General features: G+C 40.6%; 3 protein-coding genes across 3 annotated transcripts in view; all 3 read right to left on the reverse strand.

Annotated features, from left to right (window-relative positions):
* Nucleotides 1-907: 907 nt before the first annotated feature.
* TCF15 (transcription factor 15) lies at nucleotides 908-12,397 on the reverse strand. Its single transcript, XM_031954151.1, has 2 exons — nucleotides 11,629-12,397; nucleotides 908-4,250 (listed from the first exon to the last, which is right to left on the reverse strand). The coding sequence occupies exons 1-2, from the start codon at nucleotides 12,187-12,189 to the stop codon at nucleotides 4,176-4,178; spliced, it is 636 nt and encodes a 211-aa protein (XP_031810011.1). The 5' UTR covers nucleotides 12,190-12,397; the 3' UTR covers nucleotides 908-4,175.
* A 38,555-nt stretch (nucleotides 12,398-50,952) lies between these two features.
* SRXN1 (sulfiredoxin 1) lies at nucleotides 50,953-53,306 on the reverse strand. Its single transcript, XM_003757042.4, has 2 exons — nucleotides 52,725-53,306; nucleotides 50,953-52,404 (listed from the first exon to the last, which is right to left on the reverse strand). The coding sequence occupies exons 1-2, from the start codon at nucleotides 53,001-53,003 to the stop codon at nucleotides 52,201-52,203; spliced, it is 483 nt and encodes a 160-aa protein (XP_003757090.2). The 5' UTR covers nucleotides 53,004-53,306; the 3' UTR covers nucleotides 50,953-52,200.
* Nucleotides 53,307-64,044: 10,738 nt separating this feature from the next.
* SCRT2 (scratch family transcriptional repressor 2) overlaps nucleotides 64,045-72,089 on the reverse strand; it is a 13,050-nt gene continuing 5,005 nt past the window's right edge. Inside the window, exon 2 of the mRNA XM_031954152.1 lies at nucleotides 64,045-64,844. Within this exon, the coding sequence (XP_031810012.1) occupies nucleotides 64,078-64,844 (767 nt within the window). The 3' untranslated portion in view covers nucleotides 64,045-64,077. The remainder of the gene's footprint in view (nucleotides 64,845-72,089) is intronic.

Genomic DNA, 72,089 nt, shown 5'->3' on the forward strand with positions numbered 1-72,089 from the left:
AAAATGAAATTGACCCTTTATTTGGAGAATGGCTGAACAAATTGTGATATGTGAATGCAAGAGAATATTATTACACTGTAAAAAAATAAAAAACAGGAAGAATTCAAAGAAGCATTAAAAAACATAAGAATGTGACAGAATGAAGTAGGTACAAGGAAAATATGATATACCCAATGACCGCAAAAATGTAAATGGAAAAAAATAAAATAGAATTTCATGTAATTGTGCTTTCTCAGAGAAATGATGAGAAAACTAATCTTCCTCCTTTCACTGGAGGAAGGGTGGGGAGGATGGGAGACTATGGACATGGAATTATTGCATATGCTGTCAAAATCAGTCAGTATACCATTAGTTTTGCTCAGCATTTTAAAATCTTCAGCACAAGGGACCTTTATTAGGTAGAGGAGGTAGAAGGAATATTCAGAAATGAATTTAATGTAAAAAAACAAAATCAATAACATATTTAAAATAACATTGAAGGATTTAAAAAACAGAAAAAGTAATTAATATGGGGAGGCTGACCTAGATAATCTCCAAGATATTGTGGGGAGCCGACACTAATCTACAGCCACACAAGGCCAACCTTGAATCTCCTAATCACATTATACCAAAGACTCCCTGAATAGGAATCCCCTAATCACATTATACCAAAGACTCCCTGAATAGGAATCTTCAAATCACAAAGACTTCCTGAATAGGAATCTCCTAATCACATTCTAACTTTGAATAGGCAGGTATCTAGGCACCCCCTAATCACATCATAAAGCTTTCTGCCACCAAAAACATCTGAGCAGCTCATCCTTGGGCGGGATACCAACCCTTTGTCATGGACCCCCACCCTGTACTGTGTTTGTACAACCCTGCCTTCTTTTCTACTGCTATATATATCTGTACTATTGCACCCATTAAAATGAGGCTTGATCAGAATAATTTGTCTTGCCTCCATTCTTCGCCTTCCTCTGTCCCAAGCTCCTTATCTCTTTTCTTCTAGGGTCCACACACTCTGCCTCGCGGGCCGAGGCAAGATATCATCCAGTTGTTATTCTATATTTTAATCTAAGAGCCCTTCCAACATTTATTGACACATAAAAGAAAGGATAATAAAATGCTTATGTTGACCCAGTATATATAATTTCTGCCCCTAGATTCAGGGATCAGCTGCAAATGCTCTGTTTTTATTCACTTTATCTGCTCTAACCCCTCATATTTCAGATGAAGAAATGGAGGTTCAGAGATGGATGCAATGAAAAGAAGGCTGAATCCGGGGTGAGAGGATCAGATTCAGATCCCAGGACTGCTATTTAATACCTGTGTGACCTTGGACAAAATTCCCTGGGCTTGTTTCATCTATAAAATGAGGGAGTTAAACCAGAAAATTTCTGAGGTTTCTTCCGGTTCTAAACAGATGAATCTATGATGCTGTTAAGTAATTTGCCCAAAGTCACATAACACATTATGGAGTCATAATTCAAATCCAAATTGTCTGACTCCAAATCTCATTTCTCTATTGCCTCCCAGTTTTCTAGGATAAGAATATGTATCCCAGCCAATACCAGGTCCCAAGGGGTGCCATTGGCCTTTATCCCTAGCCCCCCTTTCCATTCTCTCAAACTGTCCAGCAGCCCAACACATAGTCAGTTCCCACCCTCTCCCCACTACCCCCCTCTTCCCCCAGTCTTGGCCTGTAGTTATGTTTCCAGGCCCTACCACCCTGCCCTACAACCCTCATCTCCTGGGAGCCCAGGTCCCTGGGCCCCTCAGTGTCCACAGAAGTTGCTGGGGATTAATCAGGTCTGGTACGGATTAGATACGCTGAGAACCAAAGGCTACTTCCCCACCACCTTGGCCAGCCAGGCCCAGTGGAACACCAGCTGTGCTAAGGTCAAGGTAACATAAATCACAGCTGGAGGATGGAATAGAGTTGGGGAGATCAGACCTCCATCTCAAACAAGTTTTCAGGACTGGACCTTAGTGGGGAGTTGAAGTTTAGTTTGGATAGAGATCAGTCTGGAATTCTTGTCCTTTCCTCAGTGATGGGGGTTGGGGCAGAAGTAAAAGAGGCTGAGCTGATCATTTTATTTCATCATGCCATGAGGTTCTGATGGGGGATCATGGGGTCCCTTTTTCTCACCTGGGTCCCCCACCCTCCCAATTCCTGTTTCACTTCCTGCTTAGGCAGGACATCTTAATTTGGGCTTCTGACCCAAGCAGGACAATGCTGGCCACTCCTAGAGGCTGGAGAGGGGCCCCTGCTGTACAAGGAAGAACAGTGGGGTTGGGAAAGGAGCTCCCAGAGGTGCCTGGTCCACAGCTGTGCCTGTTCCAGTCATGTGAACTGGGGCCTGACCCCGCTAATTCCCAGCCGCAAGCAAAGCCTCTTCCAATGTTAGGGGAGTGGAGGTGGGGGTAGGGGTGATTATGGATTTTTAAAGAAACTCTTAACACTTTAAAAATTGGAAGGACTTGTTTAAATTAACCAAAACAGCCCACTTTCACTTTAGATATGGGAAAATAAAGGCCCAGAGAAGACATGCAATTTTCTTAGGGTCACACAGCATGCTAATTTATAACTCTAGAGCCTGAAAGTTTTCTCTTCATCATTGAATCAATTCAGGGAACAAGAATCAGATGATAGATCCCATTCCTCCATAGTTTCTGCTATTAAGTTGCATACTTTTTTCTTTTAATATGCTAGAGAGGGGAATAAAGAAATTAGAGGGCATCACACTTTCTTAATTAGCTACAAGCTTTGAGGACCTGGCCAGAGGCTGGGACACATGAAAGGAAGTTTCCCCTAGAACAAGTGAAAAATGAGGCCTGCAGATTTTGCATTATAGCTCCCAAATTTCAGAGCAAATCTGAGCCAAAGTATTAGGATACATTAGCTCCATTCTGAAAGGGTTTAATGCTCCTCAGTTTAACTTCTCCTGTGCTAGGATATTGGGGATCTCAGCCAGTATGGCAAATGCCTGGTATAAAGAGAACCATGAAATTGACCCAGGATGGCTTCTCTGTAGCATTAAGGGATTGGACTTAGATGGTCTCTCTAGTTTTGATAGTCTCTACTTCTATAATTTTTCCCTTCTTGGGTTTGTATTCTTTACTGCTTTCTATTTTAGGTACCTGAGAATAAGGCTGAGGAATATCAATTTGGGGAGCATCTTTCATCTAGTTCATTAGATCCCAGGGGTCTGGGATGGGGTCAGAGGAAGAGCCAGTATGTACCTCACTCGAGAGTTGTTCTTACTCCCTTCTTATAGGATGACCCCTAGTCCCAAGGACAACTTAGAGAAAAGGACTTTTTTTTTTTCAGGCAGAAACATGACAAGTTCATAGAGGTCTTTTTCCATCAGTATCAACAGTCAAAGCTACCCCCAATTCTAGGCAGGAATAATGGTGTGCATGGAAAAGAGCAGAGCAATGAGGATCAGCAGACCTGGTTTCTAGTCTGGGCTCTGTCATTTACTTGCTGTGTAACTGTGAGCAAGTTTCATTTGCCATCTGAACCTCAGCTTCTTTCTTTCTTTGGTTAAATGATTCTAGGTTTTCTTTACTTTGTTAATTCTAGTTTATTCTCATTTAATCAGTTTATAGTAGAGGCATAAAATAGAACCCTCTTAGAGACTCTCTATCCTTAGCCAGCAGGTGGTGAGTCTGTAAAAACCTTCTTTTCTGACCTGGGAACAGGACACAGGCCAGCAGATCAAAAATAACTTTTATTTCAAACCTGGACACACACATGCCTAGATATTCCATAAACATTTCCCAGCATGCACGCATGCGCGTGCATACACACACACACACACACACACACACACCCATACATATACACACACTGACGCACACATGCACACACACCAATAGACTTAATTCTTTGAATTCTGCAATGTCTCTGACCAGTGAGGACTGGTGGAGTTAGGACTCTCTGAGAGTTGGACCACAGCCTTGAGACCCTAGGAGGAGGAGATCCAGCCTATCCCCCAGCCCAAGCACTAACATCCCCACCCAGTCTCTTAGCCTACACAGGTGGGGTAGCTCTGGGACCCTTAGTCTCCTCCTGGTCTGCCCAGCACAGGCCAGCTAGGCCCCTTTCCTCCCCTGCCCTGTCCTTCGACCCTCTTCAGGATTCTGGGACCACCATGTAGAATGAACACGTCAGGGAGGGGACTCCAGGATCATCTCCTTGGCACCCGAAGTGGGGCTGCCCCTCTCGCCTTCAGACAGCTGCCGCCAAGGTCCCGTCGACTGCCCTGTGATAGAACAACATGGATAAGGGGAGAGGAAGCAGAAAGGAAACTTTAGTTTATGAGTCAGCTTGAAACTACCTCAGGGGCATGAGGGGCCATAGTTCTCTCTGTCCCAAGGTTCCCAGTGAATCTGACCCAAATAAAATCATCGTGGGATAGTGACTGGAGAGCTGGATTTGTGATCGGATCTGGGTTTAAATTAAGGATATCTTCTTAACTTACTATGTGACATTGGAGAATTATTTCTTGTTTCTCTCTGGGCCTTAGTTTTATCATATGTGAAATGAAGGAGGCTAGACTAAGGATCCAGAGCTGTACAATGGAAAGAATACCCAATTGGGAGTTAGAGGAATTGGCTGAATCTTGACTCTGAAGCTTTCCACCCAGTAGACCTTGGATTGTCACTGAAGTTCTTTCAGCTTTATTTTTCTATGATCTCTTTAAATTTTTGATCACAGGTATTCAGAGTGCAGGGGTCTGGTCTCACCAAAGCCAAATGCCCCAGACAGACCTCTGCACTCTTGATCTTTGACTAACCATTTAAGCATCAAAATCAGAAAACCTGGGTTCGAATCTTGCCTTTGCTTTTCAGTACTTGAACAAAGTACTAGCCTTGGACAAAGCCGTAGGTATTTTTCTTCTCTGTAAAATTCTATTCTTTTGAGTTTTTTTAACCAAAGCTTAAATTTTCAATGTATCTAAATGCTGTTGTATTAGCCTCCCCTTAACAATAGTGACATCAGTAAAGGGAATGCAGGACTGGTGTTATTTTCATTTCACAGATGAGGAAATTGAGATCTGGATAAATTACATAACTTGCCCAAGGACATATACCACAATGCCATTTGCTAGCCCATCCTCCTTATCAGTGTTTCATGCATAAAATGTCCAAGCTAAAAAACCACTGAAGAGATCATTGAGGGCAGGAATTCTTAACTTGGGTCCATAAATGTGTTTAAAATTTTTTTGATAGTGGTATTTCACTATAATTATAAATACATAATATATTATATGTTAATATGTAGTTATAAATTCACTACAAATTTATTTTATATATTTAAATTTTTTGAGTTTATAGGTCCCACCAGATTGTTCAAGGGGTCTATGATACCAAAAAAGGTTAATAACTCTGATCTAGGATAATGGCTTTGTTTTTCAGATAAAAGAACAGACCCAGAGAGGGAAATAAAGTGATTTGTCCAAGGATAGCCAGTGGCTGATGGCAAGTTCTAGAGTCCCAGGCCTTGATGTGCCTTGAGCTGGTCTTGCGGTGCCTTGAGCTGGCTTGATAGGAAGGTTTGATAGGGAATCTGGAAATGATCCTCATTTTACTGAAGAAACTGGGCCCCCGAAGAGAGAAATCACTGGAGGTGGATTTGGAACTTTATAGAAAGTGGTCCCACTTGAATATGGATCACAACATAGTATTTTAACTTTTTTTTGTTGTTTGATTGCTTTTTTTTCTTTCTCATTTTTCCCCTTTTTGATCTGATTTTTCTTGCGCAGCATGATAAATGTGGAAATATATATAGAAGAATTGCACACATTTAACATATATTGGATTACTTGCTCTCTAGGGGAAGAAATGGGGAGAAAGGAAGGAGAAAAATTTGGAACACAAAGTTTTGCAAAGGTGAATGTTGGAAACTATCTTTGTATGCATTTTTAAAATAAAAAGCTGTTATTAAAAAAAAAAAAAAAAAAGAAAGAGCATGGTCCCACTATACTACACTGCCTCTTCTCCTCCAACTCAGGGCAAGACAAAGACATTGAGCGTAGCCTGGGATTTTTTGGTGCCTCCTCATAGCCTTGGAACAACGTGTCTCTTCACAGGCAAGTCTATTTTGGAGGCAGAGGCAGCAGCCAGTCCCAGATGTGAGCTCTAGAGCTTCCCAGGCAGACTCTGTAGAGGGAGGGGGATGTGAGACAGAGGAAGGACAAGACAGAGAACCTCACAGGTGGGCAGTGAACTGTCAGGGGCAAGATTTCAGGCATGACCCAAAAGAGGCCAACCCGGACAATCTCACTTTCCTCCCTTCCCTTGAGGCCCTCTCTCTCATCCCAGATGGGCAGGTCTGAGTTGTTACTTTGTAATTAGGCTCTGAGGTGTCTAGAGAGAGCAGAGGTGGTATGGAATTGTTTAGAAGGATGCACACTTAGAAATGAATGGTCAAGACAATGGCCCACATACTCCCTTTTCTTCAAAGCTCTGTTCAAAATTTACCATCTTCAGGAAATCGTCCTAGATTCCAAATAATGAATCTATTCTCTTCTCTCTTCTTATTAACTTTGGACTTTATTTTGATGACATTACAGGGAGCGTGGTCTCTGTGTGCATTGGAATCAAAGGCTTGAGTTCTCTGTCATTTCCTAGCTGTGTGAAATGGGATGCCTCTTGAGGGTCTCTAAAGGATTAGAGATACAATGTAGATAGAGAAACTTTATAAACTATAAAGTGCTACATAAATGCCATTTGTATATATATAAAAATATACATATCCACACATATTTTTTGTCTTTAGTTGTGTGTGCATTGTATTCCTAGCTAGGGATTTACTGGGGGAAAATGGACTCCAACTCAGAAAACTTGGGGTTAGTCCTAGCTTTGATATTTATTACCTGTGAGGTTTATTCAAGTAATTTTCTTTTTTAGGGCCTCAGTTTCCTGCCACTTGAAAAGAAGTTAATTCTATAGTGCCATAGAAATAAAAACAGGCTATTTGTTATCTTTCTGGCAGTACTTGGGTTTAAACACTCAGCAGGTTCTCAGTCAGGACTGAGCCTTCATTCCCCACTATAATCTCTGGGTGAAATTCTGTTCAGACTCCCTCCAATCCTTTCTCCAACTGGCATCCATCTGGTAGCTTAGTAGAGGGGCTTGAGGAAAGGACTGCTGTACCCTCCTGCTCCCAGATCCCCTTGATCCCTGTTTCTTCCCATCTGAGTCCTGAAGTCACCACACAGCAGAATCCCTCCACCCCCTTTCCCAGCTACTCCCGGGAGGAATCAGCAGGGATGGGAAAGTGGCTTCTAAAGCCAAATTTGGATGGGCTTCTGCCCTTAAGATGCTCTGGTCTTTTAGACAAATCCCAAGGAATAAAAGGGAGGGGAAGTTTCTGTAGCTGAGGGTTTGAGTCAAAGGCTCATCCTGGTTCCATGTATGTTTGTAGGGCTAACTCCTCCTGGTATCTGACCCTTAAATTAATCTTGGCACTGATGATCTGCAACGGAAGTATAAGTTCTATGAGGACAGGGACTATAACTTAGTTTGAGCTTGCATCTCCTTTCTCGTTGATTAGCAGAGTACCCAGCTTGTTGAATAGATAAACAATGCCTTACTTTACCTGTTAGACTGAGTGTCATAAGAGCTGGGATTATGTCTTTCCAAACCTATCTCCTTGGTGCAAAGCACATGACCAAACAGGACCATTGTTACTTCATGGAGAAAGTATAGGGCGGCTGTAAAAATCACTGAGCAACCAGCTAGTGGCTCAGATGACTGGGGGCTAAAGGTACCATTGACCTGGGTTTTCTCTTTCTTACTTTAGACTTCAGTTAGTCTCTCTTAAAGAATGGCTGAACAGGGTTCAAGGAGAATGTAGAACACCGAGCAGAGTAGATGGTACATGCCTCCCACCCCAAGATTCTAACACTCAGCAGGAATCTCCTATAGGCTTCTTCCAGGTTCTAGACTCATTGGCAGCCATGGCAGGGTTAGGACTAGGAGGGAACACCATCCAGGGAACATCATCCAGGTTAACAGAACCCTGAAGACATGAGTTCCGATTCTGGCTTGATGCATACTATCTGTGTGATCATGGGCAAGTCATTTAAGTTCTCTGAGCTTTGATTTTTTCATCTGTAAACTGACTAAATGGCTTGTGAGGTCCCTTCCAGCTTTTGATCCTAAAATTGTAACGATGAACTTGGAGTCAGAAGAAAGCTGGGTTTGAATCCTGGCTCTGAAATACAATGAATATTCATTCAGACATTTTTCAGTTGTCTAACTCTGTATATACCCAAAATCATGTAAAAATTTTTCAGCCAAAAAGGGGTCATGAGTGGAAAAAATTTAAGAAGTTCTGATCTAGAGAAGATCCCATTTGGGGTTTTGTTGGCAAAGATATTGGAGTGGTTTGCCATTTCCTTCTCCTGCTCATTTGACAAATGAAGAAGCTGAGTTAAACAAGGTGAAGTGACTTGACCAGGATAACACAGCTAGGAAATATTGGTGGCCAGATTTGAGGCTTCATTCTCTGTACACTGTGATGCCTTCTAGCTGCCAAATGGTTGTATGACCTTGAGCAAATCTGTTCATTTCTGGGCCTCAGTTTCTTCATCTTGTAAAATGGAAATAACTCCCAAACAGGATTATTGTGAGGAAAGCATTTTTAAAACATTAATAGCTTATACTTTATTAGCATATATTGCTCTGAGCAAGTCACTCTTTCCCTACTCTCTTCTTTGTTAAATCACAAGAGGTTGGAGGAGCTGATATTTTATATCTCTCAGATCTCAGTCAAATTATTACAATTATCCAACTACACTCCATGTGCTGACTGAAACAGGGCTACTACTGGAAAGAAGTAAATAAAGTGGATCTAGAAAGAAACTACTTAAGTGAAATTCTCCCTTCCTTCTCTTCCAAGAAAAGGAATGAATTATCCAAATATGACCAGTGTTACTTCATGGAGAAAGTATAGGGCGGCTGTAAAAATCACTGAGCAACCAGCTAGTGGCTCAGATGACTGGGGGCTAAAGGTACCATTGACCTGGGTTTTCTCTTTCTTACTTTCGACTTCAGTTAACCTCTCTTAAAGAATGGCTGAACAGGTTTCAAGGGGAATATAGAACACTAAGCAGAGAATTGAAACAAAACAAAACAAAACTCAGTGTTGTCGAACACACTTATGGGACTTTAGAGTTAGAAGGAAGTTAGAATTTAATCACATGTCCCAACCTGCTACATTTTATAGATGAAGAAGTTAAAAACTCAGACTTCAGCAAAGTCAATTCAGAAAAAGAGCAGAGCCAAGATTTGAATCCAAGTTCTCTGACTCCATATCTTTTCCATGACATCAAATTACTTCCTATTAGAACTCTTTTCAGTGGTAAACCTCACCTTGACAAGTCAGGGTAGTAGAACCATTGCCTAGAGCTTAGCATTTTAAACTGTGGTTTGTGACCCCAGATGGAGTCTCATAACTGAATTTAGAGACCACAAAATTATGATTTATTATTAGTAAATGTTTGATTTGAATATGTATTTTATACCCAGGGTCACATAAAATTTTCTCAGACAAAAATGGATTAGGAATGGAATAAGTTTAAGAAGCCCTGGCCTAGAAAAACAGCCATACTGACAAAGGCAAAGGTCCTCTTAAGGGTTCTACCTCCTTCCTTCCCTGGAAAAATATTCTAGACATTAGAACCTTACTGAGTCTGTGAATGTATGTGGGAAAAGTTCGGGGAGGGGAGAGGGGGCAAAGAACACATCTGGGGGAGGGGAAAGCAAGTGGACACTAGGGAGTCCCTGCCCTCTCTCCTTACTGTAGTAAATGAGAACTGGGGAGAGAAGACGGGAATTAGGTGGAGGAGGTAGAAAGCCTAACAGATATTAGTAAAGGAGTTCAAAGATGAAAGAGCTGGAAAAGTTTATCTCTTGCTGCAGAACAGATAGACGGCTCAATTTGGAATGAGATCTGGGTTCAAATACAAGCTCTATCATAGACTTATGGCCATGGAAAAGTCACTTCCCTTGCCTATCTGAGCTTTCATTTCTTTTTAAAAATAGTATTTTATTTTTCTAAACATATGCAAAGATAGCTTTCAACATTCACTTTTGCAAAACCTTGTGTTCCAAATTTTTCTCTCTCTCCTCTTCCTTCTCTCCTCAAGACAGCAAACAATCCCATATAGGTTAAACACGTGCAATTCTTCTAAACACATTTCCATATTCATCACTGAGCTTCTGTTTCTTGTATAAAAGAGGAATAAAATCCACAAACTGAACTTTTGTAAGGAAAGTGATTTGGAAAATTTTAAGTGCCATAGAAACAAGAATTATAGTTGTTTTTATCCTTAAATTAAAGGGGAGAGGAATCTCTGAGTCTAGGCTCCTGCACACATACATACCACAAGCATCAAATTCTAACTTCCCAGCACTTCCATTTTTCCTAGAGGAGAAGTACATGCCTTCTTCAGGTACTAAGTAGCTATTTGATAGAGAAATCACTTTCCTTCTCCTGGGCTAGGGGTCTTTCTTATATTTTAATAGAAGTTATTCCACAGAGATGACAAGTTTCTGTACTTTTTTTTAATGCCAGGAATTGGAGGTGGATTTTGTAGGTTCATCTTTTTGCACATTCTATATCCTCATACAATGGTAACTCACCCAAGCAAGCCCTGTAGGATGAGAAAGAAAGAATCCAGGAAATCAGAAGATGCAACTTTACTTCTCCCTTCCTCATTTCAGGGTCTTCATATGTAAAATGGGTGATTACATGATATTCAAGAGCTTTCTCAACTTTTGGCAGTTGGATCTCTGTGCTGACTATGTCTCTCTCTTGAGATACATCCCCCCACACCATTCTGCAATTAGAAAAGATGGAGTGAAAGCCTCCTGTCCAGCTAGTATCTTGACCCATTATGGTCAGACTGTTCTCTGTGTGGGGACTCAAAGCTGGTGAGGTGAAGATATAGAAGGACTTATTGGTCCCTTCTCTCTGCTCTTTTATTGCTCTGCTACTGACTTCATATTGTATTTTTGACAAGAGGCAAGGAGTAGTGTGTTGTGGGAGGTCAGGGCTGGGTCCAGCTGCCCTTCCGGTCAACTTTACATTATAAAGTTAGGATCCAACCTTCTGAAGCTCCCTTTAATAACTCCTTGGAGATATGTCATCCAGGAATTTAGCAAGCCCTTATGGAACCTGTTTGTATTTCCCGCTTATGCCACTTTTCAGGGAACAAATCCTATGTGGTACCAGCTCCCTCTCATTAGAAGTGGAAGACAACATGACAGTTAAAAAAAAAAAGACAAAAGGAAAAAAGAAATATTGGACTGGGATTCAAGAGACCTACGTTCTAATTTCAACTCTTACATTGACTGAGATCTTGGACAAGTCACTTCTCTTCAGAGAAAGACTAAGGTTTGGTTAAACTAAATGATCTCTGAGGTCCCTTCCAACTTTGACATCCTATATTTCCAGCCCTTGGCTGCAGATGGAGAGCGGCGGAATTTCTGGCTTTTAGAACCGTTGGGAGGGAGACCTGCCCGTAACATCCGGCAGTGGGTAAAGCTGTGAGCCCGAGAAAATCTCTGAACAAACTCAGCCTGAGCCTCCCCTTCCCAGTCCCCCGCTCACCAGCCTCCAGGACTCACCGCCTTGCGCTGATTACTGAGGCAGAAAGTACAGATAGTCCGGGGCTGCTGTCTAGTATCTCCACCACCGCTCCCAGATGCGCTGCGCTCGCCCTTGGGTCCGCAGACGGCGCGGAAACACGGCTGCCCGTCGTCGCAGCCCTCGCCCAGCAGCAATACGTTGGCCAGGTGGGAGATATAGCTGGAGGCTAATCGCAAGGTCTCGATCTTGGACAGCTTGCGATCCACGGGCTCGGTGGGGATGAGTGTGCGCAGCGCCGTGAAGGCCGTGTTGACACTCTGGGTACGGTCCCTTTCCCGCGCGTTAGCCGCTTGTCTCTGCTTCACTACAACCACTGGTCCCCCGCCACCTCCAACACCGCCCCCGGCCCCAGCTCGGCGGCCGCCACCGCCCCCGGCCCCACTCCCGGCCCGCCGCCGAGTCGGTTCCAGTCCTTCGTAGCCACCGTATGACTGGTCCGAAGCATCGCTCTCGCTCCGGTTCTCCTCGTCCTCACTTAGCAGGCTGAGGTCGGGGTACAGCACGTGGGCGGCCACTGGGCGCAGCATGGCGAATGCCATGGGGACTGGGAAACCTGGTCCCGCTTCGGACCCTACTCAATCTTAATGCCGTGCCGTACCGGCTGTCGGGTGCAGGGCCCCGGGAGGGAGGGGCCTCGACGTGGGAGAGTGGAGTTCAGCAGTTCGGCACCGAGAGGGACTGCGGAAAGGGGTCGCCAGCTCAAACCTCCAGCTTTTAACTGTGCGTAAGAACTTCGGTACTGCGCAGCGTGCGCTCTGAGGAAAAAAGCGGCCGGCACAACTATTTAAGGTTTGGGAGCTGCCGGGAGTTTGAGGGCGACTCCCCCACTAACCAATGAGGCTGCTAAGAGTTCCGCTGACCGCCCAATCGGAAGACTCAGGTTTCCTCCACCCCTCCCTCCCCTAACTCGGAAAGCGGTTCTCCGGGACCCAAAAGACAGCAAGCACACTTCGTGGAGTCCTAAGGCAGGAGACCTAGGGACTGTGGCTCCCGAAGACCGCCCACAAGCTGCCACTGTCTCAGGCTGCACTTCTGACCAGCTTCTGTGTCCGTGGGCCGACAGTCTAGGAAGAGAGCTGATATGCACCGCTTTAGCCTTCTTCCGACATTACTAGCACACTGATTTACTTTATTAGTCCCTATACCTCGAAGGTGAATCTGGGGCCTACTAAAATTCAATTCTTTTTTTTAAGGAGCTTTGGTGATCCATTAACCTCGTGTTATGTTATGTCTTGTTGTGTCAGAGATGAAAACAACGCGAATCTGTCTTATGGCTTTGCTAGCTTCCTTCCTACAAGATATAGCTCAAATTCCTTTTTCTGCAAAAGGTGGATCCCCCACTGTTAAGCTCTTTCCCTTTGAGATTATGTGCCAGTTACACAATCTATATCTTGTATGGACATAGTTATTTGCATGCTGTCTCTTCCGTTAGACTGTGAACTCTTTGAGGTCAAAGGCTGTGTTTTTGCCTTCTTGAGCTTAGCACAGTGCCTGGCACATGGTATGTACTCAATAATTGTTGGTGATGATGATAGTCCACTCCACCGAGATTTACAGAGGAGGAAACGGAAGCTCAAAGAGAAGAAATAACATGCCTAAACTATTTGGGACTAGAACCTAGGCTCCCAATCCGGGGCTCTTTTCATGGTAAAGTATTACTCTTCACCTTTTGGAGTAATGGGGATTTTCCATACTTAGACCCAGATATGTATTTCCTTCCCCACTGAAGGTAACAACCCTTATTTCATTTTTTCCCTTGTCTTTTTGTAACAGATTTACCAATAAGAATCTGCCCAATATGCTGAAGGTTTACCTCTAAATTTTATTTTAAAATATTTTATAAGAATAATATGTATATATATGAGAATAAACTTTGGCTGGCTCTCTATTATCTCTCAGAATCCCTGCCTAAGTTCTTTTCTGTTACATATGTCATGCACAAAGTCTTTTATTCCATTGGGCAGATTATATTTAGTAACATGCTGCCATCTCTGTGGTTCCTCCTTTGTTCTTTGGTACACCTGCAACTTTGCTGATTGGAAAACCACAGAATTCCATGAATTGTAGCCATCCAGGGCTAAACAAACAAACAAAAAAAAGATGGGCTTTGGGAATTGCTTGAGGCTGTTGAAGATGCTGGGCAATTTTTAAAATGTGAACCAAACTGCTCTCCTCTTATTCAATTCCAGGATCAGCTAATTTGCCCATCTGCGATGCCTATCATATATGTGTGTGTGTATACATATATAACATGCATGTATTTACACATATATAATATATCTTGGAACATATGTAGAGATGTATGTATGTGTGTAACTATATATATTTGAGTGGAAACCATTGAATTGCATGTCATATCTAGGCAAATTTTTTCAGTTCTTTAGTTTTTCCTATGTGGAAGGTTAGCCTGTGATTTTTTTTTAGGTTATACATGAACAATGACTTAAAACATTTCCATATAAGTAATTTTGCACAAGAAGATTCAAATTAAAGGAAAAAAATAAACTGAAAAAAATAGCATTCTTCAGTCTATATTCAAATTATATCAGTTCTTTCTCTAAAGATAGTGTGCTTCATCATTAGTCCTTTGGTATTATCTTTTGATATTGTTTTGAATCATTATATTACTGAAAATAGCTAAGTCATTCATAGTTCTTCCTTGAACAATACTGCTGTTACTATGTATAGTGTTCTTGTTTTGTTCACTTTACTATGCATCCATCAGTTCATGAAGTCTTTCCAAGTTTTTCTGAAATCATCCTGTTTGTCATTTCTTAGAGCACAATAATATTCCATTACATTCCCAACTGATGGATATCTAGTCAGTTTCAGTTCCTTGTCATTACTCTCACCCTTTTTTTTGTCTTTGGGATGTAGACCTAGCAGTGATATTGCTAGATCAAAGGGTATGCACAGTTTTATAGCCCTTTGGACATAGACTAAAATCTTTGAAGGAAGAAATTTTTTGCAGAGAAAAAAGCCCCCATATATAGGGGGTATCCTGGGTAATTGACTAGGACAGCCCTTCATCCTGGAATGAATCATAGCTTTAGATTTAGAAGGGAAAGGCAATCTATTCCAACCCTCTTATTCCTCACATCAGGAGACCAAAACCCAGAGAGATTAAGAAGCTTGTCCAAATTCATAGAGGCAATAAATAGTAGAACTGGAATTGGAGCTTGCTTCCTCCAATTCACAGATGAATACTCTTTCCTTTGTGCCATTCTGTCTCAAGAACTTATGTATCCTGTCTCCTGCCTATTTCCACTAAATTGAACCCAGCAGATTCTTGCTTCAGATTCTTAGCCTACCAAGCTGAGCTGGTGTCAAAATCATAAAGGAAACCCTAACCCTTTGAGATCCTCTTCCAGGTTTCCTTCTGTTCTGACTTCTCTCCTTCACACCTTCCTTTCACTAATGGGAGTCCATGCCAGACTTCTGGCTGTCCAGAGATTCCAAGTGGACTTCCCCTGCCCTTTCCTTCTTCTCCTCTCCACCCTGACTTATCCCCAAATCAATCCAGCTTGAGAGCTGATAGATTGGGAAGTAGATAGAAAAACAAGACATTTGCATTTTAATAAAATTTTAAATACAAACATTTATTAAGCTTTTTTATTTCTTTTTAGCATAAGTAGGCTGTAACTTTATTAAGTGGAAATGGCCCCCAAAACATAATCTAGGGAAGGCATAATCAGAAAAAAAGATGACTTGGTCATGTGAAAGTGATGAATAAGATATAGACAGTCAGAAGGCTTCATTGGTATCCCTTGAATGTAAAAAGGCCAACTCCTTTAGTGTGCAGATGAGGAAACTGAGGTCCAGAGGTCTAAGTGATTTACTCAATGCAACCCAACCCAAGTGTAGTTACATAAGAAGAGGGATGGGGAAGACTTTACATAGGAGTAGGGACTTCAGTCCAAGCAGGGATTACCTCTGGGAATGCAACGAAAAGGGACATGATCTTTCAAATTAAGGGAAGCAAGAGCTAAAAGTCCAGTTTGGCCAAAACATGGAATGTCTGAAGGAGTGTAATATAAAATATAATTGGGGAGATAGGGATTTGACAGCAATTCCAGCCAGAATATACCACAAATATTTAACCCCCATTTTTCTCTCTGGGGATAGCAGATATACACATTTTTAGCCATTTCTGAATCTCTTGGGGTGCTAAGCATGAAGGTAGGAGAAGATATTACTAAGCTTTTTGCACTGGATCTCCATTATCCTAGGGATAGGGTAAAATAGATTTGAATGTGGCTCATGACAGATACTTATTGCATTGTCATTTCATAGTTTCTTTTCATTGAGCCCACTACTAACAGGCCATTTTCTTACCTTGACCTTTGCCCCCAACTTTGTAGGCTTTCAACCTTTAACCTTTTACCTAGCAAATGTAATCAAATCAATTCTGCCTCTGGTTTGGAAAGAGATTGTCAATCAATTATCCTATTTCTCTATTCACCATACCTTTGATTTCCCACACCAAAATAACTTTATCTGATTTTCCTCATACATATTGTGTTTGCCTTACATTCTGTTTGAATATAAGCTCCATGAGGGCAGAGGGAAAAATATTGATTTTACAGCTATTTTCCCAGCACTTATTCCCCAAAGCACCTAGCTGGGCACGTAGTAGATACTTAATAAATGCTTTTCATTCATTCATTCATTCATTCATTCATTCATTCACACTCCCACCTCTAAATCTATGATACTATAAACTAGAATCATAGAATATTAGACTAAAAAAATTTTAGAGGTCCCCAATGTCAACATTGTTTGATATATAAGTAATGCTGATGTCCAGAAAGAAATGGCTTTCCCAAGATCACACAGTCTAGAAACGAGGCCAAGATCCAGAAGACTGATTTTGTCAGATCAGTGCTGTTTTCAATATACAACCTCCCAATAAAATGCTACTTCATTGATTGACTGGGGTAAATGCTGATGATGACAGAGTGGATGAGGTTGAGAGCCTCAGGGTTTCTTTCTGACTCCTCTCCACAGCTTAGGCTGACCCTTACCCTTCCTGGAAAAGAGAAATGAACTCTATCTCCTTTGGCCTTGGTTGGAAGGGGTCAAGTCTTCACTGGTACTCGGGGATGGGCAATTGATTAAAATTGGTTCTAGATGCTGCTAGAGAGGCACAGAACACTTGGTCCAGGCTTCTTTTTTCCAGGACTAATCACCTCCTCAGGACAGCCAGTGAATGGCCCTTGGTCCCCCATTCTTCTCCCCTCCCTGAAGCCCAGCAAGGTCAGTATCACACAACTGGCCTCCCTCTGCTTCCTGAGCTGATGAATTATTACTTAGAAATTTCCTTTCTGTCTGGTCCTTGTCAAGGTGGCTCTCTGCTCCTGTGGCTGCTACACTCTCACTTTCATCCCTTCCCCCCAATCCTGAGACTAAGACAAGACCGGAAATCCAGCAAGGAAAACAGACGGAGTTCCTCTTTACCCCCTTCTTCCTCAGGGGTCAAGGGCTTCCCAAGGCCCCCTGAAAGAAGAAATATTAGTGAAATATCACTAATCCTTACAAATCACACATTTCTGGCAAACCACTTAATTTCTTTGAACCTCAGTTTCTTGATCTGTAAAATGGGGATAAAACTGTTATTTTGACCCCTTCATAGCATCTTATTCCTGTGTGGTAATTTTAGTTTCCTGACTCCTATCCAAATACCTTCTTTAGGATGCTGCCATTGTGTTCCTTGACTCCAATTTTAAATTACTGAGGGAACTTGGGCAGTTATTTGGCCTCTGATGATCTCATTCTGTAAAATGAAGTAGACTGGTTAATCTCCAAAAGCTCTTCTAACCTTTTCCAGCTCTAACATTCTTTGATTCTGGGAGGATGAAGAAATAAAAAGGTAGAATAAGGGAAGAAAAAAAAAGCTGGGTCCTGGAGACTTTGGACAAGTAATGATTGTCCTAGCCCGAAGAAAAGCCAAAGAGAGCTGGGCCCCTTAGGCTGAGCGGAAATCGGATTTTTGATTTGAGTGGGACTCAAGAGAGATGTTTTCCTTCTCTGTTTGTCTGCCTGTGGAGGGCCCATAAATTCCACCGGAACTCCAGGCGGCATGGAGGAATTCCTGTCAACCAGGGTCTGGAGACAGAAGGAGGAGGGGGTTCAAAAACAGCTGCCTTGCAGTGCAGTTCAGCTCTTTCTATCAGTCCAGGTGGATACTTTACCCTCCCACTCCGCTGACTGCTGCTCTTCAGACTTAGGGATTCCCTCTGAAGCTTCCCTGGGGTTCAACTGTGGGGTTCAAGGGCAAGGTCACTCATCTTGCTTTTGATATAAGGGGCTATGTAAACTTGGGGTAGTGGGGAGAGGCAGGACCAAGGAAAATCCTAGGGACAGGGAAAAAATTTGGAGGAAAAGACACTTGCATGAATAGAAAGAGTGTCTGTATGATTTAAGTCAAGTAACTCCATTCAACATTTTCATAAACATTAAGTAAGCATTTATTAGATTGGGAGCCCACCTGTTCTGCTCTGTCCTGAGGGTACAAAGATAAATATGTTAACAACTAATTCACAAGTAATCTTGATACAAGAAAGTATAAGATATTTGAAGTGGACATACAAGCAAAGTTCTCTAAGGAATTTAGGCAAGGAGAGGCTACTTTCAGGGGGGAAGTGGAAGGAATTATTGCCATCTGAGTTGGGCCTTGAAGGAAAAGCCTAGACTCAACAGATGTGGCTAAGGTAACGGGTTCCATCAAAGTGGAGCAGGGGCAGGGCTTCCTTCAGAGCTATATCTTCCCCAGTCTTTCATGGAATACAACAACAAGTGATGGCTACCACTGCATGAACTTTCTTTGAAGGAGAGGAAATATTTGCAATCTGATTGGTAGGAGGAAGGCTACAGGGCATGGGAAAATTCAAGTAGGGTGCCAGGAAACATCTCCATCTTTATCTATCTTCTTCTTCTACTATTATTATTATTACTACTATTACTATTATTACTCCTCCTCCTCCTCCTCCTTCTACTACTCCTACGAGACTTTTCTTGTTCCCAGGCCAGGAAGCAATGGCCATAGAGAAAGATACTAATATCCTTTACCCTCTCCTAGATTTCTGTAGTCTACTGATGCATTAGCTTAAAGAGAAGGGAGAGAGTGAATTATTACATGACAAGGAGATATCATAACTTGCAAGTGAATTGGATTTAAGTGAGGGCTGTGCAAAGTCACCAGTCTCATTCTCTTCTTCATCCTGGTCCAGGGCAAATGGGTTTTTCTTGTTCCCTTAGTTGACAGTGCTGGACTATAAACTGGTTATAGCAGTAGAGTCAAAAGGACTTATGACCTATATTCCTTGGAATATTAGGAGATCATAGTTTGAAAAATGGTGGGAGACAGTATTTAATATTAGCTAACATTTATTTGGTGCCTTTTGTGTGCAGGTACTGTGTTAAGTGCTTTAAAATTATTATCTCTTTTGGGGGGTGGAACTATTGTTATCCCCATTGTATTGATGAGAAAACTGAGACAGAGGCTAAGTGATTTGCTCAGTCACTCAAGTTAGAAAGTTTGTGAGGTCAGGTTTTCCTGACTTTAGGCCAGGGTTCTATCCATTGTGCTAACTGTCCCAGTATTTACTGTTTGATTCACATTCCTGTTTTATATTTTGCATCTTATTTTGAATGAATGCCCTTTTGTAATGCTACGATGTGGTAAAATCCTGGCTCATAGGTGTTTGGAGAAAAAAATGTCAGGGCTGGAGAGGAATGTTTCAATAGCTATGGATTGGAAATAAGTTTCAGGAACCAGAATGTGGCTGTAGAGCACTTTATGGGAAGGTGGGGACATAGAAACAGAAAGGATACAATGACACCACAGAACAGGGGGTTGAGGAAGAGCAAATTTGGAGTGGAAAATGCTAAATTTTATTTTGCACTTGTTGAGTTTGAAGAGGTCCAATATGCAATTGGAAGTGCTACAATGGTCAAGAGTAAACATATTAATCTTCCATCAATCATCAAACATTTATTAGACACTTACTATATGCTAAGATATACCAAAAAAGTAAAAACATTTAGCACATTCAAGGGCTTTTTAATTTTAACAAGGGAGATAATATGTATATTTGTATGTTAAAAATGAATACAAAGTGGTTATTAGAGGAAGTTCATTAGCATCTAGAAATGATTGGAAAAGACTTCATGCAAAAAAGTAGCTGAGTCTTGAAGGAAACTAGGGATTCCAAGAATTGAAAGTGAGGAAAGAATACTTTCTAGGCAGACCAGTGCAAAAGTTTTTTTTTTTTTTTTTTTGGTCTTTCTTCTTCAAGAGGACTATATAATATCGCAAGGAGATATCATAACATGTCACATGTTATGTGCAAAGTCAACAGCCTCATTCTCTCTTTCAGAACCATCTGGATGAAAGGCAAGCTATAGATAAGGATGGCTGGAGATGGCAAAAGTATAAAGGTGGGAGATAGAGAAAGAACAATGTATAAGAATAATAGGAAGGAAAAAAAGAACAGATCACAGAATTTGAGGAGGAGAGTAATATGGACTGACAGGAAAGACAGGAAGGAGCCAGGTTGTAAAAGAGCTTTAACTGTCAAATAGAAGAATTTGTATTTGATTTTAGAGACAATTGGGAGCACATAGTTTGGTGAGTGAGGGGGATATGTGTGTGTGTGTGTGTGTGTGTGTGTGTGTGTGTGTGAGAGAGAGAGAGAGACAGAGAGAGACAGAGAGAGAGAGAGACAGAGAGAGAGAGAGACAGAGAGACAGGGAGACAGAGACACAGAGACAGATAAAGACAGATACACACAATGAGACACACACACACACATACAGAGAGAGACAGACAGAGACAGAGACAGAGACAGAGAGAGACAGAGTCAGAGACAGAGAGACAGAGACAGAGAGACAGAGAGAACCAGACCTGCTGTTAGGAAAATTATTTTGATGGCTATGGGAAGCGATGGATTGGAGGAGAAAGAGTTTTGTTGAAGGGAAATGAATTAAAAGGCTATTGAAATAATCTCCAAGGGAAAGATGATAAAGGTCTTAACTAAAGGAGGACTGGTGTGAATGGAGAGGAGGAGACATATAGACATATTGGACAGATGTTGTAGAGGTGGAAAAGACAAGATTTAATAACTTACTGGATATGTGGAGTGAGTAAAAATGAAGAGTGGAGGATAACATTAAAGTTTTGAATCTGAATGACTGGAAAGGTTGAACATACTGTTGAAAGTAATAGGGAAGTTTTGGAGATGGGTGGATTTGAGGGGGGGAGTAATGAACTCTATTTTCAGTGTGTTCAGTTTAAGATGACTTCAGGACATCTACTTTGAAACGTTGGTGAAAGCGATAGAGTGGTACTGAAACAGAGCAGAGACTAAGACTGGATATAGAGAACTGGAAGTCATCAACATAGATATGGTAATTAGCCATTGAAGAGAGCTGATAAGATCACCAAGTGAGGGGCAGCTGGGAGGCAAAATGGATATCGCACCAGCCCTGGAGTCAGGAGGACCCTAATTCAAATCAGATACTTAGTAGCTATGTGTTCCTGGGCAAGTCTTTTAACCCTGATCGTCTCAAAAAAAATCACCAAATGAAAGTACAGGAGAAAAAAAATGCCTCAAAACAAAGCCACACACACACACACACACACACACACACACACTTACATATATACGTGATAACATGAAATATGATTTTTACAAAGCAGATAGAGGAGTGATCAGACAGGTAGGAGGAGAATCAGGAGAGAACAGTGTCATGAAAACCCAGAAAGGAGAGAGCATGCAGGAAGACAAAGTGAGTAATAATATAGGGATTTCTCTCCCCACCCCTCAACTTTTTTTTTCATTTATTTCAGTTTCATTTCTGACACAAGTAAGCTTAGGGATGTGAGAATAGGTGAAACCAATATTGAAAAGGAAAATCTACTCTGTTCCATAGAATCATCTAAAAGGGGCAACTAGATAGTACAATAGATGGAGAACCAGGCTTGGAGTCATGAGGACTCATCTTCCTAAGTTCAAATCTGGCCTCAGACACTTAATAGCTGTATGACCCCAGGCAAATCACTGAACCTGTTTGCCTCAGTTTCCTCATCTATAAAATGATCTGGAGAAGGAAATGGCAAACCACTCCAGTATTTCTGTTGAGAAAACTCTAAATAGGATCATGAAGAGATGGACACCATTGAAAATGACTGAATAATAATAACAACATCTGGGAGGACCCAGATCTCAGACTCAGAAGAGGGAAGTTTGAGAGAAAGAGATATAATAAGACATGGAGCTTATTAATAGATTGGAAGTCTCAATGATCACACTGGGAGCGGTAGACAGATAAAGAGTATAATTGAGGGTATAGTGTTGAAAGAGATGAGAACAAAAGGTTACAGCAAGGGTTGGCAAGTGGGGTTTACTCTTTGGTAGCCAAGTATTTAGTGTCAAAGGGATGGGGAAAGAAAGAAGGTGTGAGATTGCTGATTACTGGGGAATCAATGTGAGTAGAAAACCTTCTGCAGTGGTGGTGGTGGACTGGGAGAATCATGTACATTCTTACAAGTAAGAACAGCAAGAAGAGAATGGAAAGAGGAGAGGATGCTGAGTTCAGGGTCTAAGCTTCATTTTCTTTCTTTCTTTTCTTTTTTTCTTTCTTTCTTTTTTTTTTTTTTTTTTTTTGCTGAGGCAATTGGGGTTAAGTGACTTGCCCAGGGTCACACAGCTAGGAAGTGTTAAGTGTCTGAGGTCACATTTGAACTTAGGTCCTCCTGACTTCAGGGCTGGTGATCTATCCACTGCCCCACCTAAACTTTATCTTTTATAAAATGAGTATAGTAATGTTTGCTTTATCTTTTGTGATTACTAAAGGTGACAATGAAGATTGTTGTTGTTCATCCTTTGTTCTGGAAGAAGATCAGTGATATCAGGAGGGTGCTGTCTTGACTAGCAAGCAAATTGGATTTAATTGAGGTGGGAGCTGCCCAAAGTTGTCAGCCTTATTCTTTCCTCCAGAGTAATCTAAGTCCAGTGGCAAGACACAGGTCAGGATGAATGAAGAAAGCCCAGGATGCAGTGTGACAGTGGAGGTGACAATATTCCAAAGAGGTTACTTTGCTATTGGAATGGAAAGTATGCTAGCCTGGCTTTGACTCCTACCCCTCATCCTTTGCAGCAGGTCACTTCTTCTCTCTGGCCCTCTGTTTTCCATCTGTAAAATGAAGAGCTTGAAGTAGATGCTATTTAAAGATTTTTGCACCACTAAGTTGATATTAGAGGATGCAAGGGGCAGCTGAGTGGTAGATGGAGCACCAACCCTGAAGTCAGAGGACCTGGGTTCAAATCTGAACTCAGACACTTAGCACTTCCTAGCTGTGTGACCCTGGGCAAGTCACTTAACTCCAATTGCCTCAGGGTGGGAGGAAGTGGGGAAAGATGGGATTTCCTTAGACTCCCAGCCCAGTACTCTGGCCTCTGCACCATCTAGGTGTACTACCTCCCCACCCCATATTTTGGCCTTTATTAATTAACCAGGAGATACAAGTAGTTTAAAGGAACATCAGTTAATGAACTAGCATACTAAGAAAAGTAGCAACAAAACATTTCTCCAGAAATTTTAAACACTTTCCTGTAAATTCACATAACATTAATGGGAATAGAGGACATACATATGGGACATACATGTGTGTTCAATGACACATGGCAACTTATATTTCTGAGGCCATAAGTCAGCTAATGCCTTCTAGTGATGTCAGCTGATGACAGCATCATTTTGCTCTTGCTGGACCTGCTTCCTACTTCTCTCTTTTGGACAAGTAGTCTCAACCAGAGGCTGCTCTGCTGGATGTATGATCATTGTAGGCTGCTGCCAACCAAGTAGAACTCTTCTGGGTTATAGAGTTTTGGCTTCTAACTTCAGCCTCTTCCGTGAGTGACTTGCTTTAGGCTTTAAGTTCAAAGGCCAGTGGCTTTTTATACCTCTTTCCAAAAATCAGTCCTTAGGCTTTAGAGGGGGAAAACCCCAAATCTTGCTGCCTATTTTTCTTTCAATCAATTAATGAACAGAATTTTCTTCTCCTCCTGCTCTTGCTCTTCCTCCCTCTCCTTTCCTTCTCCTCTTCCTCCTCCTCCTTTCCTTCTCTTCCTCTTTCTACTTCTTGTTCTTGTTCTCCTTTTCCTCCTCCTTCCTTCTCCTCTTCCTCTCCTTTTTCCTCCTCCTCCTCCTTCTTTTTACTTTATAGTTTTTTTTTAATTTTTCCCAATTACATGTGAAGATAGTTTTCAAAATTCATTTTTATAAGATTTTAGGTTCCAATTTTTTTCTCTTTTCCTCCATCCCTCTCTTCTTCCCCAAGACAGCAAGCAACTTGATATAGGTTATACAAGTACAATCATGTTCAATATATTTCCATATTAGTCATGTTGCGAAAGAAGAATCAGAACAAAAGGGGAAAACTATGAGAAAAAACCCCCCAAAAATAAAAAATAGTATATTTTGAGCTACATTTAGATTCCTTATTTATTTCTCTACATTTTATACTAGAAGTCTTTTGGAATTGTCTTCGAATGAATAGGAATTTATTAAGTACCAACTATGTTCCAGACCCGTGCTGGAACTTTCTGTCTGCTCTTGGCTAGAACAGATTTTTTAAAAATCTCTATTAGAAAGTCTCAAGTGCTACCTACTCTTTAGAAGATAAATAGGATCTGTTGTTGTGGTTGTTCAATTGTTTCACAACCTTCAAGCCTGGCACTCTATCCTTTGTGCTACCTAGTTGCCCATGTACAGCTAGGTTTTATAACAATAATAGCTAACATTTCTATAGTGCTTACAATGTATCATATATTTTGCTGAGAATTTTACAGTTATCATCTCATTTGATCCTCGCAATAACCATTCCAGGTAGGTGCTATTATCTCATTTTACAGGTGAGGAAACTAAGGCAACATTGTTTAAGTGCCTTGTCCAGGGTCACACAACTAGCAAGTATATAAACCACACACGTCCAGTGGAATCTATTTATCAATGGTTTTGTCTTTTGAGATTCAGTTTGGGGTTGGGCAAAATTGGGGTCCATGAGTTGCTGTGTAAACACTGAGTCTGTATGACACTGTGAGTAGACTATGGGACTTGGAGTAAAGAAGACTTGGATTCAGATTCTGCCTCAGACATTTACTAGCTATATAACTGGGCAGAACATTTAACCTATCACAGAAAACTGCCAGTTTCTCATCTGTAGAACTAGGAAATTAGACTTGACAGCCTCTAATGTCTCTTCCAGAAGATTTACATGAACTGATGCTGAGTAAAACAAGCAGAACCAGGAATACATCATACACAGTAACAGCAAGATTGTGCAATGATCAACTATGAAAGACTTGGTTCTTTTCAGTGGTTCAGTGGTCCAAGGCACTCTCAATAAACTGGATAGAAAACTCCATCTGCATCCAGAAAAATAACTATGGATATTGAATGTAAATCAACATATACTATGTTCACTTTTTTTTCTTTCCCATGATTTTCCCCTTTTGCGATGATTTTTCTCTCCCAACATAATTCATAAAGAAGTGTGTATTTAAAAGTTAATATTCATGTATAATCAGAAAAAAAAGTGGAAAAAATAAAATCTCTTGCAGCTCTTAGCCTATGATCTTAAAATCACCCTTTCTTACTAATTTATTCTAGGACAAGTTGATGGAGATTTCTTACTCCCAATCTTCATTCAGAAAACTAACATTCCTCTTTCAATCCCTATCTTAGAATAATTCTCAGCCAAAGCCTGACTTCTGATGATCCCCTTCTAGATCCTTATATTAAAAACAAAACAAAACCAAACCCCAAACCAACCTGAACTTTGGAATTGTAGAATATGAGACAAGAGAAGGACCTAAAATAAACAATGTCAGAAGTGTAAGGAGTCTTCAAAGTTATCTAGAGCAAGAGTCCCTAACCTGAGATCTATAAACCCTGATAGATTTCAAGGAGTCTGAGACTTGTATTGCAAAAAAATTACATCTTCATTTTCATCATTTCTGTTATCATTTAGCATGTCTTTCAATGATTCCAGAACATTATTTTGAGAAGAGATCCATGCTGATAGAGGAGCCCATGACAAAAAGAATAAGAACTCCAGATTTAGTGCAATCTTCTCATTTTACAGATGGAAAAACTGAGGACCAAAGAAGTAACTTGCTCAAAGTCACAAATTTAGTTTATGTGTGATAACAGACTAAAATTCAGGAAGGAAAGAGGAAAACAGACGTTAAGTACTTACTGTGTACCAGGTACTATGCTAAATAAAAGCATAAGCAAATAGAAGTATAGTCCCTGCCCTCAAAAAACTTACATTCTAATGGGTAAAGGCAATACCACTAGTCCCCCTCTCCCAAAGAAAAGCTTAAAAAAAAAAAAAAAAAAGAGCAAGAAAGGAACAGAAAATAAGGTTCTCAAAGCAGGAGTATAATTTTGAAGTTCAAAATGTCAGGAACAGGGCCAGGAAGAAAATGAAGGCAGGCAGACTTGGGACTTTCCATAAAACGGAGGCTCCAGAAGGAACTCAGGTGCCCAGACTTCCTGTCCAGTACTTTTTCTGTACGTGACACTTTTAGAAATATAAGAAGATTATAGTCTAGAACATCGAGTTCTTTTGTTTCTTTTTCCTTTAAAAGATTTATTTTTATTAAGAGCTTTTAAAAAATATGACCATAACACACATGTGTCCCTCATCTCTCCCTTCCTATACAGTTAAGTAAATCAACCAATCCCTCAGTTTTGTCTGGTAGAATATGCAATATTCCATATCCTAAGAGACACTGTCAGGAATCCTTAACCAATTGTGTGTCATGGGCTCCTTTGGCAGTCTGGTGAAGTCTGAGGATTTTGTCTCAAGACTAATGCTTTTGAATCAAGAAATGCTAAATTTCAGTAAGAGGTTAATGAAAGTAAATACTTAATTTTTTTCCAATCCAAGTTTACAGAACCCTACACCATGTTTTAATCTTGGTTTTGCTACTGATTTGCTGTGTGATCCTGAACAATACTATTTTCCTTTTACCTCTTGATATATCTCCTCTCTCCTTTCTTCTCTTTAAAATAAGGCAATTATGTTAAATGATTTTTCAGGTCTCAGCTCTTAAGTTTCCCAACTCCGACTTTGTCCTTTAAAGTTCACACAAATATAATGGATAAGCAAATTGTAATATGTGAATGTAATGGAATATTATACTTTAGAATTCAAGAGAAAAAAACTGTATCAAAGAGACATAGGAAGACTTTCATGAACTGATGCAATGAAGTGAGTAGAATCATAACAATTTATACTAACATTGATATTATAAAAGAAGAGGCAGTTAGGTGGTACAGTAGATAGAGCACAGACCCTGGAGTTAGGAGAACCTGAGTTCAAATCTAGTCTCAGACACATGCTAGTTGGGTAAACTTGAGCTAGTCACTTAACCCTGTTTGCCTCAGTTCTTTATCTGTAAAATAAGCAGAAGTAAATGGCAACCCACTCCAATATCTTTACCAAGAAAATGCCAAATGGGTTCATGGAGAATGGACACAACTAAAAATGATTCAGCAACAGATATTATAAAAATGAACAATTTTTAAACAATTTTGATCAGCAAAATTATCAACCATGATTTTAGAGGACTGATAGAGATAATGAATTAATATATAGAATAATAAATTCATTTTTCAACATAACCACTATGAGAATGTTTTATTGACTATACATATATAATATATGGGCTCTTCCTTCTTTCCTTTGCTTCTTCCTTTCTTTTTTCTTTCTTTTCTTCTTCCTTTCTTATGGAGAGAGATAAGAGGAAAAATAAATGTTTGATAATTGAAAAATAATAAAATTGTTTAAAAATTTATCTAACAAAAGTAGAATTACAAAATCCCAGAACTGTTTGTGACTTCAGAAAACATCTAAAATATCCCTAACACATAGTCATTCAGACTTTGACTGAAAAGCTCATGAAAAAACATCTACTATCAGAAATTCCATTCTGGACAATAATTCTCATTGGTAAGTTTTCCTTCCATCTGGAACTAAATCTGCCTCTGTGTATCTGCTACCCAATGTTCCTGGTTCAATAATATCTGCTAAAGTCAATTGTAAAAGAATGACACATTCCACAAGCTCTTATTTAGCACCTAGTGTATATTCTGGCTGAATTTGCTTTCACATACATATTTCTGGTTCTTTTTTGTTTGCTTGCTTTGTTTTCTTTTTTCTTGACATTTTTCTTTTTATTATTCTAAAGTTGACAAACATTAAATATGAGTATTTCCATATATTAAAAAACAGAAATAGAAAATTACATATGAATCTGTGTTATGGATAGACAAATGAAATTAAATATGGAATTTATTGCTGGATGACGTTGGGGAAATGAGCAGTTGGTCAGGAAAGAAATCAGTATGGGTTGGAATAATGAGGAAAGGATTCAAGGAAGAGACAATCCTTGAGCCGGCCCTAGAAGGACAGGGAAAGTTTAGCTGGGTGAATGGAGAGTGTGGGCATTCCAGGGATTCTGCCATTTCCAAACTCCTGCCTCTGGGGAGCTTTGAGGATGACGGAATTAAGATCTCTGGGCTTTGAAGATTGAGATGTGCTGGGCATTTTCCCGGTGCTCTCCTTCCTGGTTTTGTGTTCTTTCGAGCCCTGGGCATGTAAACAGGATCTGATTTCTTCTAGGAGAAGTACAATGGGGCCACCAAGCCTGCCCCTCCTGCACAGGGGTGTGGGAATGAATGACCCCTGGGGAAATCCCTACAGGTTGTTAATGTGTTGGCATTCCATTTTAGGATCATAGTGTTTGGAGGGCAAAGGGACCTTGGAGGTTATCTGGTCAACCCCCCCTCATTTTACTGAGGAGGAAACAGACTAAAAGACAGGAAATGACTTGTATAAGGTCACAACACAGACACTATGTACCCAAGCTGGGGTTCCAAACCTGTTCTGACTCCAAATCCAGTACTCTTACCTGATATGTAATCAAGAGAAATGAGAGTCAAATTTTGTTCTAAGGCCTTTCCAGCTCTGACCTTTTCTGTTCTGTGTTCTAATGTTCTTTCTAGTTCTGATATTCTGTGTTTTGGGTTTTAAGCTCTGACATTCCGTGGCTCAAAAGTTTTTAGTGTTCTAATTACATGACAAGGAATAGAACATAGTAAAAATCAGGCTGGATTTAATAAAAGCTCAATGAAGACATACAACAGTCATGGAAATGGAACTCTTGAGGAGGAGAAAGAGGAAGAGGAGGAAAAAATAACTAGGGGATTAGATAGTCAGGGAAGGCTTCCTGGATGGAGTGAGATATGAACTGGTATCGGACAGACAAGTGGGAGTTGTAAAAGGTGTAGAAAATGAGGAAAAAAGAGAAAGGCAGCTCAGCCATGACCCTGTGATCCTCCATTCCAGATCCTCTTTTCCCTTTACCCCCTCCTCTCCTCAAGCTTGACAGCTTTACAGCCCTTCCCTCCTCCCCCATTTGGCTTCTCATCCCCTGAGAGAGGCCCTGCTGTGTTCAGTAGTGGCAGCCTCAGCCCGGGACCCTCCCCCCCCAAAAGCTCAGCTCAGACTGCAGCTGCAGGTGGGGCCTCCACCACTTGTTGTGTCCAAATGACCCAGAAATCTAAGGCTCTGTGGGAGAGCTGGGAGAGCAGAAGGCCACTGGCCACCAGCCCAGGCACCGATGGTTGGGTGGGAGAGGACAGAAAGAGAGGTGAAAGGGAAATCTGGTCCAGAACCAGAGACAGCATCTCCCAGAAATGATGTCATAGAAATGCAATAGAAACGCAGAGCTGGAAGGGACCTCAGAGGTCACCTAAGCCAAACCTTGTCTGGACTTGAAAAGCCTTTAGGTCTCCTACAAATTATAGTGTGGTAGATAGCACTTGGGGTCATAGAGTCAGAAAGATAGGAGTTCAAATTCAGCCACAGACATACTAGGCATGTAACCCTGGGCAAATCATTTAACCACTCTCATCTTCAGTTTCTTCATCTGTAAAATGGGGACAATAGCACCAGCTATCTTACGGAATTGTTTCAAGAATGAGATATATGCACTTTGCAAACTTTGAAGTCCTGTATAAATATTGGCAATTGCTATTATCTGAGTAACTACTAAAGTAGAGCATTCCATTTGTAGATAGCTCCAATTCTTCCTTAGGTTATGTTGAAATCTTTAACTTTTCCTTGTATTTTTCCAAATAAATCTGTTCTACTCTTTGATCCAGCAGAGTTTCTTCTGGGTCTGTATCCCAAAGAGATCATAAAGGAGGGAAAAGGACCCACATGTGCAGAAATGTTTGTTACAGTCCTTTTTGTAAGAAACTGGAAACTGAGTGGATGTCTATCAATTGGAGAATGACTGAATAAGTTATGGTATATGGATATTATGGAATATTATTGTTCTATATTGTTTTATAACTATCAGCAGGGTGATTTCAGAGAGATCTGGAGAGACTTACATGAACTGATGGCTAAGTAAAATGAGCAGAACCAAGAGACCATTGTACACAGCAACAACAAAATTATATGATGCTCAATTCTCATAGATGTGGCTCTTTTCAACAATGAGGTGACTTAAGCCAGTTCCAGTGGTCTTGTGATAGAAAGAGTCATCTGCATCCAGAGATAGGGTTGTGGGGACTGAGTATGGATCACAACATAGCATTTTCACTCTTTTTGTTGTTGTTTGCTTGCATTTTATTTTCTTTCTCTTTTTTCCTTTTTGATCTGATTTTTCTTGTGCAGCAAGATAATTGTATAAATATATATGCATATATTGGATTTAACATATATATTTTACCATGTTTAACACATATTGGATTAGTTGTCATCTAGGGGAGAGGGATGGGGGGAAAGGGAAGAAAATTGGAACATAAAGTTTGCAAGGGTCAATGATGAAAAATTATCCATGCATATGTTTTGAAAATAAAAAGCTTCAATTTAAAAAAAAGAAATGCTCAGCAGGATGATTTCAGAGAGACTTACATGAACTGATGCTAAGTAAAATGAGCAGAACCAGGAGATCATTATATATGGTAACATAAAGTTATACAATGATCGATTCTGATGAATATGACTCTTTTCAACAATGAGATGATTCAGGCCAATTCCAATGGTCTTGTGATGAAGAGAGACATCTGTACCCAGAGAGAACACTGTGGGAATTGAGTATGGACCATAACATAGTATTCTCACTCTTTTGTGTTGTTGTTTGCTTGCATTTTGTTTTCTTTCTCATTTTCCCTTTCTGATCTATTTTTTCTTGTGTAATATGATATTTGTGGAAATATGTATAGAAGAATTGCACATGTTTAACATATATTGGATTACTTGCTGTCTAGGAGAGGGGATGGGGGAAGGGAGGGGAAAAATTTAGAGCACAAGATTTTATAAGGGTGAATGTTGAAAATTATCCATATATATATTTTGAAAATAAAAAATCTTTAATAAAAAAACAAATAAATCTGCTTCCTCTCTCTCAGTGGCCCTTCAGATATTTTATTATATCCCTTTCTGAATATGCTATTATATATCTTCCCAAGATAGAATTGACACATGACTGAAGATTGGAATGTACTCAAAGAGAATTCTTTGCCTATTCAAACAAATCTGTTCCCTCTCCCTTATAGTGGCCCTTTGGATATTTTATTATATTCCTTTCTGGATATGTATTTTGTAACTTCCTAAGATAGGATTCATACATGATTGGAGGATTGAATGTATTCAAAGAAAATTCTCTGCCTATTCATTTACAGTGGAGGAGTGAGCCCAGAGAAGAATAAGATGGAAAAGACTTTAGCTTGAGAGTCAGAAGACATGGATTCTATTTCCCACTCTGCCAATAGGCTACATCCTTACAACAAAACTCTAAGGCAGGTGCTATTATTCTTTTCCCTTTTTGTAGATGGAGAAAGGGACTTAGAAAGGTTACCTGATTTGTTGAGGATCACCAAGCTGTTAAAGTGTCTGAGATAATACTGTCATCTGGACACTGCTCTATCCATTAAGCCACTCTGTTTTTCATAATAAAAATGGACAATTATGTGGAACTTTTAAGTTTGTTTTGTGTCCTTACTCTCATTTGATCAATATGGGACTTTGGTCAAGTTATTTCCTAATGAGAAAAAGGTCTAGGAAATTCTTCATCAGACATAATCCAGCCAAAAATATTTCTCTGTAACTTCTACTCAGTGTCTTAGTTTCAGACTTGAGAATCTCTAAGATTCCTAGGTCTAGAAATTCAGTGACACTAAGGCTCATCTATATCCCCAGGATCCTTAGCAACAGATGGTCCTCAGTAGGGGGCTTGGTGTATATAGTGAAAATGTCTATTTGGTTTCCCAGGTTTCAGGGACAGAGGGCTTGGGCACAGATGGAGCAAGAGCTAGAGAGAGGTGGTTAAGAGGTACCATTTGCTCCTCTCCATAGATGGAGGGTTAGGGATGCTTGATAAGTCTTCTCTGTGGATCCTCTTTCACTTGCCCTTTCTCTGGCCTTTCCCCTCTTCTTCCCCTTTCTTTCTAGGGGAATATGGGACATTGGAACTTATACAAGGCAGAAATGAAGCAATACAATACCTTGTCTCAGTGTAGAATTTTTAGCTTTGCTTTTAAGAACAAAGTAAGAATGAGGTCAAGGTCACAGGTTACATTCTATCATTTATAATCCTAGGATCTTGGAGATGTAATATACCTTTACAGGGGTCCTCAAACTTTTTAAATAGGGGGCCAGTTCACTGTCCCTCAGACTGTTGGAGGGCCGGACTATAGTAAAAACAAAAACTTTGTTTTTTGGGCCTTTAAATAAAGAAACTTCATAGCCCTGGGTGAGGGGGATAATCATCCTCAGCTGCCGCATCTGGCCCGTGGGCCGTAGTTTGAGGACCCCTGCAAGACATTAGATAACTTAGAATACCTGAGATAGAAAAGACTCAAAACACAGAACCCAGAATGTTGAAGTTGAGAAAGGCCTGAGAAAAAAGGTTAGCATACAGAATGTCAGAGCTAAGAGACTTTACTCATATTCTATACCATCCCTACTCTGCCTCTCTCAGTCTCTAGTCTACATCCGATTGATTCTCACAAATCCATTCTATGTAGGCACTGGGCTAGATTGAGAAAGGATGGAGTATCCCTCTCATTTTTAAAGCTTTGGATCTTCCATCTCATTGAGGGAAGGTAATTAACTGCATGGAGTGGAGCTAGTAAAGCCCCAGCTTTGTGATTAGCCCACACAATTTAATCCAAGGAAATTGGAAGGAGGTAGAGGAAGAAGAAGGGCTTCCAAATCTTAATTAGTATATGAAGGGAACTTATCTTTTCCTAAAACAGTGTACAACCACCCTCTTTCCATCACCAAGGAAAAGCAGGCAGCTTCTTACTTGCTTCCAGACACACATCGCTTTCAGGCTTCCTGTTGCAGGTACCTCTCTGGATTTCTTTCCTTCTATCCCCTTTCTCTCTACCTGAAGCCTGCACATTAATTCATTTCAGAACACTGCCCAGAAATCCACTTCCCCACAGCTCACTTTTATGTGATCCTTGACAGTTTATAGAACTTTTCCTCACAGTTATCCTGCGAGGGGATCAATTACTATTCCAACTTTACAGGCTAGGAAATAGTCATGGAGAAGATCCATGATTTGCTCAGCGTCAAAGAGCTAGACATGATATGAGTTCTAGGATTAGAAATCAGATCTTTTGTGCTCTACACTCCAGGACTACTTCCTCTGTAGAATGTGTGATGCCTCTCTATGCTTTCTATCATGAAGCACAGTACTGAAAATGACTTGATTTTTAGACCTAAGCTTTGATTTCACCTAAGCTGAGGAAGGAAACTCTATAGCTTTTGGTCTGAGAGAGTTGCTTGGACACTGGGAAATAAAGACTTACTTAAAATAATCAGGGGAGGGAGAAACCTGAACCCTGTTCGTCCTGATTCCCAAGCTGCCTCACTAACCACACTTGATAGTAGAAGTCTTTTAACTCTCTTTTAACCAAAGCAAAAATAAGACCCAGAGAGGAGATAGTTACCTAACTAGGAAGCAAACTCAAAACTGGGTCTCCTGACTCTAAGGACTGAGATATTTCTATTGGACAGGGAGCATAACACTTGCTCCTTGATCACTTATTAGCTGTATGACCTTTGGCCAGGTCACTGAACTGCTATCTGCCTCAATTTCCTCATCTGTAAAATAGGGATAATAACTACCTAGCTCTCACAGTTATGGTGAGGATTAACTGATTTAATATTTATAAAGCACACTGTGAACCTAAAAGCACTATATAAATGTTAGTTCTTATTGCTGTTATTCTCTTTCTCTATGTCACTGTTTTCTCCCTTCTCAACTCCTTCTCCCTCCAAACTGGCAAAAAGATAGAAGGAAGCAAAGGATGTTGAATCATGTCTAATTGTAGTAATAGGTACTCTCTTTCTCCAGCATTTAATTGTTTACCAAGTTATTTTCTCACCACCTGCAAGGTAGGTAATAAAAAAATTCTTATTCTCATATTACAGAGGAATGAAGTGACTTTGCCAATATTATTTGATCAGAAAAGGGCAGGTCTTGAGTCTAGTCACTCTCAGTCCAAGACTCCAATGTTCTGCCTATCTTATGCTTCCTCTCCAGGTAGGAAACAGGGAGGGCATATTAAAGGGATTGGGGTTACCCATATTCCCTCACCCCAAAGGGATCTGGCAGAATGCCCATACCCCCTGGCCCTTCTCAGCTTCCTTTCAGGGCCTCTCCCCCCACATCCTCCTATAGTAGGTCCCCCTTCTTCCTAAGGGGGCTCTTCCCCCAGATCCCCTGCTGGTCCAGGCCTCGGAGCACCATTGATCCTCCTGACAGCAGCAAGACAGATTGGCTGGGAGTGTGTATTCAGGTGCTGCGGCAGAGCACATGGATACCATATGAGGGGCTGGAGGGGAAGCAGGAGAGGCAGGGGGTTGGGAGGTAGGGGTTCCCGAGAGGTTCCAGTCCCACTCCTCTCGATTCTGGGACGACCTCAGACACCTGCCTTCCCTCCCCCAGGCTTCTTACCCTGCTCTGGTCCTCTGCCCCAAGAGTTCCTCTCCCCTCTTCTGTCCCTGTGGCATCAAGCAGGCACTGCGTGGGCCATAAGCCCGTGTGAAAGCTCAGGCTGAGATCCAGAGGCATTAGGAAGCTTCATCTCATTCCAAATCTGCTTCACCTTCTAGCCTGTTTATGTATCCACCCATATACTTTGTATACCTGTGGGAATAAGGAGCTTCCAAGGTTCCCAAGTCCAGGAATCCTTAAATTCTTGTCTTAGACAAATGGATCAGAGGAATTCGAACCTTACAATAAAGTGTCAGAATCAGAGGGGACTTCAGAACATGAAACAGAATATCAGAGCTGGAAACACTCTTAGAAATCATCTCTCCTGTTGAAACTAAAACCTAGAGAAAGGAAGTAATGATCTTAGGTTCCTAGGTTTGCTATCTGGATGGGCATTGTCAGTACAGGTCTCCGGAGTGCAATCCAGAGCTCCCTTCACTATGTCCCAGTGCCCTTCGAGGAAGACTTTATGAGGGAAGTGGGACCTGAGCTTTTCCAACTGTGGTGCAGGTCAGACTCCTAGCCAACTCCCTCAGGAAGTCTTCTCAGAGAGGTTGTGATATAGTGGAAAGTACTCTGGATTTGGAATGAGGCAAAACTATGTTTGAGATCCAGTTTTTCCATTTTATAGTTGTGTGACTTTGGTCAAATCACTTCCTCCTTGTACCTTCTTTCCTAAAGTAGCTGTTCTTCTTCTTTTTTTTTTAAATTATATTTTGTTTTCTCAAATATATGTAAAGATAGTTTTCAACATTAATTTTTGCAAAACTTGGTATTTCAAATTTTTTTCTCTCTTGTCTTGCCTCCCTCCTCCCCAAGACAGCAAGCAATCTGATAGAGATTAAATATGTGCAATTTTTTTAAACATATTTCCATATTTATCATGCTGTGAAAAAACAAAACAAAACAAAACAGAAGCAAACAACAAAAACAAAAACAAGAAACCAACAAGAGTTCTTTCTCTGGATACAGATAGCATTTTCCATCCCAAGTCTATTGGAATCATCTTAAATCACCTCATTGTTGAAAAGAGCCATGTCCATCACAGTTAATCATCACATAATCTTGTTACTTAGTATAATGTTCTCTTTTTTTTTTTTTTTTTTTTTTTTTTTTTAATAGCTTTAATTTACAGGAATATACATGGGTAACTTTACAGCTTAAAATTGCCAAACCTCTTGTTCCAATTTTCCCCTCTTACCCCCCCACCTCCCTAAATAGGATGCCAGTAGATTTAAATATATTAAAATATAACTTAAAATAAAATTATAATAAAAAATTATTTTGCTGTACAAAAAAAGAATCAGACTCTAAATTGTACAATTAGCTTGTAAAGAAATCAAAGATGAGGTGTGCATAAATAGGGACTGGGAATTCAATGTAATGGTTTTAGTCATCCCCAGGTTCTTTTCTGGGTAAGCTAGTTCAGTTCATTCTGCTCCATTAGAAAATTTGGTTGATCTGTTGCTGGGGATGGCCCTGATCCATGGACTGGTCATCATCTATTTGTTGAAAATTAATGATCTCCTGGTCCTGCTCATTCCTTCTCGTTCTTAAAGTCTCTCAGGGCCTTTCTGAAATCTTGTTGGTCATTTCTTACGGTAAACCATAATTTCATATACCACAATTTATTCACCATTCTCCAACTGATGGACATCCATTCAGTTTCAGTTTCTAAACCACAAAAAGGGCTACAAACATTCTGCACTACAGGTCCCTTTCCCTTCTTTATAATCTCTTTGGGATATAATCCCAGTAAAACTCTGGATAAAGGGTTCAAGTTTGATAACTTTTGACATATTAAACTACTCTCAAAATGGTTGGATTCGTTCACAACTCCACCAACAATGAATCAATTCCCAGTTTTTCCCATCCCTCAACAATATCATTATTTTTCCTGTCATCTTAGCCAATCCGGTGTGTATAATATCTTTGGTTTTTAATTTGCATTTCTCGATTAATAATGACTTGGGCATCTTTTATTATAGAAATAGTTTCTTTCTTCATCTGAAATTGTCTGTTCATATCCGACCATTTTCAATTGGAGAATGGCTTGATTTTTTATAAATTGATTAATTCTCTTTATATTTTGGAAATAGGGCCTTTATCAGAACCTTTGTTAAAAATATTTTCCCATTTATTGCTTCCTTCTAATCTTGTCTGCATTAGTTTTTGTTTGTACAAAACTTTTTCCAGTTTGTATAAAAGAATTTTCTATTTTTGTGATCAGTAATGATCTCTAGTTTCTTTGGTCTAAAAACCTTCCCCTTCCACAGGTCTGAGGGGGAAACTATCCTATGTTCCTCTAATTTATTAATAATTTCATTCTTTTGCCTGGTCGAACCCATTTTGACCTTATCTTGGTGTACGCGTTAATATGGATCAATGCCTATTTCTATATTAGTTTCCAATTTTCCCAGCAATTTTTTATCAAACGTAAGTTCTTATCCCAAAAGCTGGGATCTTTGGGTTTTTTAAAGACTAGGTTCTTTATTTTGTTGACTGTTTTTTCCCTTGAACCTAATCTATTCCACTGATCAACTAATCTTTCCTTAGCCAATACCAAATAGTTTTGGTAACTGCTGCTCTATAGTATAGTTTTAGATCTGGTACAGCTAAGCCACCATCATTTGATTTTTTTTTTATTAATTCCCTTGAAATTCTTGACCTTTTGTTTTTCCATATGTATAATGTTCTCTTAGTTCTGCTCACTTCACTTAGCATCAGTACATATAAGTCTAGGTTCTTTTGAAATCATCCCGCTCCTCTTTTCTTATAGAACAATAACATTTCAAGTAACTTTTCAGATACTTTTTGGTCTGGCAGATTATACTCCTTTGAGACCAACAATTCTTTGGATCACCCCCCCCCCCCCATTCTATTATTTTGGTACTCCTCTACCAATACTACCGTTTCCTCCATTCTTCAAGGGAATATATGATAGACCAGAGCCGTACTCTCCCAGTGAGACGACACTGAATTAAAATGTTCCTAAACTCACATCCCTTTTGGACAAACTGAAATTACTCTGGGTGTGAGAATTCCTAGTTTCTGTCCTTTTGGGGAGGAACAGTATAATAATCCTTGTCCTTCCTCCCAACTAGGCCAGTATTAAGGTAAGAAAATGTTTTGTAAGTGTAAGCACTGGTAAAAAGAGATGTTGTGTTATTTCTCCAAACCATAGTGAAGCCCAAGAAGGGAACCTAACTATACTTAAAGTGGATAGAGCACCAGGCCTGGAGTCAGGAAGACCTGAATTCAAATTTGGGCTCACACACTTCCTAGTTGGGTGACCCTGAGTAAGTCCCTTAACCTTGATTACCTCAGTTTCCTCAGATATAAAATGAGCTGGAGAAGGAAATGATGGATCTCTCCAATATCTTTGCCAAGAAAACTTCAAATGGTATCCTGAAGAGTTAAACACAACTGAACTATTGATAGAGCCCTTGCCAAAGCGGGAAAGACAGTGTGATCTAGGAGGAGAGAGAGTCCCAGCTGTGGAGTCAGAGAATCTGAATTGACATTCTCCCTCAGGCACCCATTAAAGCTATTGAAGTGATTTTCTTAAAAGCATCAGTCTGATCAAGTTACTCCCTCCTCAATGAGCTCTAATGGTGCCCTCACACCTTTTATGATGAAATATAAACTGCCCTGTTTGACCTTTCACAACCTGATTCAAACCTGCCATCCACTCTTGAAATACATGACTCTCTTTCCAATAGTCTTTAGTCCAGCCACACCTTTGTACTGTTCATCACATACATATATTTCTCATCTCAGTCTTTGCACAATCTGCCTTCCCTGCTTGGGATTCATCTCCTCCTTTTTTTCCTCTTAGAATTCCTATTTTTCCTCAAAACTCAGCCCAAGCACAACTTTTTATATTAAACCTTTATATTAAATCCCTGCCCTTCTCTCCCTCATCTGCTAATACCCTCCCTATTCCATGTCCAACACACTATTTACTACATCACCTGAAGGGAACCAAATTGGTTTTTTTAATTTGTTTTATGTATTCTTAGTATGTAAGTGTTGTCCCCCTTGGTAGAAAATAATCTCCTTGAAGACAAAGACCCTTTCCCCTTTCTTCCTTTTCCCAAATTCTAGTACTTAATAAATGCTTGTTGATCACTTATTTGATTAACCTGTATCTTAGTTAGATTGTGATTTGAACCTCTTTGGGCTTCAGTTTCATCTATAAAATTTGAATCGGATCTTCCAGTTCTGATATTCCATGATTCTACTCTTGCTTCTGGACTTGTCTTTGTGGAACATTTTGACTTGATACTATGTCAAACTAGATTGTCTTGTCGATAAGTTAAATTCAACAAATCCAAATATAAAATTACTATTTTTCTCCTCAATCTTCTCCTACTCTCTTCCAAACTTCCCTATTGCTGCCAAGGATACCACCATCTTTCCAGTCCTCCAGGCTCACAACCTCGGTGTCATGCTCAACTCCTCATATCTCATCTTCCCCTTTCCCCCCACAAATTCAATCTGTTGCCAAGATCTGTTGACTTCACTTTTCAGTGTCCTTCAAATGTGTTCCCTTCTCTTTAATACTGTGATAATCCTGGTGCAGAATCTCATCTTCCCACTTTGGACTATTATAATAACTTGCTAGTTGATTTCCCTACCACAAGTCTCTCCCAAATCCATCTTCTATTCAACTTCAGTGACATGGGTTCAAATCACTTTTATTTTTTTAAGCTTTTTATTTCCAAAATATATGCATAGATAGTTTTCAACATTCACCCTTGTAGAACCTTGTGTTCCAATTTTTTTTCCCTCCTTTCCCCCATCTCCTCTCCTAGATGGTAATTCAATATATGTTAAAACTGTTCAATTCTTTTATACATATTTCCTCAATTATCATGTTGCACAAGAAAAATCAGATCAAAAAGGAAAAAAAATGAGAAAGAAAACAAAATGCAAGCAAACAACAACAAAAAATGAAAATATTATGCTGCAATACACACATAGTTCCTACAATCCTCTTTCTGGGTGCAGATGGCTCTTTCTATCACAAGATCATTGGAACTGACCTGAATCACCTCGATGTTCAAAAAACAATCAAAACTGATCATCGTATAATTTTGTTGTTGCTGTGTGCAATGTTCTCTTGGTTCTACTTACTTCACTTAGCATCAGTTCATGTAAGGCTCTCCAAGACTCTCTAAAATCATCCTGCTGATTGTTTCTTATAGAATAACAATAATCCATAACATTCATATGCCATAAGTTATTCAGCTATTCTTCAACTGATGAGCATCCAATCAGTTTCCAGTTCTTTGCCACTACAAAAAGGGCTGCTTCTGGGGCAGCTACATGGCACAATGGATAATGTACCAGCCCTGAAGTCAGGAAGACCTGAGTTCAAATGTGGCTCAGACACTTAACACTTCCTAGCTGTGTGACCCTGGGCAAGTCACTTAACTCCAATTGCCTCAGCCTCCCCCCCAAAAAAAAGTTTTAAAAAAGGGCTGCTACAAAAAACTGTAGTGACTTTTTTCAACAGATAAGTTCAGACCATTTCCCTCAAGAAATTCCAGTAGTTTCCTAGCACCCCAAAATGAAATACAAAATCCTCTGTCATTCAAGGACCTTTATTGGGACAGGTAGGTGGCGTAGTGGTTAGAGTGCCAGATTTGAAATCAAGACTCAGACACTTACTATCTGTGTGATTCTGGACAAATCATTTAACCTCAATTGCCTCCTCCCAAACCAAGGCTACCTTGCCAGTCTTCTCCTATTTTCTACTCCTCTCCCACATGTACTCTTTGATCCACTGACTGGCTTTCTTGCTGAAAAAAGTAGAAAACAAGATTTGTCTGATTCTGCCCTTTAGCTCAGAGTCCATATTTTCTCCTTGTCTCTTCTCCCTCATTCTGAAGGATGGCATAAGCAGAAGCAAATCTCCAAGAGCTCCTGTTTTAGAAAAAATATCAGACTTCTTAGCTCCCTTTAAATTATCCTTCTCATAGCTAATTATCATTAACAAGCAGCTTGTATAATTTCCTCCATATTTTCATTTGCCAGAATAATCAGTATTATTCATAATAACTATAAGACATTGTAACAGGAAAGCAACTGATTATCTGTTATCTATGGAAGAAAGAGCAAGATGATCTAGTATGGTATAGTTATATAGTGACAGAAAATTGTTAGACAGCAAAAAGAACTTTTTGGACTGTGAAACAGGACTGGAACATTGTAGAAGATGCTAATGTTTTGTCCTACACAGATATTTTGGGAAAAATCCAGTAGGTGAAGTTTTACAGTCCTGATATGGGAGAATGAGTGGCTGGGGGATTTGTCTGGGCTCTTATGGAGAGGCTTTCTATTTCCAGTAGGGCCTGTACTAGATATCTTCTGATGTTCTTTCCTGCTCTTAGACTCTGTAATGACAATGACACCAGGATGTATATGAATTTAAAGCTATTTTAGAACATAAAGTACATGATCTTTTAAAAAATTTTAATCGTATTTTATTTTTCCAGATACATGAAAAGATACTTTTTGTCATTCACCTTTGCAAAACCTTGTATTCCAAATTTTTCTCCCTCTCTCCCCCTCTGCCCACTCCCCAAGACAACAAGCAATCCAATATAGGTTAAACATGTACAATTCTTCTAAACATATTTCCATATTCATCATGCTGAGAAAAAAAAATCAGATCAAGAGGGGAAAAAAAAACAAGAGAAAGAAAAAAACCCAACCAAGCAACAACAACAGCAACCAAAAGTGAAAATACTATGCTTTGATCCATATTTAGTCTCCATAGTTTTATCCTCTGGATATGGATGGCACTTTCCATTCCAAATCTACTGGAATTGTTTTGAATCATTTCATTGTTGAAAAGAGCCAAGTCCATCACAGTTGATCATCTCATAATCTTGTTGTTATTGTAAAACATAAGTCCTGGAAGAGATCCATAGAGTCTAAAGCCCAGAACATCAGGGCTTTGAGGGAGCCATGCAGCTTGAAGAGACTAGAAAATAGAAAAAAGAATATCAGAGCTGGAAGAGAGCCTAGAACATAGACTGTCAGAACTGGAAAGGACTTGAAAAGAGAGGATGAGAACAGAACCTAAAGGAACTTTAGATGACAGAATATAGAATGTTAGAATTGGGACTTCCTAGGTAATCTAGACTAAGGCAGCTAGGCTTCATAATGACTATAGAACGCAGGACCTGGAGTCAGTGATTGAGTTCAGATCTGGCCTCAGATTTACTAGCTGTGTAATTCTGGACAAGTCACTTGACCTGTTTGCTCCTTATCTTTCAAATGGGAATAATAATAGCATCTACCTTACTGAGTAGGGCAACTAAGTAGTACAGTGGATATAGTGCTGCCTCTGGAGTCACAAGGATCTGTGCTCAAATATGATTTCAGCTACTAACTAATCCTGGGTAAGACACTTGATCCTGTTTGCCTCAGTTTCCTCATCTGTCAAGTGAGCTAGAAAACGAAGTGGTAAACTACTCTAATATCTTTGCCAAGAAAACCTCAAATGGGGTTATAAAGAACTGGACATGATTGAAAAATGACTGAATAATAATATCTCACAAGGTTGTTGAGAGGATCAAATCTGTGAAGTTTTTTGGGATATACGTTAAAACAAAAATGAACTCCCTCACTTTACAAAGGAGAAAAATCATACTATCAGCTCAGTACTTTTTCACCAATGGAACTCTAAGGGTAGAAGAAGCTCAGCTTGGGAGAATGGAGGAAAGGAAACAGTAGGAGTTTCTGGTGAGCAAATGCTAACAGTAACCCTGTTTCAGAAGTTCCACAGGTAAACATGCCAGTTGCTAGTTGTTTGACCTTGGACAAATTACTCCTCTTTGAGTTTCAGTTTACTTATTTGTTATATGGTAATAATAATATGAAGTTGTGGGGAAGACCAAATGGAGCCCAGGTTTGCAAAGCACTTTGAGCTCTATAAAGCTCTTTGTTATTGTATTAGTGATGGACTTTGGACATCAAGAGTCAGAGAAGGGCAAAGAACCAACCAATAGAGGGGGATCTAACTTTGTGTTGAGATACCCGAGATCAGCTAGAAATAGTTGGTGGAGGCTGGCTGTTCTCTAGGGCCTCCCCCACCCCTCCCATCTTCTCCTTTCTCAGCTACTTCCCACTGATGCCCTGCGGGGTGTAGAGATGTTTGGTGCCCCTGGCCAGGCCAGGAGGTGATACTTCAGGATAAATAAATAAACAGGGAGCAGATGGCCAGGGGAGTGGGGTAGGACCGGGGCCTCATTCTGGCTCTCTGCAGCTCAGTTCTCCGCCTGCTAGGAAAACATTGCTCAGGCCAGAGCAAATGGATTCCAGATCCTGGGATGGGGAAATGGCCACAGCAGGGTTAGCCTCCCCCTCTGTGTGGCCCCTAGAGCTACCCACTGGGCCTCCCTCTTGGCCAATGAAAGGTAGCCCAGGGGCTGTTAACCTTGGGCCCAAGGGCTTTTTCCTCTGGCAACCCAGGCTGACTTTTTCAATCAATTGATGTCTGAGTTCATGGGTGGAGGAAGGGGGATGGGGATGAAGGAGACTGGGAGTAAAGGGTCTTTTTATGCTGGTGGAGACTTCTGGCTCTTCAGGAAAAGAGTCAGTTAAATTTTACTGAGTTAATGAAGGGCATTAGAAAAGAGCCCAGGACTGAAAATCCAGTGTAGACTAGAGGCAAATAATTTTTTTCTGTGCCTCAGTTTCTTCCTCTATCATATGGGAATCATAATCTCTATGTGAAGGTGATAAAATAATACATTCTATACAGGTTTCCAGACTCATCTCCTTTAAATTCTGCTTTATGCCTGTCATATTCCTGCTTCCAACCTGCTATGGTTTCCTTCTAGGATCAAGACTGAACTCTTTAATTTGACATTTGAAACCCTTTATCATCTGAGCCCAAACTCACTGTACAGTCTTATGTTTCATCCATTCCAGGTAAACCTATATATTCAGTTCATTCCACCTAGGCTGGATTCCTAATTGACAGACCTCCTTCTCAACCTATTCCCAATACCATGAATATTCCCTCCCATTTATCTAAATATTACCCATCTTTCTGAGCTTCCTCCTCCAGAAAATCTTCTTGACTCTCTTAAAAGAGATTTAAAAAAAAGATTTTATTGATACTTTTAAAAAAAAGAAACATCATTATCTCTTCCCAGTAACTTCCCTCTCCCATTCAATGAACCTTCTCTTTTTTTTTAAATTTATTTTTTTATTTAATAGCCTTTTATTTACAGGTTATATGTATGGGTAATTTTACAGCATTAATAATTGCCAAACCTCTTGTTCCAATTTTTCACCTCTTACCCCCCCCCCTCCCCCATATGGCAGGATGACCAGTAGATGTTAAATATATTAAAATATAAATTAGATACACAATAAGTATACATGACCAAACTGTTATTTTGCTGTACAAAAAGAATCAGACTCTGAAATATTGTACAATTAGCTTGTGAAGGAAATCAAAAATGCATGTGAGCATAAATATAGGGATTAGAGTTCAATGTAATGGTTTTAGTCATCTCCAGAGTTCTTTTTCTAGGCATAGCTAGTTCAGTTCATTACTGCTCCATTGGAAATGATTTAGTTGATCTCATTGCTGAGGATGGCCAGGTCCATCAGAACTGGTCATCATATAGGATTGTTGTTGAAGTATATAATGATCTCCTGGCCCTGCTCATTTCACTCAGCATCAGTTCATGTAAGTCTCTCCAGGCCTTTCTGAAATCATCTTGTTGGTCATTTCTTACAGAACAAATAACATTCATATACCACAATTTATTCAGCCATTCTCCAACTGATGGGCATCCACTCAGTTTCCAGTTTCTAGCCACTACAAAGAGGGCTGCCACAACTACAAAGAGGGCTGCCATAAACATTTGTGCACATACAGGTTCCTTTCCCTTCTTTATGATCTCTTTGGGATATAATCCCAGTAGTAATACTGCTGGATCAAAGGGTATCCACAGTTTGATAACTTTTTGAGCATAGTTCCAAACTACTCTCCAGAATGGTTGGATTCTGAACCTTCTCTTTTAATAAGTAGTCAAGTAAAGTAATACCTGACTGTATCTGAAAATGTATGCCGCCACTTGTGGTCCACCACCAGGCTTCACCTAAATTTCTCCACTGTCACAATTAGTCACAGTGTCCATAAGAATTCTGAAGTTTTTCCAATGTTGGTTGTTCTCTTTTACATCATTGTGGTCAATTACGCGTGTTGTTCTTTTAGTTCTGCTTATATTTCTCTGCTTTAGTTCATATAACCTATCATAGGATCAGAGGTTTAGATCAGAAGGGAAACTTTGAGGCTCAAATCTTTCTCAGACTCTTATCATGCAATAACATATCATTGCATTCACATGTCACGATGTATTCAGCCATTCACCATTGACCTTTCAGATCTTTGCATCTTCAAAAAGTGTCCATATACATTTTTTATTGTTGTTTTGGCAAAGAGCTAGAAGTAAAGGAGATGTCCATAGAAGAAAGAATGGCTAAACAAGTTGTGATACAAAATGGAATGGAATGTTAATATTCCCTTAGATGCCCTTAGACACAGTTAATATAAAAAAAAATATATAGAGAAGCATTGGAAAACCTATGAACTGATGCAGAACAAAGCAAGCAGAACCAGGAAAACAATATATACCTTGACTACAATGATGTAAATAGAAATTAAAAAAAAATTAACTCACAAAATTTCAATTACAATGACAAAGCTTTGTCTGGAAAAAAGATGAGAAAATGCATCTTTTCCACAGGAGGTGATATTGTGTAGTAGAAAGAGTACTGAATTTTGAAGCAAAAAAATCTGGGTTCAAATGGAACCTCTGACATTTACTGCTTAGGCAAGTCACTTTTTCTTTAGCCTCAGTTTCTTCATCTATAGCAGTGGTCCTCAAAGTGTAGTCCAAAGAATTGTTGAGGTCTCTGAAACCCTTTCAGAGGGTCTACAAATTCAAAATCATTTTTATTTCTATTATAGTAAACAGCTATAAATATAACCCATGTGAACAAAAACTCTTTGAACAGATCCTTGATAGTTTTTTTTAACAACATGAAGATACTGAGAACAAAAGTTTGAGAACCACTGATCTATAGAATAAAGGGTTTAGATTCAATCGCCACTGAAACTCTTCCTAGTTCTGGGTCAGTTCCTTGGAAAAGTTGGGCATCATCAGGTGCAGAATATAGCATGAATTATCTTGACTGATTTTGTTGAATTGCTTTGCTCTCTTTTCTCTCTTTTAAATTCCTTGCTATAGGGAATGAATCTTTGGGTTGGAGAGGGATATATTTGGAAATAAAATTAATGTTAAAAAATAAATATAATTTTTAAAAAGTAGCAGTTATCGATATTTTTGTATTTATAGACTCTTTCCCCCTTGTCTTTGACCTCTTTGGACTATATAGCTAGTAGTGCTATAAATGGCTCAAAGGGTCCATAGGGATGTCTCTATTTGAAACTCTCTATCCTTACTTGTTCCTTTCAGTACCTGGTTCTTAGCACAGTTGTGCTCAACTCTTTATGACCCTATTTGTGACTTTCTTGGCAAAGGTACTGGAATGGTTTGCCATTCCCTGTTCCAGCTTATTTTACAGATGAGGACATTGAAGCAAACAAGTTAAACATCAGTTAGTTTGACTAGAGTCAAACATCTAGTAAGATTCTGAGGCCAGATTTGAATTCAGGAAAATAAATCTTTTTGATTTCAGATTTAGCACTCTATCCACTGTACCACCTACCTGCTTTTTAGCACAAACTACTCTGTATTGTTTGAGATTTTGTGAATATGTGTATCATCTCCCTTATTCTACTGTGAGCTCACTGAATTTAGGGGTTAAATCCTAAGCTTCTCTATTTCCTTGATAGTGGTAAGCACAAAACCTTCTTTATATTAGATTTTGGAATGATTATCAAGGGTGCCATTTACGTAGTTAAGACACTGGATAAGCCACATCCCACCTTGGGGTGGCAGCTAGTATAAAATGAAGAATTGGACCAGAAAGAAAGCATGATGTAATGGATAGACACTGGATTTGGCATCAGAAAGACCCAGATTTGAATTCCCCTTACATATTAGCTATTTGATCCTAGATAAGTCAATTAATTTCTCTGTGCCTGTTTCCCCATCTGCAAAAGAAAGCGTTTAGACTGCATGGCCTCTAGGATCTCTTTCAGATCTTGGTCTGTGACTCTATGGTCATTTAGGTCCAGCCCTAGCCTGGTTTATTTTTTGAGTCCCTTCTTAGTTTTAGTTTAATGGCTGTAACATCTACAGCTATGATTCCATGGTACTAAGATTCAGTCTCTATAATAATAGCTGACATTTTATAACCATAGTACTTACAGTTATAAAATATCTAGGTCTTCTGACCCAAAAGTTTTTCTCTTTCCCTGCCTGAGATTGACAGTAGTTGGGTGTAAGGAAGTAGAGTGGAAAGCAATTTAGGTACTGTTTTCCCAGGTCAGTGTTTTCTTCAGTCCAGGACCTAGGTTCCATCCCAGCCTAGCTTGTCCCTATATGACCTTGACCAAATTCTCTATGATTCAATTTCCTCATCTATAACATATAATATTTAGATCCAAGGTTTTCTCTTATTACTTCTAGCTCAAAATTTATGATATTCACTCTGGTTTCCTGGTAAAGACAAGGGTAAATCAATGGATCATTGGATGTCAAAGCTGGAAAGGATGCTAGAACATAATAGATAAAAGCTGGAAGTGACCTTAGAGATGATCAGGTCAAATCTTATTTTACAGATGAGGAAAACTGAGGTGTGATGAGATGAAAGAATTCCTGCTCAAAATTAGCTACTAGTGAGCAAATAGCAGACTTATGATGAGAGCCCAAGTCTTCTCTTGTCCAGCTCTGTGTTCTTTTGATTACATGTTAATATCTCTCATGTTGAGGTAAACCTGGAGCTGGGGACTATCCTCAGGAAGGGCTTGTTAGAAGGTTGTAAGGTGATTATGGGTTTCTAAACATAATGGTCTCCTTGCCAGTTAAAAGCCTGAGTCATGGGCCTGGAAGACATTACACGCTTGTCCAGTGGGAGAGTCTCTCTGAGTTCCGGAGTTGGGACCCCAGCAGCCTGAGCTAGGTGAAGGGATGGGACCCCACCCTCCACAAAGCTCCCTTTGTTCCTTTCCTCCCCCAGGCACCAGAACGAATGGATTGGTGGCAGTTGAGGTCATCAGTCAGAGTATACCAGGGGTCAGGCCTGGGGAAGGGAGACAGGTGGGGAGGGGCAGACAGACTGACAGTAGAGCTGATTTGGGGAGAATTTAATGAGGCGGCGTGATGTAGGGCCTTGGGAGTTATAGGAATATAGGATTTAAAGTTGAAAGGTACCTTGGAGGTCACCTAGTCTATTCCCCTCATGGGAAAACTTAGTCCCCGAGAGGTAGTATGTAGCAAAACCTGGATCTGAAGCTAGACCTTTTTCTCCAAAGTATTCCAATCCCATATTTTAAAACATTTTATTAAGCACGAATTCTTATGCTAGCTATACTATTAATTTGCTTAATGACTTAAACAAATAACTTCTTTTTGGGTCTCAATTTCTTCCTCTGTAAAATGAGAAAGAAAGGCATAAAGAGATAAAAAATGATGTTTAATGGCGAAGTGAATAGAACACTAGCCCTGGAGTCAGGAGAACCTGAGTTCAAATCCACCCTCAGATATTTAACACTAGCTGTGTGACACTCTGAAAATCACTTAATACCAATTGACTTCCCCCCAAAAAAGATTTGGTTAAAAATATTCTTCCTTGTGCTTTTCTGTATTTTATGCCCTACCTAGGGGCTTGCTACTTTGCTTACCTTGCTCAGGTTCTGCAATTAAACATCTGGGTGGTACTAGACTCAGAGTTGGAAAGATCTGAGTTCAAATCCTATGTCAGGCCCTAGTTGTGTGGTCCTGATCTAGTCACTTAGCTTCTTTCTCAGTTGTTCTATCTATAAAATAGAGGTAATAATTATACCTACACCACAGTGTGACTGAGAAGATCAAATGTAATACCTATATAGTCTTTAAGTGCTACATAAATGCTATCTATTTTTATTGTTCCTCACATTACAAATAAGGAAACAGACTAGGTGAGATTAAATAGATTTAAAATTTTTTATTTAGAAATGAAAGAGGTTTACTGGGTAACAAATGAGAAAAGGATATGTCTGGAAATGAATAAAATAAAAAAAAAATAGAAGGCATAAGTAAAAATAAGACAAAAAATGTTTAAGGGACATTAGTACTCTGATTAATTAAGTGACTAATTCTGATTTTTGAAGATTGATCGTAAAGCCTGCTTCAGACTTATTAGAGAAATAGTGTATTTATATAATAGTGCAGAATGAGGCATACATTTTCAGATAAGGGCATTGCACTGATTTATTTACCTTGACTATACTTATGTGTTACAATGTCAGAGAGTGGATAGGTGAGGGTAAGCTGCCTCTACTTATGTACTACCTCTCTGGGACTGTTTCCCCATGAGGGAAATGGATTAGGTGACTTCCAAGGCTTTAAATCCTATGTTCCTGTAACTCCCAGGCCCCTATACTATGTGTGTGTGTGTGTAACATATATATATATGTATATATATATATATTTTCTATATTACATATATATTATATATATTACATATATATGTAAAACAACTACTAACACCAACAAGAGAGAAAAGGACATCAGTAACAATTTGTTTTTAAACAACACAGAAGGAGCAGCTAGGTAGTGCAGTGGATAGAACACTAGACCTAAAGTCAGGAGGACCTGAGTTCAAATCTGACCTCAGACACTTAACACTTCCTGGCTGTGTGACCCTGGACAAATGACTTAACCCCAATTGCTTCAGCTAAATATAAAAATAAAGAGCACAGAAGCCTTAGAGATAAAGTTAGTCGAAATCTCTGGTTTTAGACATGAGTAAACTGATGCTGAGAGGTGACTTGCCCAAGATCACATAGCTCCCAAGCATCATAGTAAGGTCTTAATCTTATGTTATTTGGTTTGAGTTCAGTGACCATTTAGTGCTTCACCATTCTGTAAGCAGTGAGATTAATTTCTTTACAAATAGCTTACGATCTCATTGTATTACTTTATTCATTGTCCTATTCATGTTATAAAATGTAAGCTCCTTGAGGGGCTGCTTCACTTTTGTTCCCAGAGGTTAGCACAGTGTCTGGAATATAATAGGATCATATGCTTGTTATTTGATTGTGTACATGGATCAATTATGTATATGGATATTTTATGGTATACTTGTGTAAACTGGATGGAGGGTAGAGTGGAAAGGCCATTGAACTGGGTTTTAGGAGGTGGCGTTGCTAGACTCTATTCTGCCACTATTAAAGATCTCTCAAAACTCTAATCTATGATTCACTCTATGACATTAGAAAAAGTTACTTTTCCTCCCAGCGCTTCATTTTCCTCCTTTTAAATATGATCTCTAAAATTTCTTTGAGCTCGGAGCAGCTAGGTGGTGCAGTGGATAGAGCACCAGCCCTGAAGTTAGGATGACCTGAATTCAAATCTAGTCTCAGACATTTAACACTTCCTGGCTGTGTGACTCTGGGCAAATCACTTAACCCCAACTGCCTCAGCAAAAAACCAAAACCAAAACAAAACTAAATTTCTTTGAGCCCTAACCTTCCATATTTTCACCCTCAAAATTGCATTTTTTATCACAGTAGATGCTTCACAAGTGTTTGCTGAATTGAATTACTGAAGCCCAGTATCAGTTATATTATTTTATATTCTAAAATTCCTCCTAGTTCTATGGTCCTAGGAGTTTGAAGTTGACTAGTTCCACAAGAACAGAAAGAGTCTTAAAAGGCAGTCCACACTGGGTTATCTTTCCAAATGGTGTAAAATTTGGACCAGGTCTTAGGCTGGTAGGAAAACAGTGCCATCTCCTGGTGGCTCATTGTAAGGTTAGCACAAGAAGCCTGGCAGATTGCCAGGGACACCAGGCATCCCCTCCCCTCCATTCTCCTCTCTCCATCATATTCTGAGGGAAGAAGGTCAGGGACTAGGCCGCTAATCCAGTTTATTGTGCAGAGACTGGACACTTGAGTGTCCATAGCTCACTAGAGGCTGCTCTGAATAGGCAAAACCACCCAGAGAGAAGGGGAATGTTTTTCTTCTTTCCACTCTGTTTTTCAGCATCAAACAGTTCTCAGTGATTCTAAAGTATGGAGTTCACAGCAAGTCACCACATCTGTTCGAATTAACTTTTTTTTTTTTAAACCAAACCACCCTCATCATCCTCATCCTCAATAACAACAATCACAACTTTAAATGTGTGATTTCATTAGTGTTGGGAAAATCCCAGTAAGGGAATTTCCTCCATGCAAATCATCAATTGTTCTGAAACTTAACAGTAATAACAATGATGATATACTATCTTTGTTGTTGTGTTTCTGCTACAGAAGTTAACACAAAAATATTTTCAGTGATTCTATAGGAAATGTACTTATATATGAATACATTTATTACATTACAAAAAATAATAATTTTATCCACCTGCAAAATAATCTGAGGAACAAGAAAAACAGGACTAATAGCAGAGAGCAGCTGGTACTCAGACTTTCCATCTTAACCCCATAATGAAAATTAGATGACAATTCCCAGCTCTAGCAAATAATTTTCCTCACAACAACCTTGAGAGGTAGGTTAGTACAAATATTCTTATCACAATTTTAGACTAGAAAACAGACACTAGATAGAATTGTCTATGATCCCTTGGTCCCATGTTACTCCAAGCCTAAAACCCTTTTCACTAAATCAGAATTTGTTGGGGTTTTTATTTGTTGTGTATAAATCTTCTTCCTCAAAAAGAAAAGATTGCAAGTATTCCTGCTTCCCATGGGGAGAGAGTTAGACATGGATTCCTTAGCCTGATATGACCAGAAGGTGCCTCCTCCACCTATGAAACTAGAAAAGAGTTCTCCTTCACTTCTTTTACTCCTCCCTTCCATAGAGACTCCCATTCTGCTCCCTTACTACATAATCTCAGAATGATAAGACTCTAGAGATGGAAGATTTTAGAAGCTATGTTAGTCCAATATCTTCATATTACAAAGGGGGAAAAATATAAGTGACAAAACTGGGGAAATTCTAATTCCAAATTCATTTCTTTTTCCATTTTGCTCCTTTCTGTTTTTAAACTCAGGGCCAATAGTCTTCAGTCCAAGACATGGGAGTCTGAAGATACTAAATCACAGGGAACGATTCTCTATCCTTTTCTCTAGCCTTAAAGGAATACTATATAAGTCAGTCATACTTTGTCAGGGGATCTGTTTTGGGTCATAAGCCCACCCGTTTTGTACTCTGCATGGTCCTGGTAAGGACCAGTGTTACTTGGCTTCTTCTGCTCTTTTTAATGGGCACATTTTCAGTGAGTCTCAAAGGCCAAGAGCCAAGGGTGTTACTACTGCAGGTCTGGCGTGGAGGAACCCAGATACACACGAAGGTCTGATATCGTGGACCGGACCAGCTTGGCAGGGATTGTTTCCTTGTGCAGTTCTTGGTAAGCTGCATATCTGTGGCATCCCCCGAAGGAGTAGAAGTAGTTTCCTCCTTGGGCTCCTTTGATCCATAGGACATCAATAGGCGGCACCCGGTCTGGGTCCTCCTACAGAGGGAAAAAGTCAGGGAGAAAGAGAAAAAGACAGAAATGGAGAAAATGACCATCATGAGACATTACACCTGGAGGGAACTCGGATACAAAACATAGAAGACAGAACATCGGAGTTAAGAAAACAGTCAAGAAAAGGAACACATACATTTAGTGCTTTAAAAAAAAGGCCTCAGAGGTTATCTAGTTTAATGCTCCCGTTTTATTGAGTGGATACTAGAGCCCGAAGAAAAGGACTGACTTGGCCAAGATGACATTGAAAAATAGCAGAGCGGAGATCTCTGGGCCGCCAGTCTGGGCTCTTGGGAAAACCTTACCTGGATGGTGTCCATGAGGCTCTTCACCTTGTCCGGGTCCAGCACTGAGGGCAGCGGCCGGATGAGGACGCTCAGGGGAACATTGTGCACGGTGGCGATGGTGCCAGAATGTATGCTGCGATTCCCCGATTCAGAGGCCCGGTCCTGCCCTTCTGCCCCGACCTCCGGACCCGCTCGCCCGTGGCTGCCGCCGGCTCGCAGCCCCATTCTGCCAGCCACCCTCGGAGATTTGCCCAGCACCCAGACTTTAACTCCGGATCGGAATGTACCATTCAGCATCCAGAGGGAAGCGCAGAGGCGAAGTTCTGGCACCCGAGCCCTGGAAGCGCTCGCCGCCCTGGGTTCCTTTGGTAAAAAGCCTTAAAACGTATTCTTTCTAAGGGGCTTGCTCTAGCGACGCGGTTCCAAGGAAAAACTTCCCGAGCTTGCGTTTCTCAACACTTCCCGCTCCTCCCACTTTGATCCACCCTCCCGGGTATCGAGAGAAGTAGAAGAGGCCGGGCTGAGCCTAACTCGGTATAAGTACGCACGCAACTGGATGGGAGCTCCAGGCAGTGACTCAGTGCCCAGGCCGCACCTCCCCGCCCCCCTGTCAGCAACACCCTAGCTCCGCTGTCGGAAATATCTGTTGAATATTGCAGTCCAAGGATGAATCAGCAAAACGGGCCATCGCTTTTTTCCACCTCCCCTTGCTCGGAGAATCTCCGGGAAGGTAGTGCGGCTCAGGAAAGAATACTGGTTTGGAGTTCAAGTACTGACTTTGACATGTGATTGATTATCCGAGGGACAAGTCACCTAACCTGTCTGGGTTCCGATTCCCTTGTCTGTAGAATGACAGAGTTGGGCCAGACTGTTTTTAAAGTCGCTTCCACTTCCACACCTATAATCTCATTGTAACATATCCCACACCTTGTGGGTGTATTGGGGTGGAGGAGAGGGTAATGAGCAGCGGTGGAGCTCTCCTAAAATCTCAGATAAAGGCCTTCACTGTGTGCAGTGACACCCCTTGTCTCCACACACACCCTCCCTTTGTTGCTTTTGGCTTACATCACTACCGATCTTCAAGTTTTCCTTTCCTCACCTGGAAAAGCCCCTGGTCAGGCCCATTTTTAAAGACCACATGAGGGAGGAAAGAATTAACATTCAAAATGTCAAAGTTGGAAAATAATTTACAGACACCTTCCTTGTACAGATTCCAAGGCCTACAGAGGGAAAAGGATTTGTCCAGAGAATTCGAGGCAGGAACAGGGCCTGAACTAGAACATATATCTACTCCTAATCCTGTGCCCTAGCACTAAAATATGAGAATTGAGTGAGACAAATTTTCTCTCATGTGCACATAATAGTAATAACAAAAATAATAGTTAATGTTTATATCAAGATTAGAATGTTTAAAGAACTTTGCAGTTATTAAATAGAGTAACCTCTCTGGGGTTATACAGTGTCAGGTCTTATGTATGTATGTGTGCATGGATATATGTGTGCTTGGGAGTCTATAGATGGAGATGTAAGAAAGGTAGATTTATCTTTTAAATGCAGAATCCTTGGTCTTGAGCATCAGACTGTGCTTGCTTGGCTAGAAACTGAAAAATGAATGGATGACCATCAATTGGAGAATGGTTGGGTAAATTGTGGTATATGAATGTTATGGAATATTATTGTTCTGTAAGAAATGACCAGCAGGACGAATACAGAGATGCTTGGAGAGACTTACATGAACTGATGTTAAGTGAAAGGAGCAGAACCAGGAGATCATTATATACTTCAACAATGATACTGTATGAGGATGTATTCTGATGGAAGTGGATTTCTTTGACAAAGAGATCTAACTCAGTTTCAATTGATCAATGATGGACAGAAGCAGCTACACCCAAAGAAAGAACACTGGGAAATGAATGTAAACTATTTGCATTTTTGTTCTTCTTCCCGGGTTATTTTTACTTTCTGAATCCAATTCTCCCTGTGCAACAAGAGAACTGTTCGGTTCTGCACACATATATTGTATCTAGGATATACTGCGACATATTTAACATGTATAGGACTGCTTGCCATCTGGGGGAGGGGGTGGAGGGAGAGAGGGGAAAAATCTGAACAGAAGGGAGTGCAAGGGATAATGTTGTAAAAAATTACCCTGGCATAGGTTCTGTAAATAAAAAGTTACAATAAAAAAATGAAAAAAAAAAAAGAAATATCAGACTGTGCTTGCTGTTATATATCATAATGAATATCCATAAAATTCATAAGAATTGGAGAAATATATTACTGAAAAAGAAGTTGGGTGGTTTTGCTAGGGAGAACTCATTCGCAGCTTTCTTTTGCTCCATTGGATGGGACCTCCAGTGGAAGATTATAGGAAGTCACCCACAACAGTAGCACAGGATAAGGAGAAATGGTTGAGTTCTGATTTTATACCATTGGAGGAGGTATCCATATAGATGGGATGACAGAGCTAAAATATGACGATGATGGCTCTAAAGCCAAAATATGTTGTAAGGTTTTGAGTGCTGTAATCTGACCCACTGGAGCAGCTAGGCGGTAGTAAATAGGATGCTGGCTCTGGAATTGGAAAGACTTCTCTTCATGAGTTCAAATTTAGCCTCAGTATTTAGTAGCTATTTGACCCTGAGCAAGGCACTTAACACTGTTTGCCTGTTTCCTCATCTGTAAAATGAACTGGAGGAGATGTCAAACCACTCTAGTATTTCATATGAAGTAATGATCAGAAATGACTGAAAAAAGGAAAAAAAATTCTTGCCCAACCATATGGAAAACTGCAAGTAAGCAGTATTATTATTTAGGCATTTCTGTGTATAATTAACTTGTAGAATCTATTCTGGAACTTAAACTTAAGACTTTTATAATCTTGAAACATATCATGACAAGCTGCTTTTACTTCTATTTAGGAAGCAGAATGGATACAAAGTCTATATGAAACTGAATTTACTCAATTATTAATAAGTTTCTCAGGACTGGGCTCTTTTTGTGAAGCTTTGGATAATTTCTCTGAAAGGTGGACCAGATTCTTATTCAGAACCTGAATATCTCTCTTTAAGGGGCCAGGGAAATAGTGGTGATAAGAGGAAGAGTAGATTATTAGGAGGGTTGTTGTTGCTCAATCACATCCTACTCTTCAGGACCCCATATGGGGTTTTCTTGGCAGAGATACTGGAATAGTTTGTCATTTCCTTCTCCAGAGGTTATTTGCCTAGGTCACACAGCTAGTGAGGGTTTGGGGTCAAATTTGAACTCAGATCAAAGCCACTTAGTTTCATCTATGAAGGGGTGGCAGTTCATTAAGTAAAGTAATGGGAAATGTGCTTTTCCTCTGAAACAATCCCTAAATTATTCTCTCTCTCTCTCTCTCTCTCTCTCTCTCTCTCTCTCTCTCTCTCTTTCTCCCTCCCTCCTCTCTCTCTCCCTCCTCTCTCTCTCTCTCTCTCTCTCTCTCTCTCTCTCTCTCTCTCTCTCTCTCTCCCTCTCTTTCTCCCTCCCTCTCTCTCTCTCTCCCTCCTCTCTCTCTCTCTCTCTCTCTCTCTCTCTCTCTCTCTCTCTCTGTTTAGATATATAGATATATATTTTTCCTCCAATTAGATTATGAGCAGCTTGAAAGCAAGAACTGGTTTTTGTTGTCATTTTTTTTTTTTTTTTGCCTTTCTTTGTAACTCCAGCACTTAGCAGAGTACCTGTTGCATTTGTTTATTTGTTCATTCATGTCCAAATCTTTGTGACTTTATGCACTATAGCACAACAGGCTCTTCTGTTCTCCATCATCTCCTGAAATCTATACAAGCTCATATTAATTGCTTCCATGACACTATCTATTCATCTTATCTTCTGCCGACTCTTTCTCCTTTTGCCCTTAGTCTTTCTCAGTGTCAGGGTCTTTTCCAGTGAGTCCTGTCTTTTCATTATATGACTAAAGTATTTAAACTTCAGCTTTACTATTTGTCCTAATAAATGATCTGAATGAATTCATTTAAGTATTGACTTATTTGATTATCTTGTTGTCCAAAGGATTCTCAAAAGTCACCACAATTTGAAAATTTATATACTGTGATGTTCTGCTTTCTGTATGGTAAAATTCTCACAGTTTATACAAACCACTGACAAAACCATAGCTTTGACTTTACAGATCTTAGTCAGCAAGATACTTTCTATGATTTTTAGTATGCTGTCCATATTTGCCATATCTTTCCTTCCAGGGATCAAGCATCTTTTAATTTCATGGTTGCAGTTACCTTCTGAAGTAATCTTTTAACCCTATAAGTATAAAATCTGACACTGCTTCCATTTCTTTTTCCTCTGTTTACCAAGAAGTGATAGGAACATTTGCCATGATCTTAATTTTGTTAATATTAAGTTTTAAATCAGCTTTTACACTTTCCTCTTTCACCTTCATCAAGATGTTTAATTCCTCTTCACTTTCTACCATCGGAGTTGTATTGTTTGCATATCTGAGATTGTTGATATTTTCCCCAGAAGAATTAATTTTAGCCTTTGATTTATCTTACCTAGCATTTCACATGATTTATTCTGCATACAAGTTAAATAAGTAAGGTGGCAATATATGGCTTTGTTGTACTTTTTTCACCAATTTTAAACCAATCAATTGTTCCATGTTCAGTTGTAATTGTTGCTTCTTCTTTTCCTGAATATAGGTTCCTTAAGAGACAAGTAAGATGATCCAGTACTCCCATCTCTTTGGGGACTTGCTACATTTAGTTGTGATCCACACAGTCAAAGGCTTTAGGGCATATAACAAATGTTAATAAATGGTAACTGAATGACTCAATGAGGGGCTGCATAAATAAATAATAGCTAAACTTTATATAGTATTCTCTGTGTGCCAAGCACTTTATAATTATTATCTCGTTTGATCTTCACAACAATCCTGAGTGGTAGGTGCTATTATTATCCCCATTTTATAGATGAAAAAATGGAGGCACTTAACTGTTGTAAGTGACTTGCTTAGAGTCACATAGCTGAGGAAGGATTTGAACTCAGGTCCTCCTGCTCTAGGCCCAGTGCTCTATCCACTGTATCACCTAACTGAATGGGAAGTTCATGCCTAAGTTTCTTGGATCTCCTACTATCAAGGCTTATTTACTTTAACTTTCAAGCTGCTAGTTGTGACCCTAGCAGGTCTCTGTAGTCCCCTTTCTGTTCCTACAGAAAGGAAATGACCTGGTCCACAATAATCTGATAGCAAGCACAGCTATATTTGCTTTCAAGCCCAAGCTGGCCACTGTGGGTTTAACATTAGCATGGAGGAATGATGTCTAGGTGGGCAAGTCCGATGGTGTTGGCGTTCTGTATCATATTTTTAGCTCATGACAAAGATAGAGAATTTTAGAATGTAAGAAGCATGTCTACAAGGGCAGGAGAGGGAGAATTGTCAGTGACTGAATCTAGGAGACTTCAAGGTTACCCATTGGTGTTTGGGAAGATGATAGCATCTACTCTTTGTCTAAGTGGTTCTCTTCATTTAAAGCAAAAGGAATCAGGTTTTTGGGAATGGGAATGAGGACTGGGATATCAGTGGGATGGGAAGAACGAGAATATTGGGTAGACTCTTAAAGCTGTGCACCCGAGTGAGGGGAGAAGGTTGGGGGATCCAGGTGCTTGTGATGAGGCACAAGCAATGAGTATTTACTTCCACCCCAGGCAGGCCTGCTGGCACCAATGAGCATCACTAATTCATGCTCTGTTATTGATATGAATCTGAGTTGGGAATGTTTTCAGAATGGTAAGTGGTTTGGCAGTCCAGGTTTGGGCATAGAAACCCTCTCAGCCTTTCACTCTCCTGGAGATGATAGGATATAATGTTGGGAGAGACCTTAGAGATTGTCCAGTTTAACTTCTTCATTTTATAGAGGAGGAAAATGAGATTCTGAGAGGGGCAGTGGTTTGAATCACATAGGTAACAAGTAGCAGAGCTAGGTGTTCATCAGTTTTGCTGCATATTACCTGAATGCAAAGGACAAATGAGAGACCAGCATGGAAGTTAGAGCCCTGGTGTGAGAATCTGGGCACCTGGGTTCCAGTTCTTTCTCTTTAAATGAAACCATTTAATTTTTTTTTTTTTTAGGTCTCATCAATTTCTTTATCTGCATAATAAATGTGATGGACTAGACTGAGGAATTTCCTTGCATTCTTAAGTTTGTGAGAGTTAAGATAATAGTTGTTCACTTCCTCCCTCAATATTGCCAAACATAATTTCCTTCTTTATATACAAATAGGACAATATCTCAGGGTCTACTGCTCATAATACTTTCTTTCCAAATTCCAGTGCCTCCAAATTCTACCCTTCTCTCACAGCCCATTTTAGCCCAGCGTGTCATCTCATTTTCCTATTACACTTATATCCTATATTATATAAATTAAGAGTATCAGCCTGGAAGGAACCTGGAAATCATCTAGTCACAGGATAACAGAATTTTAGACCCATAACTGATGATCCTTTTCTCATCTGAATTACTATAACATCAATTCATTCACACATAAAGGCACTGTATCTTATTTTGCATTCAATTAGCCAACAAGCATTTATTAAACACCTAGAATTTGTACTAGGCACCAAGGTTATAAAGACAAAAGTGGAACTCTAGTCCCTACTCTCAAGATCTACTGGATGTCTTGCATTCTTAACAACCTCTTTACTTTGACTAGTCTTGTTCCTTATTATCACAGTAAATTCCTTTGTTACCAATTAGATAAAAGTGAGGATTATTTTTACTTCCCTGTAAATATTTTTACTTCACAGTGCTTGGCAAGGTGGCTTACACATACTAGGTACTCAATAAATAAATGTTGATCTCTTTTTAATCAATTGGCCCCACAATACCCAGAAATTTAAGAGAAATAAATCCAACTGTATTCAGATTTTTCAGCTTCAACATGCAGCAGCTATTCTGAAAAGACCTGAAGACGGTTAAACCAAAGCTGCTTGTTCTGACCATGCTACTTCTACTAGACCCTGCATAATTGTAATGAGTCAACTGGAACACAGAAAAGTGATTAGAAATTTTCTATTCTTAAACCAACAGACATTTTCATGAACTTTGTCACCTCTTACCTGGATTTTTGCAATACCTCATTAATTTTCTTGCTTTTGATCTCTATTTTGCAAACTACTTATCATATTGTGGCTAAATTAATTATCCTAAAACACCATTTTCCTTAAATCACCTCCTCTGCTAAAAAAAAAATATGGCTTCCAACATCATAAAAATCATTGAATTTTAGAGATAGAAGAGACTTACTAATCATCTGGATCCAAGCCTTTGGACCCTAGCCTACATTTTCAACCTCATTTCTCACTTCCCTTTCACAAATTCTCCACTTTAACCAGACTAGTTTTTTCCATCCTTCAGATTAGTTTTGCTCATTCTCATTTCCAAATCTTTGTTTCTCAGGTTTCCTTAGAATATGCTCTCCACATTTACAAACTCCTCATTTTACAGAGAGAGAAGGTAAGCACAGTTGGTGTGCTGTGGAAAGAGTGCTGGATAAGGAGCCCAGGCACCTCAGCTAGAATCCTGGCTTTGGCATTTGCTTACAGTCTGTGTGACCTTGGATAAGTCATTTGCTTCTCTAGTCCTCTGCTTCCTTGCCTGTAAAATTATGGACTTAGATTAGATAGCATTGAAGTTTTCTTTCAGTTCTAATCTATGATTTTATGTCCAAATGACAGAAGGACCCAGGTCTCCTGATACTTAATAATAGAAAGAGCTCCAGGGATTGAGAATCAGGAGAGACCTGGATTGGAATCTCTGTCATCTTTGAAATTTCTTAGCTATATGACTTGTTCTTTCTGTGCTTTCTCTACCTCAGTTTTCTCATCTATAAAAGGGGGATAATAAGACACAAAGTATCTACTTAAAACAGGGCTGTTATAAGAATTAAAATAATTGTGTGTATATCCTTTCTACAACTTTAAAATGCTATATAAATGACAACTACTGCTATTACAATATATGATATTGGTCTCTAATGATGACCTTTCTTTAAACTGTGGATTTCCTAAGGGCAGAGTCATTATTTCATATTATTTTCTGTATGTCCTATTAAACAAAGTGCAAACTGCAGTCTACTGGAGAAGCTTAGTAAGACCGATTCAATTTCTCTGCTTTAACCTTCTCCTTTCTTAGACAGGCAGGCAGATGGAAAGAAAGAATGAAACCATATGTGTCTATCATTCAGAGCTCCTTAGAGAAGCGATGAGGGCAATATAAGGGCAGGGGTTTCCTGCCCTCTCTCCCCCCCTCGCACCATGAAGAGATTCTGCCTCAGGCTCAGGGGATCCCAAATTTAGCACCAACATCAAACTTTTGAGAAAGAACATTTATGCCCCCCCCAATTTCCTATTAAGTGTAAGATACTGCAGAGAAGTTAGATTTCCTCCTCACACACCTCAATTATTATTTCATTTGCACAGGGAAAAGGAAACCCCCCATATTTTTTAAAGATTCACATTTTGTTTCCCTTTTTTTGGTGTCCTATTTTCTTTTTCTTCCTCCCTGCCTCCCTTCCTTCCTTCCTTCCTTCCTTCCTTCCTGGACCTCAGAAAACCCAACACTGATCCCTCTCTTTATGGATCTTTAAGGGCTCCTAGATATGGACTACTCTGGGTGTAGATCCTTCAAAAATAAAATCTCTGACCAGCTCATATCCTAGAGATGGGAGGACCTCTTCTTACAACCACAAAATGTCAGAATTGGAAGGATCTTAGAGTCAGGCCTAAGCTAACTCTATTAGATGAAACTCAAGCTCAGAGAAGAGCAATTTGTCTAGTCTGAGGTGAAAGCATGGAGGAGCTGTCCAGCTGTCCCTAAGGATGCCTACCCCAAAATTGCCAAAGGAAAGATCTAGAATTTTGTGTGTTCACCCGGTAACCTTATTTTGATCGCTGAGGAGCAGAAGAGCTAGGAGGGGCGGTACCCGATGCCCATTCTTCCCCGGTCCACTGAGACAGCACATTAGGCGCGGACTAAGTGGCTGAAGTTTCTTTATTATCCCTGAATTGCATTACAAGTAATACTGCCGGCGGGGGCGGGGCAAGAGGAGCCTTGAAGTAATGGCCCGCGCAGGAAAGGGTCTGGGGCGGGGAGTGGGGAGCGCTAGGCGCTTGTACAAAATCTGGCCAAAAAGCCGAACATGCATGGAAAATTATTGCTGTTGGAAGTTCCTATTTACAATATAAACACACATTGGGAATCGATTCTACAATACCCTCCTCCCCCCGCCCTGCACCCCAGTCTCTCTTCCCAGGGAAGGGCCTAGAACCATAGAATGTCAGAGTTGGAAGGGATAGTAAAGGCTGTCTAGTCCAACTCCCTCATTTTACAGATGAGGAAACTGAGGCCTGGAGAGGTTCTGTGACTTGCCTAAAGTCACACAGCAGAGAGCAGTGACTAGAACCCAGGTCTGTTGTTTCTCTGTCCGGGGCTCTTTCCAATGCAGTCTGCTGTAACATCGGAGAGAAAAAGATTACAATAACTCTCTCTGCTACCCTCCCCTCCTGTACTTGAGAGCTGAACCCTTGCATTTGGGGAAACCTACTCCGTGTCCTGGGGGGGAGGGGAAGAAATGAATGGGGACCTCTCTTCCTACTATCTGGGTGTGAAGCTATTGCGGGGGAAGATGCGGGGACGGAAACGTGTGCTTAAAGCGGGGTTTGGGGCCCATGCGCTAGGGAGGCGTGTGCGGCCCTGCAGGGGTGGGGGAAGAGGGCCCTGGGCGGGGCCGTGTGCTTGTGATACCTCTGCAGGCATGCAAAGGGTGTGGGCACGGTGGCTCTAGAGAGAGGGCACCGGCCGTTTTGCGCCGCCATCAGGGGAGGTAGGAGGCAGGATGTGAGGTCCTGGCTGGGGGCTGGCCCCTGTAGGGGTTCGGGACCCCCTTCTGCTGGGAAAGTTGCATAGACTTGGAAGGCGGCCTCCTGCCTTTCATTTCAAAGGTGTGCGGGCAATAAGTGGGATGGGTATGGGTTTGGGGCAGCTGTGGCCTCTTCCCTTAACCCCAGGGATTGCCCTACCTCACCCCAGCCCTCTGGAGGCTCCACTTCCCTCCACAAACAGCATAAAGAACAAATATGAATTAGGACTTTTCATAGGCAGGGCAATCCTGGTGGGCTTCTTGGAGGAGTTGCAGTGGGGACCTGCCCCATGAACCCCTCCAGTCTTTCCCTTTCTCTGCCCGGAGCTTTTCGGGCAAGGCATGAATTGGGTCAGGGAGAATGAGGGGAGAATATCGGAGCCTGCCAACCTTGCACAGATCAAGGGGTTGGCTCTGTGTGTGTGCCTGCGTCAGCACCCACAGACCTTTTTTAGGGCAGACCCTGAGGTTGTATTGCAGATCATCTTTCTTAAGTGACCCCTTCCTCACTTCATCCCATATCCCCAGGTTAGACGCACAGAGAAGTGCTTTCCTTTCACTCCTAGCCAGATCCTCAAGTCCTTTCAGTCAGGGCCTCACCTTCTAAGAAGCCTTGCCAGAATCTCCAGTCCAGCTGGAGAGCCTCACCTTCCCATAGAGGGAATACTCCCATTTTGGAGGGAATAATAAATAAATAAATAAATAGATAAATACAAATAAATAAATAACTCTCTGGTACTGCTCCAGAGAGACCCAGGCCTCCCCTCTCTCCCCCTAGAAACTGTCTTGTTCTGGGGGTGGTGGGAAAGTGCTCAGAGAGGAAGGGAAAGAAGTGTGGGAAAAGAGGACTTACAACTGGGGAAGGGAACCTGCCCTTTCCCTGAGCTGGTGGCAAGGGGAGCAGGAGGGAGCAGCAGGGTCCTGAGCCCCCAGACCCCAGGAGCCCATTCTGCTCTGAGGTTCACCTCCCGAGGCCACCTGGAGAAGTTGGGGGTGGCAGTAAAAAACAGTGGGAAAGGGGGACTAACGAAGAAGAAAAGAAACAGAAAGCGATGCCAGGGAAGGTGAAGAAGAATGCCTGGGAGGGGAAAGTGGGTCCTGGCCAGGAAAAGAAGGGTGTATTCCTGGAGAAGGCTTGGGGCTCACGGGGACTGAGCTTCAGAGGTTGGGTTTTGGGTCTGAGAGGGCCTGGGGAAGAAGACATGCGGTCCTTAGACTATGCTGTCCCTGTATTGTAAAGGGCGGAGAAGGGCAGGGAGAGATTGGGCCAGGCCTTAGTTGGGGAAAGGCTATCATTTATGCTAACGGGCGGAATTAGGTAGAGCAAGTAGGGACGGGGGAAAGAGGTTTATAAAGGGAAGCGGTTAGAACTAGGGATGGAGAAAGGGCGGAGTTTGAACAGAACTGTAGCGGATTGGGACTGGGCCTGAGAGAACTTGGGGAGAGAGGGCAGGGCCTGCCGGGAGGGTGGGGTGAGTTAGTTGTCCAGAGCGGCGGTGGAGGCGGTGCAAGCGTGCTCGGCGCCTTTGAAGCAGGCGGCTTCGCAGTGCTTGTTGAGGTAGGACTTAAGCGCGAAGGTCTTCTCGCACTGGCGGCACTTGTAGTGCTTGAAGGCCGAGTGCGTCTGCATGTGCGCTCTCAGGTTAGAGCGGTCGGCGAACGCTTTGCCACAGTGGGAGCAGCCGAAGGGCTTCTCGCCCGTGTGCGAGCGCATGTGGCCCTGCAGCAGCCAGGGGCGCGAGAACGCCTTGCCGCAGACGCCGCACTTGTGGCGCAGGTTGTGGGTGAGCACGTGCATGGCCAGAGCCGGCATGGACACGTAGGCCTTGCCGCACGTCGGACACTTGCGCGCCAGCTTGCTGTCCAGGCTGCGGTGTGTCTGCTTGTGCCGGCTCAGGTTGGACGACGTGGCGTACGTCTTGCCGCACTCCCCGCACGAGTGTCGGTGCCCCCCGCTTCCACCCCCAGTTCCCCCAGGCCCGTTCCCGCCCCCGGCCCCCCGAGCATCCCCAGCCCCGCGCCTCCGGGAGCGCCCATCTGAGATAAAGAAGGCATCCATGGAGTAGCTGTCCGTCACCGCCGCCTCCCCTCGGAAGTAGCGCGCCGACAGGCTCGACTGCGGGCTCTCGGGGTCGCTGTACTCCTCCGTGGCTGGTGGGTACGCAGCTTCCGACGGCGCCAGCTCCAGCCCCGCTTTCTTTTCGCTGTCATAGCTGGGGGGCGGAAGGCAGTGTGGAGCATAGCCTGGGTGGAGCAGGGACACACACACACAAGGATCAGTTAGCCAGGCTCTACCAGACTGTCAGCTCCAGGGGGCAGGGACCCGTCCTCACACTACCTACACAGAGTCCCCTACACAAGTCTCTGCTCCCAGTAGGTGCTGTGGAAGATCCGTCTCCAAGAATCTTCCTAGAATTATTCCTACCACAATTGTGGGGCCAATCCCTTCTTTTTCTGGACTGTGAATTACTCCTTTCTACATTGTTTGGGCAGCTAAGTAGTGCAATGACAGAGTGTCTGGCCCAAAGTCAGACTCATCTTCCTGAGTTCAAATGTGGCTTCAGACACTGCCTTGCTGTGTGACCCCGGGCAAGTCACTTAACTCTGTTTGTCTCAGTTTCTTCATCTGTAAATTAAGTTGGAGAAGGAAATGGCAAACTACTCCAGTATCCTTGTCAAGGAAAGTCAGACAGGACTGAAGACGGAAACATTGTGAATTGATAAACAAACTGTGATACTTTCATGCAATGGAATATTACTACTCCATAAGAAAAGGTAATATGAAGAGTTTGGAATTGATTTGAATTGATGCAGAGTGAAGAACACAGAACCAATAAAACAGCATATCCCATCTTTACAATAATATGAATGAAAAGAATCAAAAATTTGAAACTGAATGTGTAATTTATTCTGGGTAATTGTAATGATCAAAGTTAACTCCAAGAAAATATGAAAAAAAATGCAAGTACTGCCCTTCTTTCGTTGCAGAAGTGGGGGATTATGTGTATGGATAATTATATGTATTGTTAGAACTAATTGATACTTTGGTTGATTTACTGAACTATTTTTTCCCTTTTTAATTTTTGCTACAAAGGTATGGCTCTTTGGGTATTGAAGGGAAGTGGGATATATTTGAAAATGAGTCATAAGTAAGAAACAAAATATGTCAGAATTAAAAAAAATTAAAATAGTAGAAAACTTTATGATCTCTGTATTCCAAATACCCTCCATAAACTTTCACATGCTGTGTTTTAAGTTTCCATCTCTAAATTCAATAGCATTTCAAAGTGGATAAGACTTTGGAGATTCCAATTCCCTCTTTTTTTATGGATGAGGAAAATGACTATGAGAAGTTAATAAATTTGTCCAAGATCATATATAGCAGATAAAGGATTCAAACATTAGTGTTCAGATTGCAGTGCCGATGCCCTTTCTCCTACACCATATTGACTCCTGATCCTTATAGTTCTAATGTGATATGTTCTATGACCTCTTCCATTTCTGATATTCTGAATCCTTGTTGGGTGAGTACTAAAAGGGTGTGTAAAGGGTTATAAAGAAGGAAAAGAAATTCATAGTCTGCCCTCAGGAGTTTATATTCCAAGATAGATAGTTAAAAACTAAAGTAGGCCTTAGTTAGGACCTTCCTCATCAGTTACACTTTTTTTCCTGCTCCTGGGAACTGAGTTTTCCACTTAAAACAGCACCAATTTCTCCCTGAGGAGCTCAGAATGAGGTGCTCCTCTTGGAATCAGCTTCTCATTTTCCAAGAGTCCAGAGTATAAGGGCTCAAGCCCTTTCTGTCCCTCCCCCTGGAGAGGCCCCTTGAGCAGGCTCTTCCTACTCCCTTTCTCTGAAGGAGTGAGGCCAGACCGTTAAGTGAAGGGTAAGGATAAAAAAGGAGGAAATCTATAAGCAGTGCAAAGGCAGGCAGCTGTTGGCAGCTCAGAACAGAAATGCTGAGGGGATGTGGGAATGAATGGGGTGATTAGCACCAGAATGAATCAGCAGAGGGAGGGGGGCAGCTGGGGACAGAGCATCAGGGCTGGGAGCCAGGACACCTGGATCTTGTGTCTCTATCTACCACCTTGAGTGTAGTCTTACAGATCCCAGAGGACTGGACAATCCTCCCTTAGAGTTCATTTTATTCATCCTCTCTAAAAAGGCCTGAGTTCAAGCCCAAAAGAAAACATCTTTCCAGAGAAGTCTCCAAGATCCTTTTTGAGAGCTTTTTCTGATTAGATTGTTTCTTTGCCGTGTTACCTTGGAAAAGTCACTTACTTTCTTTGTGCTTCAGTTTCTCCTGAAGAAGCATAATTTGACCTGGGGCTTTTGGGGGTTTACTGTCATCTTGTAAATCCCTTTACCTTCACCCTAGTAATCAATCCAGTTCAAAAAGTATTAAGTACTTACTGTGCTAGACATACAAATATAATTTCCTTTTTAACTACTTACATTCTTTTTTAGAGGTGGGAGAATATAAAATGCACATAATTTGGGGTTCCTTAAGCTCTTATGGACCCCACTGATTTAAGAAGTAAAATTTTATTAATAGATAATGCCCCTTGGCACTTGTATAACACTTTCTGTGCAAAGCACTTTTACCTTTTAATACCATCTGATTTTCATATCATCCCTTTGAAGGAAGCAGAAATTATTTTCCTCATTTTATTGAGTCTCAGAGACACAAAGTTACTTGCTTGAGGTCACACAATAGCTTTTAGACTCATAGGATGAAATGGATTTTCAGATTTAACTTGTCTTCTTTCCACAGAGGAGGAAAGGATGAGTGACTTGTCCAGAGTCTTATAGTGAGTTAATGGCAATGTTAGGATTAGAATGCAGATCTTCTTCTTATGTCAGGGTTTTTGTTTTAGATGTACTGTGCAGATCTATAAAGAAATCTTCCTAGATTTGGAGTCTCCCTAAAGTTGGAATGAGAATAAGTGGGAAGTAGGAATATATCCTAGGAGGTAAACATATCTGGCGTCTGATTCCATAGTGCTCAATAAATGTTTATGAGGTTGTATTATATTGCTTTTGGGTTTGCAAAGTACTTTCTTTGCAATAGCTCTATGATGTAAGGAAAAAAAGTCCTATTGTTTTTATAGAGGAAAAAACTGAGGGGCAGAGAGAGGAAATTAATTGTCATCTCATTCAAGAGTATCAGAAATGGATCTGAAAACCAAGCCTCTCACTCTACACCCAGTGTTCTTAGACTCCATCAATGTCCCTAGCCTGTGGATCTCCAAACGGAGCAAAGAATTGGGAGACTGTTGGTTCCATCTCACAATGCAATGACAAAATAGTGAATGACTAAATATGTTTTCTATAGAATTCTATCTTCCATATATGTGTATTGCTATTTTTCAAATACATGTAGATGCATTTGTGATTCATAAAATAGAAATCATTTAAAAATATTACTGAATTTAAATTTTCATCATTTTCTTCAATGTCATCATTACAACTACAATCATGAAATACAATAAAATTTTTTGATGTAAAAAAGGATATAAATATTTGAAAAGATTGGGAACTACTTTATGATACTGTACAACCTCTCAAATTGATTCCTTTAACTGCTCTCCATAAAATGGCCCTCAAACCTTACCCTTAAAGCTCTCACCCTCCTCTTGCCTTCTCTGGTCCAGCTCTTTCAGACTTAAGGAGCTGTTACTCCATTGCCCTCTTATGGTGGCTTATGGGTATTGTAGCCTTCTGGGTCCTAGCCTTGGAATCAAGTGCCTCATACAGAAATAAGGCAGAGCAGGACAAACTACTCACTAAGAGGAAAGATATTGACCGAAACTTGGGGTAGTGGGGATAGTGGGGAACATGTCCTTGAGGTGAGGGGTGACAGCTTCTGCTTCCGTTGGTTCTCTGTGTAATCAATCTTATTCCTCACCTCCTGGAGATGGCTGCAACAGGTTTGAGGAGGTAGTTTTTGACTCTGACTGGATCTCATAGCCTTTCTGCATCCTTCTTCCTCACCTCCACTTTATTTAATCTAATATCATAGATCTACGACCAACCCCTTCCATTTTCTTTTCTCATATCTTCCTTCCTATCCCACAACTCCAGGGTCTGCTAGATGGAATTGGATTGCTTCCTTCTGCTTCCTTGGGTCTTCCTGAAGATTTCAGTAAACTCAAGCCATGGTATGGTAGGCAGGGCTGAGCTTGCTCAGATTCAATGGACAAAACTTATGTGTGTGACCACTAATGTGTTGTGCTCTCAGCCTGGCACCTACACTTACCTGAAGCTTCTATCATAAGGACCATCCTCATAGTGCCACACCCTTCTCTGTCAGTCAGTAGACTTTCAGTGAGCCCCCATGACATACCAGGAACTAGCAAGACCTCTAGCTAGTGAACTGATAGGCGCTTCAAGTGCCATTGCTCCCTGTAACCTTTGTAGCCTCTGGAAGACTAAAAGCACACTAATACAAGATCTTATTTGAATTCTATTTTACAGGTTGCAAAGTAATTTTCTCAGAGTCTTAGGGAATGCAAAAATTATTCTATTTTCCAGAGTTGGAAACAGGCTTAAAAAACAGATATGACTTGTTTACAATCATATAGCTTATTATTTGAAGACTAGGGACCCAGGGCTATGGTCATTTTCATTGCACCACTTTGGTTGGTTGGTTTCTGAGAAAGCAACCCTTTCATTTTGCAGAGGTAAAAACTGGGTCCTAGAAAAAGGCAGTAACTAGATTAACTAGATCAAAGTCATACAATAGACCAATATTTGGGTCAGAATTTGAACTCAAGGCTTCTTCTGGCTCACAGTTGTGTACTTTCATGGATACCATATGGACTCTCTCTTAGCTTATTCTAAGTTTTGGGGGAATTTGGGAAACTTGAGGCTATGTCAAAATCAACATAAGCCTTTGTATCAAAAACCCTAGGGAAGTGCTAGGTGGAAGGCTGACCTTTTTTGATGAGCCCCTCAGCCAGTCCAGTGGCAGGCAGTGACTGTTGCATGGGTATATTTAGAGCACTTTGGCTGGCTGTGCTGGGGCCTCAAGCCTCAAATTGTCTCTAGCCAACTGAGCAGAAGGCTGGGTCTGTCAGCAGCAACTGGAGATAAAAATAGCCCATTCCGCGCCTGCGTGCCCAGCCCTGGGCACAGGGCTTGGCGTTTTTCCCCTCTTATTATTATTTATTTGAGTAATTCCTAGGCATTTGCTCAAAAATATCACCCACATTTTGGGGCCACATTCTGATAGGGGCTGCCTATTATGACAGGAATAATCATGAATTTGGACAGGAAATTGGAGACAACCTGGCCTAGATGACATGAGAGTAGAATGAGGAGGATAGTCTCCCAAAATAATGAAATTTAAGTTAGAAGGGAAATTACAGGTCAGAAAATTTATAATTTCATTACAAAAATGTAAAAATGTTTAGTGATAGTTAAACTGTTATGTTAAATTGTATCTTTAATTAGATATTTATTTTTACCTCATCTTTATTTTTTGAGATCTCTCCTTGCCTTCCCTACTCATTGAGCCATTTCATAACAAAAAATAATAAAAATAAAGAAAAGAAAAAATTACTTCAGCAAAATGAACCATCTCATCAATTGGATCTAACAGAACATGCAGTATTCCAAATCCATCTTTCTCCATGTTCATTTTCTTATCTGTTTTTTTTTTAGGGGCAAACATGATCATGATAATTACACAATATTCAGTTTGATTTTTTTTAAGGTTACCTAGTTGATCTGTTTCATTTTATAGATGGCAAAACAAAGGCTCAAAATATATTAAACAGCTTTCTACGGGTGATTGATAGGTGAATCTGAACCAAAACTTCTGACTCCAAATTCTCTGCTCTCTCTGATACAGAACCATAAAAAGTGCAAATATATCTGTGGTCCTTTCTAGATAGCAAAGTAGTATGGGGAAAGTACTGGATTTGTAATCAGAGGACCTGGCTTTAAAATCTTGACTTGCTGCTTAGTGAATGTCACTGGGCAAATCACTTAACCTCTGAGCCTCAGTTTTCTCTGTGAAAATGAGGAGATTAAAACAGATGATCTCTGAAGTCCTTTCCAACTCTTCATTCTGTGATTCTGGGACTGATTTGATCACACCAAGACCCTGGAGATTGTAATGTGGTGAGAAGGAGAGATGGGAAGGGAGATAAATGTCTATCTACTGTGGATCTTCAGTTAATTCCCTTTCTCCCTCACTTGCTCCTATCTTTATAATATCAGTAACTCACATTTTAATATCACTGTGGTTTCTACAGTACTTTCCTCACAGTAACCCTGTGAGGTAGGAAATGCAAGTGCTATTAATCTTATTGAGCAGAGAGGAAACAGGATCAGAGGAGAAATGGCACATTGAAATTTAGTCACTAACCAGGATTTAGTCTCAGGTCTGAATCCAAAGTCCCTTTCTCTCAGTCTTTGTAAATTCTCTCCCTCTCCTCTTTCTCTTTCCTTTCCCTCTCCATTTTCTCCTCCCTCCCCCCACCTTTTCCTTTCTTCCTTCTTCCTTGACTTTACCTTGAATCTTAGGGGAACTTGGGAGATTCTCAGTTATGCTGAATTAGTGGGAAATAGTTACAATAGTTCAACAATAAGGGCATATAAGAGGATCTTGAGGTTAGAAGGATCTAAGAAATTAGTTTAACTTTCTTATTTGGTAGAGGGTAAATTACAGACCTGGATGGAAGTACCTTGTCCAAGTCATGGGTTGAGTTTTCAAGTCTGGACTAGATTTAGGTCTCTTGATTTCTGATTGAGTACTGAGAGTGACTAGAATGGGAAGTGATATGTGTGTGTGTGTGTGTGTAGTAGAGAGGAGGAGTGAAGAAACAGGACTGGAAAACATCAGATTGAGAATCCCTGCAGTGCTCACTGGGTAATTTACCCAACCCTCTCTGGATTTCCTTTTTCTTTTCTGATCAAGTGCCTGGGAGGTCTCTGTCCATAGAGGGACTGACTGAGAGTGACTTGTGACTGATGCTTCATCCAGAGACACCTAGAAGCCTCTCAAGCTCTGGACTAAAATAATTTCCTATCAGTATCTGTGGCGCCATCCTGAGCAGGAGGCGAGGAGGGTTCAGCCTGTTGATGTAATGTGGTCAAACAGATAAGAGTATGGGCAAGAGTTGGAGAACTCCCTCCGACACTAGGGGATTGTTAATGTATCCCATAGAGGAGAGAGAAATGCGTTATTGCTTCAGCATTGATCCTTCATCATCCCCATTCAAGCTTAGTTTCTTGAGAAGCTGAGACTTATGAACTACAGTTTTGTTTTTGAAGGGGTGGGGAGTCCCCACTCTGAGGGCAGGATAAGAGTATAGAGAGTTTTGGCCTAGGACTCACAGTGCTTGTGGGGAGTGCCTCTTGGGGAAACAAGAAGCAGATTAAACTCTCAGAGGTCTGAATTGCTTGGGGGGCAGATGGTTGTGGAGTGTCTTGGCTAAGCCTTATACTTCCAAGCATCAGCTTCCCTCCCTCTACAAACAT

This window comes from Sarcophilus harrisii, chromosome 2 (genome assembly GCF_902635505.1).
Source record: "Sarcophilus harrisii chromosome 2, mSarHar1.11, whole genome shotgun sequence".
Lineage (NCBI taxonomy): Eukaryota > Metazoa > Chordata > Mammalia > Dasyuromorphia > Dasyuridae > Sarcophilus > Sarcophilus harrisii.

Coding starts and splice junctions, on each gene's coding strand:
- TCF15 (XM_031954151.1), bottom strand. CDS start 12,189: ATGGCATTCGCCATGCTGCGCCCAGTGGCCGCCCACGTGCTGTACCCC. Junction 4,251..11,628: donor TCAGTAATCAGCGCAAGGCG/GTGAGTCCTGGA, acceptor GTTCTATCACAG/GGCAGTCGACGGGACCTTGG.
- SRXN1 (XM_003757042.4), bottom strand. CDS start 53,003: ATGCTGAATGGTACATTCCGATCCGGAGTTAAAGTCTGGGTGCTGGGC. Junction 52,405..52,724: donor GCCTCATGGACACCATCCAG/GTAAGGTTTTCC, acceptor TTCCCTCTGTAG/GAGGACCCAGACCGGGTGCC.